At 38.4% G+C, this 72,089-nt stretch overlaps 1 pseudogene; it reads left to right on the top strand.

Moving 5' to 3' along the window:
* The first annotated feature begins 49,010 nt into the window (after positions 1 to 49,010).
* On the top strand, positions 49,011 to 71,492 carry LOC104230824 (disease resistance protein Roq1-like; annotated as a pseudogene).
* The last annotated feature ends 597 nt before the right edge of the window (positions 71,493 to 72,089 follow it).

Below are 72,089 nucleotides of genomic sequence, written 5' to 3'. Positions count from 1 at the left end.
AGATGCGAAGGTTCTAGAGAGAACCAGAGATAGAGAGAGAGATGAGAGACCGGTTGAGAGAGAATGAGATGGGGAAATGAGAGATGGAGGGGGGTAGTCTTTAGGGTTTAATTTAGGAAATGGGAATGTGGACCGTTGATCTGAATGATCAACGATCAAGATTGAATGGGGTAGGTGGGTCGGGTATGGCTTGGGTTTGGGCTTGGGTCCGGTGGGTTTTTTAGTTGGGTTGGGGTCTGTTTGATTTAGGTTAGATTTGAAATCCAATTTTGGCTACAAGTTAAATAGCCATTTTTCCCATTTAATTTATAGAAAATAGTAGATAATTTCTAAAAATAATTTTAAAATGCTAAACTGATTTATAACACATAATTAGCAATTTAAAAATACAGGATCCAATTTTATGCATATAAAACATAATTAAATCTAAAAAGGGCTAATATTACAATTATGTGCAATTTAGCTTTAAATATACCAAATGTAATTAGAAAAAAACATATAAAAATTACCTTATCTGTAGTTTGGAATAATTATAGAAATTTAATATATGAATTACCAAAACAATAATTTTGGAAATAATTATTGGGATTTTATGTATAAAAAGGGAGAAAATAAATCAATTTAAACCTTTAAAATTATGGAAAACATAATAAAACCCTTGGACATGCTTATATATGCATATATAGTCTAGTTTGAAGGTATTTTGTATATTGAAAAATATATAGCGAAAAATTGGGTATCAACACGACCCAAGTTCTACAACTTAAACTCTCATTTAGGGACTAAGTGTTTCAAAACTCTCCGAAACTCAAAACCAAACATTTCGGCAAATCAAAATAGTAGAAACAAATACAGGAAAAGCAGTTAATAGGGGATCAGGGTGTAAATTCTTAAAACAACTGGCCGGGTCGTTACATGAATCCTCTAACGTTGGCTTGCCTAGAAAGTGAAACGTTAGGCGTCATCACGGTCCCGAAGGTTGGAATTCCGGGTCGTGGAAAGTTGGTATCATAGCACTAGTTTGCCTAGGTCTCACAAGTCACGAGCAGGCTTAGTAGAGTCTGGAGAATCGGTACGGAGACGTGTGTACTTATCTTTCAGAGGCTATGAAGTTTAGGAACAAATTTCACTTCTATTCTACTATGTCGTGCGATTTTTGTCTCTCATTACTAATTGAACTCTTCTACTCTTGTTCTCTTGCAGATGGTGAGAACACGTACTGCATTTTTAGCTGGGCAACAGTCGGAGCCCCCAGTGGCAGCTCCTACGAGGGGCAGAGGTCGAGACCGAGGTCGTGCCGGAGGCTGAGGCATGGGAAGAGCTCAGCCCAGAGCTCGAGTAGTAGCAATAAGAGTTGAGCCTCAGGTGGAGTTTGATGAGGAGGTTCCAGCCTAGACTGTGTCTGTTGGACCAGCTCAGGTCCCGGAGGGGTCCATCGCCACCCTAGTGCTTCAAGACGCTCTGGTCCGTTTAGTGGGTCTTACGGAGAGTGTGTCCTAGGCCGGTACATTTCCTATAGTACTAGCCGTCTCTCAGGCTGGGGAAGGAGCACAAACTCCCTCTACTCACACTCCGGAGTAGATGGCTCCCCAATATCAAACTCTAGCAGCCCAACCAGTTGGGGTAGTTCAGCCGGTTGTTGTGGCACAAGCCAGTGATTGACCATCCATGTCTTTTGAGGGCTTATTGAGATTGGACAAGTTTACCAAGCTCTTTATAGTTCACTTCAATGGTGCACCTTCTGAGGACTCACAGGATTATCTTGACCGATGATATGAGGTGCTGCGGAACATGGGGATAGTTGAGACCAATGTGGTCGATTTTGCTGTGTTTTAGATGATGGGATCTGCTAAGAGATGGTGGAAGGATTTTGTATCTACTAGACCATCTGGGTCACCTGCTCTTACTTGGGACCAGTTCTCTTAGATATTTCTTGAGAAGTTCCTTCCTGTCACACTAAGAGAGGATTATCGCAGGCAGTTTGAGCGCCTTCAGTAGGGTAGTATATTTGTCACTCAGTATGAGACCCATTTTGTAGATCTGGACCGTCATGCTATTCTTCTGCTTCCTACTGATATAGAGAGAGGGTGAGGAGGTTTATTGAGGGACTCGCTCAGCCTAGCAAGTTGAAGATGGCCAAGGAGACCGGGAGTGAGATTTCTTTTTAGATAGCTGCTAATGTCGCCAGGCGAGTAAAGATGGTTCTTGCTCAGGGGGGAGGTCAGGGGTCTGACAAGAGGCCTCATCATTCTGGTGGGTTTAATGGTGCCTCGTCTAGAGGTAGGGGTACCTTTAGTAGAGGCCATCCTCCCAAGCCATTTCATTCAGCACTCCAGGCATCCCACAGTGCTTTAGGTGGTCGTGGCCCTCATATGTCTCATTTCGACTAGCTAGCCTACAGTGCACCACCAGCTCCTATTAGTGCACCTCCGATCTAGAGCTTCCAGGGTGGTTACTCAGGTCGACAGGGTCAGTTTTAGGGTCAGGAGTCACAGCAACCCAGGTCCTATTATACTTGGTTGATCCGAGGCACATTGCTAGATTTTGCCCTCGGGCATCGAGCAGCTCACAACATCAGGGTTCTCGTGCCATGGTCCCGGCACAGGGTGTTTCACCGCCCACTTAGCCAGCTAGAGGTAGGGTTCAGGAAGCTAGAGGTGGAGGTCAGGCCATTAGAGGTGGAGGCCAACTAGCGAGGGCCCGTCCTAGAGATGTAGTTCAGAGTGGTAGCCCAGCCCCGATACTATGCTTTCCCAGCCAGGCTTGAGGCTGAGTCATCTGACATTGTTATCACATATACTGTTTCCGTTTCCCGTAGATATGCTTCAGTTCTATTTGATCTAATTTATGCTTATTCCTACGTGTCATCCTATTTTACTTCATATTTGGTTGTACCTCGTGATTTTTGAGTGCTCCTGTGTATGTGTCTACACCTGTGGGAGATGCTATTATTGTATATCGTGTTTATCGTTCGTGTGTGGTTACCCTTGAGAGTCTTAAGACTACTGTAGATCTTCTACTTCTCGATATGGTAGATTTTGATGTTATCATGGATTGGTTGTTACCTTATCATGCTATATTGGATTATCACGCAAAGATGGTGACCTTAGCCTTGCCAGGTTGCTCGATTAGAGTGGAGAGGGACTCCTGGCCATTCTACCAGTAGGGTTATCTGTTATGTGAAAGCTCGACATATGGTTGAGAAGGGGTGTCTAGCTTATTTGGCTTATGTCCATGATTCTAGTGTAGAGGTTCCTTCCATAGATTCGGTACCAGTTGTTCGTGAGTTTCCAGAGGTGTTTCCTGCAGACCTACTGGGGATGCCACCCAACAGGGATAATGATTTGGCTTCGGGCACTCAGCCTATTTCTATTTTGTTGTATCGTATGGCCCCGCTAGAGTTGAAAGAATTGAAGGAGCAGTTGCAAGATTTGCTTGATCAGGGCTTCCCTAGGCCTAGTGTCCCTGGGTTGCGCCCGTGTTGTTTATAAAGAAGAAATATGGATCGACGAGGATGTGCATAGATTACCGGCAATTGAACAAAGTCACCATCAAGAACAAGTATCCATTGACAAGGATTGATGACTTATTTGATCAGCTTCAGGGTGTCAAAGTGTTTTCAAAGATTGGTTTGAGGTTTGGCTACCATCAGTTGAGGATTAGGGCATCCGATGTCCCTAAGACAGCTTTTCGGACACGATATGGGCATTATGAGTTTCTAGCGATGTCATTTAGGCTGACAAATGCCCCAGCAACCTTTATGGACTTGATGAACCGGGTATTTAAACCCTATTTGGACTCCTTTGTGATTGTGTTTATTGATGATATCCTGATCTACTGCCATAGCCGAGAGGAGCATGAGCAATACCTCCAGATTGTACTTCAGACTTTGAGAGACAGCCAGTTATATGCTAAGTTTTCAAAATGCGAGTTTTGGTTGGACTTAGTTGCTTTATTGGGGCATGTTGTATCAGCATAGGGCATTCAGGTGGATCCTAAGAAGATTGAGGCAGTTCAGAACTGGCCTAGACCTACTTCAGCTACAGATATCCAGAGTTTCTTGGGATTGGCAAGTTATTACCATCGGTTTGTGGAAGGGGTTCTCATCTATAGCAGCCCCATTGACTAGGTTGAACCAGAAAGGTGCCTCATTCAGATGGTCAGACGAGTGTGAGGCGAGCTTTCAGAAGCTCAAGACCACTTTTACTATGGCTCCAATGTTGGTATTGCCCATAGGTTCAGGATCTTACACAGTATATTACGATGCATCTCGTATTGGACTTGGTAAGGTATTGATGCAGGGTGGTAGGGTGATTGCATATGTGTCACGGCAGCTGAAGGTTCATGAGAAAAATTACTCTGTTCATGATTTAGAGTTGGCAGCTATCGTTCATGCGCTGAAGATTTAGAGTCACTATCTCTATGGCATGTTGTGTGAGGTATTCACGGATCAACGGAGCTTGCAGTATTTGTTCAAACAGAAAGAGCTCAATTTGAGGTAGAGGAGGTGGTTGGATCTATTGAAATACTATGATATTACCATCTTGTATCATCTCGGGAAGGCCAAATATGATGGCTGATACCTTGAGTAGGAAGTTAGTGAGTAGGGGAAGCCTTGCGTACATTCCAGTTGGTGAGAGACCACTTGTATTAGATGTTCAGGCCTTGGCAAATCAGTTCGTGAGGTTGGATGTTTCTGAGCCCAGTCATGTTCTAGCTTGCACAGTCGCTCGATCTTCCTTGTTTGAGCGCATCAGGGAGCGGCAGTATGATGAACCTCATTTGCTTGTCCTTAGGGACACAGTGCGGCTTGGTGATGCCAAGCAGGTTACTGTTGGAGATGATGGAGTTTTGAGGATGCAGGGTCATGTTTGTGTGCCTAATGTGGATGGACTTTGTGAGTTAATTCTTGAGGATGCCTATAGTTTCTGGTATTCTATTCATTCGGGTGTCACCAAGATATATCAGGATTTGCGGTAGCATTATTGGTGGAGGAGGGTGAAGAAGGATATAGTTGCATATGTAGCTAGGTGTCTAAATTGTCAATAGGTAAAGTATGAGCATTAGAGACCTGGTTTTTTGCTTTAGAAGTTAGAGATTCCTGAGTGGAAGTGGGAGCGTATCACTATGGATTTCATTGTTGGACTCCCACGGACTCAAAGGAAGTTTGATGTAGTTTGGGTCACTATGGACAAGATAACCAAGTCAGCGCATTTCATTCCTATGGCAGTTACATATTCATTATAGCGGTTGGCTGAGATTTACATCCGCGAGATCATTTGTCTTTACGATTTGCACGTGTCTATCATTTCTGATCGAGGTACGCAGTTCACCTCGCACTTCTAGAGGGCAGTACAGAGTGAGTTGGGCATGCAGATTGAGTTGAGCACAACATTTCATCCTCAGACGGATGGACAGTCCGAACACACTATTCAGATATTGGAGGATATGCTCCACGCTTGTGTTATAGACTTCGGAGTTTCTTGGGATCAATTCTTGCCACTTGCAGAGTTTGCCTACAACAACAGCTATCAGTCGAGCATTCAGATAGCTCCTAATAAGGCATTATACGGGAGGCGGTGTCGTTCTCCAGTTGGATGGTTCGAGCCAGGGAAGGCTCGGTTGTTGGTACAGATTTGGTACAGTATGCCTTGAATAAGGTCAAGATTATTCAGGACCGACTTCGAATAGCTCAGTCAAGGCAGAAGAGTTATGCCTACCGTAGAATTCGCGATGTTGCATTCATGGTTAGAGAGAGAGTGTTGTTCTAGGTTTTGTCCATGAAGGTTGTGATGAGGTTCGGAAAGAAGGGCAAGTTGAGACCTAGGAATATCAGACCTTTTGAGATTCTTTAGAGAGTGGGTGAGGTGGCTTACAAGCTCGCATTGCCACCTAGTTTATCAGCAGTTCATTCGGTTTTCCATGTGTCCATGCTCCGGAAGTATCATAGTGATCCGTCTCACATGTTAGATTTCAACTCTGTCTAGTTGGACAAGGATTTGACTAATGAGGAGGAGCCGATGGCTATTCTACCCGACAAGTTCGTTAGTTGAGGTCAAAGAGTTATTCTTCGGTTCGAGTGGAGGGGAGAGGTCAGCCCATCGATGCAGATACTTGGGAGTCCAAGTCACACATGCAGAGTAGATATCCACACCTTTTTACCAGCCCAGGTACTTTTCTATATCCGTTCGAGGACGAACGTTTGTTGTAGAGGTGAAGAATGTGATGACCCGATAGGTCATCTTATGTTTTTGAACCTAATTCTGTGCTTTGAAGCCTTAAATACCTCATCTTAGTCTTCCTCGATTTGCGTGCCCAGTCTAGGTGTTTTTCCGAAAAGCTTTTATGTTAAAAATTGAGAAAATATGAATTTTTTTCCTTAAAATCTATTTGAGTTGACTTTGGTTAACGTTTTTAGTAAATGGACCTAGATTAGGGTTTTGACGGTCCTGGTGGGTCCATATTGTGATTTGGGACTAGGACTTATGCCCGAAATCGAATTCGGAAGTCCCTAGCCCGAGTTATCACACTTTGTTGAAATTTGAAGGTTTAAAAGCTTAATGACTTTGAAAGTTTGACCAATGTTTGACTTTATTGATATTGGGTCTGTATTTTGGTTCCAGAACCCGATATAGGTTCATTACTATATTTATGACTTGTTTGTCAAATTTGGTGAAAAACAGAGTTGGTTTGATGTGATTTGGACGTCCGATTGTGAAAATAGAAGTTCATGAGTTTTCTTGAAAATTTCCTTTGATTTGATGCTCAATTCGTAGTTCTTGGTGTTATTTTGGCGATTTGATCGCGTGAACAAGTCCGTATGATATTTTTAGACTTGTGTGCATATTTGGTTTAGAGCTTTGAGGCCTCGGGTGAGTTTCGGATAGGCTACGGAGTGGTTTAGACTTAGAAAGCTCAGCTGGTGTTCTGCAATTTCTGGTACTGGTCTCTGATCTCACAATTGCGAGATCAATGTTCGCATTTTCAAAAATCCCAAATCCTGTCAGGCTCGCATTTTCGAAGAATGCCTGAGTTAGCAAGAGCTCATATTAGCGATCAAGATGTCGCAATTGCGGGGAAGCTAGAGTTCGCATTTGCGAACATTTCATCACAAATGTGATTGTTACACCACATATATTCGTATGTAAGAGTACATCGGAAGTCAATGGATGTATGCTTAGAAATGAGGTCATATTTGAAAGTATCTAAAGTAAGTTAATCATGTTACCATGGAGGTTACAAATATTTATGCTCATAAGTAACAAGTACCGAGATGGCTGGAAGGCTTAGAAGCTAAACAAATTGAAAGAAATAAGTTTCGTCGAAAGTCGACAAGTTAGGAATGTTGTAACATGTATTTTTGGGGTGAGACTAAGGTTCATAACATTATAAGGAGGTTATGTTATGAGTTATTTTAGGCGTATGATATTCGTATGTTATGTTTAAAGTCAAGTGAGTTGTGCAACAACAGTTGGCAAAGGTCATCACAAGTTACATTCATAAATGTACTGAAGTTTAGGTCAAATGTATCTGAGTTTTTCGCCAAATATACTTAGAATTATGGGATGATCCACCTACCAAATTGAAGATCTACGAGTCTAGTTTCTAACGCACTAAACCGCTTTTCAATAAGACATCGAAGTAAAGAGATATTTGCATTTTTGCGAGACTGCACAGACTGCATAGGTGACAAGTAGGTGCATCACCTACTTGCTTAAATGAAAGGACGAAACATGTCCAATAAGGAGATAGTTTAGATCTGCCAAAGAGCCTTTCTAAGGGCTGATTTCCTTCACATATTACACTTGTAATAGGGAAAAAATATCAGAGGTACACCCCAGCAAAATTCTCCCAAAAATTCAACACAAAACCCTAAATGATTTTCTCTTGTTTTCAAGTTCTAGTTGGAGAAAAACCTAAGGGTTGAAGAACCAAGATAGGAGCTGAGATATTCACCAAATAAGGTAAATATACTGCCCTCTTTCATCCATTTTTCTTCTGTAAAAGTAGAGAAACTCGTTCAATTGTTGTAAGAACTCACGAGACGTTGATCGAAAACCGTGAGTTCGAGTTGTTAAACTTGTAGTGGAGTGTTTTGTGGGCTGTTTCATTTTGCTTTTGGGTTATCTCTTTTGCTACTATTTTTGTGGAATTTTGGAGGATAAAGGGTGTGGAGAAACACCACATAATGACCGGATGGTTGGCTGATTATTCGTCGTAACATTTTCGGGTTGCTTGACACTACTACGGTGGTTGTTTTGTGTATGAAGAGATTGGGGTGTGTTGGGACGTTTTTTTATATTTTGTGTTGTATATAAGGTTGGAAAATAATATATGTATGTTGTTATTATTGTGTTCTTGTTGTTGTTGGTGGTGTTATGTCGAATTGGGAGGAAGTAAAGATTATAGGGGAGATGCTGCTCGTTTTATTATAAAATAAGCATGTCGTTCATTGTGCGATAGTCGTACCTTCCATAACTTGATGATAGTATTGTTATCGTTATTGTAGATTAAGGTGAAACGAGACGCGTTTAATATGGTTATTGGACAGATTGCGATAAGGTATGTTAAGGCTAAACCCTTCCTTTATTTTGGCATGATAACGTACCTACATGTGTTTGATAACGAGACATAATGATATGTTCGTATTCCTGAATTTATTCACATTATCCGTGTCTCATAAGTTATCATATTCTCCCTTATCGGGACCTTATATTCTATAAAGTATTATCTTTTTTTAGTCAAGAGGGTAGAGGGTCTATGTATATACAGTATTACCATATTTTCATCACCATCGAGCTATAATCGGTGGGCAGGCCCCTTTTAGGAAATATTATAGTATTTACACCACCGTCGAGCTATAATCGGTGGGCAGGCCCCTATCGGGCAACCTCTGATCAGATGGTAAGTTATATAATGAGCCTGTTATGGCCGAGCGCCTATGAGCAAGCCCAAAATGGCCGAGATACAAAGCCTAGTATGGCCGAGCACCTATGACACTTATATTATCAATTTAGTTTTAGCTTTCAGTTATTTTGTTTCCTTACATACTCGATACATTATTTCGTATTGACGTCCCAGTATTTCATGACTGTAGGTCCTGATAGACAGCTTGATAGACTTTCCTAGTATACAAAGTCAAACATCAGCTCGGTTGGTAAGCTTCACTTCCTCGGAGTTACCAGGTCTAGACCTTGGAGTCTAATATATATATGCAGGTTTGATGGATAGGTTGAGGTCGTGTCCCGATCATGATATAGTTCAGCTATTGCTAGAGGCTTGTAGACGTGTCCTGTATATTTTGTATATTAGTAGATGTTCATGGCGGCCTCATCAGCCTGCACAGTTATACATATATGAGCTTTTGGGTATGTTTATCCCTCATATGAGAGAGACGATATTTTTAGATGATACAAAATATGACCTCATCAGCCTAAGTTGAGGGTTACCCCTAAAGAGTTCACAATTGCAGAGTGGTACGCTCGGGATGAGTATGGCATCGGGTGCCGTCCATGCCTCCCAGGTTTGGGGCGTGACAAACTTGGTATTAGAGCAGTTCTATCCTAGGGAGTCTACTAGTCATGGCTAGTAGAGCCTTGTTTATAAATGTATTGTGCACCACATTATATAAACAGGAAGCTACAAGGAATTTAGAAGTCTGTTACCCTTCGTTCAAATCTGAATCGTGCTATAAAGCTGAGTCATAAGAGTTCGAGCCATGAATTATGTTTTCTAATTATAGAGATGCTTGCAATTAGAAAAATCACAGCTAGCTAGAGGACTAATACAACAATAGGTAAGGGCACTAATTGAGAGAGAGTTCTTGACAACGTGGCCCTATTTGAGGCCCTACCGGATTGTGCATACCAAATGTGCAAATTTCCAGCTTAAGACCCTAATATAGAAAGATCAAACACACCCCGTGAATAGGAGGACATGGGAGTATCAGAAGGTAAAAGTATAGGTTTCAACAACTAACAGAAGCAAGGTGAAGGAGGGTACGAGGTACCCAGTTAATGAAGATTATCAGTATTTACAATTCTGGCAGAGAAATATAAGTATTCTGAGTTATCCTCAAGAGTAACAAAGGTATGTACAAGTGGCCACACCCATCTCTGTTATGCCCTATGGGAGCTAACATATATAGTTTAAGAGAAGGATGTGATATCAGGATGTAGCTGGGGTTAGAGTAACCCAAAATGGTGGGTGGATTGTTAGTGTTAGATGACATTTGTGAAGGATATTATAAACATGATAATAGTTCTCCTTGTGAGATACCTAGGCGGTGCACTCTGAATAGTACAGTTAGATATAAATACTAATATGTTCAGAAATTTTAGAATATAGGCACCGGAATACTAGAAGAGATAAATATTTATCTTAGTATGACTCCCGTCCCTAGTAAAGAGAGAATATTAGGCAACTCGAAGAGCCAGTGAGATGGAGCAATGAGAGTTAAAGTGAAAGAATAGTTCGTCGAAGTTTTTAGAATAAGGTAATAGATAATAATATTAGTAGGAGAATAAGAAGAGAGTAATTGAAGCATTATGAGTAAGATGTGATAAATAGGTGATAACAATAAATCAAAGTGATAGGATGACGGAGTCTATATTAAAGTGATGTAAAGGACAAGAGAAGACAGACCTTAAGACAATAAAAGAGTATAAGCCATAAAGTCATATCTTCATTTTGAGAAAGGAGTTAGTAACTCCAACAGGATTACCAGATGGAAACGTTAGACCCTAGAGTAATAGAAAATAGTATGGGCTAGTGAACAATATGAACTGAACATGAATTAGGGAACGAAGGATTTGATAATAGTCGGCATCGCGGGAATTTCAGAGATCGCGTTCCATCAATATTAGAATGGACAACATAAGAATTACCTTTAAAGGTCATTCAGGAAGACGCTTCCCTAAAGCAAGCACTGTGAGCGGATTTAAGCTTAAAGGACTATGTGTGCTAGTTATAGTACACATCACCCTCGTGCGCGAGAAATTCAGTTATCCCTGGTACAAGAAAGGTTATTGCAAGGCAAGTAAGGGTAATAAAAAAAATATGGAAAGACGCCGAAGATGAAGAGGTAAAACATCTGCATGTAAAACTTCAAAGCATTAAATGCTAGTACTCCCCTAAAGGGGGGAAGATTGTGTGATATGGTATTAAGTCGGAGTTAAGTGGTTCAGGTAACTATGGAATTGTAAAGGAAGAATGCGATAAAAATGTGAAAGGGAGGAGACTGTGCATATTCAAAGCCTACAAATATGTTAGGACCACAAAACATTATGCAAGCGTGGCGCTGGGGAGAGGTAGTATGGGTTCCCAGCCATGATGTTATTAATAAATAAGTGTGAATGGATACATAACGAGTTAGTGTGAGTAGTAAGTTAAGACAAAGGACATAGTTTAAGAGAGAGTACATAGGATATAGATGTGAGAATGGACCAACAAGTAGTTAGTAGTTGATTCAGGAGGAGCCTAGTTATGGCTAAACAAAAGGTCTCTGATAAATCAGTAGATCATGCAAGATAAACGTAGTGAAACCTAGCATAGGAAATTCAATCTCACAGATACGACAGCGTAATCCTTGAGAAATATTCAGATAAGAGTCGGGATAGTTAAAGGTACCGTATAAGTGTTACAGAAATAAAATAGGGAGATAGTCAAAATTTGAATTCAAAAGTAACCCTATGAGAACAAGGGCATGGAGGTCTGTAACTACGGATGTATATAGGTGAGTAAGAACATCAAAAATTCCATCGGGTATATGATGTAATAAGCTCGTAGCTTGATAAGAGTTAGAGAGTCTTCCCTAAGTACTATAACAAAAGACTAGCTGAGGAAATAAGGAAGAAGGCTTCAACATAAGCATAGTGACCTAAGGAAGAAATGAAGTTGTAACAACAGTCTCACTACAATATTGTATGCACTCCATAAGAAAGTTGCACCTATCGTGACTAAGGAACAGGAAGTAAAATCCAAAGTAATATTCGATATTATATGAGTTGCACAAAATTCCAATATACGTGGGCACTAAGATAAGCCAAGTATTCATGTAATAGTGGCAGAACGACCAGGAAAAGTAATTACTTACTTTTAACAAAAACTGAGAAGGCACGAAAGGAATTATTTGATCTATGACCCAGAGTTGGTCATGTTATGAACGCACTTAAGATTTCAGAGTGTTATCCAAACATCATATATGTTGACATTGATACAGCTATAAGAGACTTCAGTATAAGTTAGAAGAAAGAATTGAGTCCATGTCACAGATAAAAGCTTGAATTGTTAGAAGGTTATATCATGGATGTTCCATAGCATCCACGAAGAGCTAAAGTAATAATTGATACCCTGAGCTGCAGATCAGAAGATATCATAAGCCTACTTAAAGGCTGAGATAAAAGTGGAAACTAAGTAGTTACATCAGCTAAGTGAATCAGGAGTCTGATTATTAGGCCCTAATGATTACAGAAATTATGATTCAGAACATTGCAGAATCAATCTTAATATTAGAGGTATAAGAGAGATAGTGCAGCGGCCAGATTCTATAATGGCTCTATAATAAAACCAGTTAGATGAATACCAGCCTCATAAGAAGTCAGTATGAAGCTCCTGCGAGATTATGTATGCACCAGAGGTGCAAGTATTATAGTAGAGCTTCCAGGTGTGGATGTGAATTCCACCTATGTTGAAAGGAGGTTATAAAATAGACAAAGACACAATACGAGATTTAATGATAAGTAAGGTAAAGGTGAAGAAGGTACGAGATACTCAAGTGCAGAAGGTTGTAAAAAATCCATACTTCAGGTAGAGGGCTAGAAGCAATGTGATTCAGTATCCAGAAATGATAGTAGTGTCTTTAGTAGCATATCTTCCACCCTATAGTTTCCATGTACCGAGAGGTCTAGTTAAGAGAGTAAAGAAGAGTTAGAGATGGCGTGATGTCTCACTTGAGGTTTCAGAATAACATAAGGAAATCTATGGTGCTAGCAAGTTTCGAGTAGTATAAATTGATATGTGTGGGTTGCAAGCTAAAGTATGGTAGAGAAACAAGGTTTAGGTAGACAAGAGTAAGGATAAGAAAAGATGAGTAAGAAGGTGACGAGAATAGGTAAGTCCTCGGGATTAAACCCATCAAAACAAGAGGGATGATGATTTCCGTAAGTTATAAAAATCTCAGCATAGCCTGAATAAACACGTAGGAGTTTAAGACTAGGGGGATTTAGAAGAGACGAAATGCTTCCCTAGTGGTAGAATAAGGTGTAATTGCGATAGATAAGAGGATGACGTTTAGGCCTTTGATTGGGTAATGAATCAAAGAAAAGGGATTTCATGGATTGTACAGGATTAAAATATCCCCATAAGGTGAATCACGCTGGAATGCTACGAAATATGGTTATTGAAGTATATTATTTTCCCTAAGTGGTTCAGATAAATAACTCTAGATGTTCCCCGATGAGACGTGAGCCCTAGTGACAATATATTACATAAGAGGTTTCAAGTTATCAGCGGCAGATTATAGATCAACATTAAGGAGAATCAACAATAGATGGAAAAAAGTTTCAAAGTATGAGATGAGATTAAGTTGTCATTCTTAAGATGAATAGTAATGAGGAAGAATTAAGGGACTTAGATTTATACATATATGACAAGCAGCGAGAGAGTAACCTGGAGTTGGGTAGCAGACCTTATTAATAATAAATCGAAGTAAGTGTTATGGTATAGTATAAGCTACCTAGATATAGTAAAGCCATAAGTATAGCTAACCGAGGCTATGAAACAAGATACAACAATAGTCGTAAGTTTGACAAGTACCGAGCGAAAAACTTCAGTACACCTATTGATGCCCAGAGGGACAGCTTGTCATAGTTCTGTATATGTTCACAATGTGAGGCCTAGAGATTGGATAAAAGCTAGAGGATAAAAGAGAGAAAAGTCACATAGGCGCACAAACAAGGACAGAGTCGTACAGGCTGCATGACATAAGGTAGCAACAGTTACGAGATTGGAAGAATTCCGACCACAAGTCATGGTATGAGAGATACCCCCAAAGGGGGGAAAACCCTGGCCTTTGGATTTATTTACAAAATAGTTGCCTAGATGGAAAGGACAGCAGAAACGTATTTGTAAAAGCTATAGGTTATGAGACAGATAAGGGCATCAGTCAATATTCAAGGACGAATATTCCAAAAGGGGGGAATAATGTTACACCACACATTTTCGTATGTAAGAGTACGTTGCAAGTCAATTGATGTACGCGTAGAAATAAGGTCATATTTGAAAGTATCTAAAGTAAGTTAAACATGTTACCTTTGAGGTTACAAATATTTATGCTCATAAGTAACAAGTACCGAGATGGTTGGAAGGCTTAGAAGCTAAACGAATTGAAAAAAATAAGTTTCATAGAAAGTCGATAAGTTGGGAATATTGTAACATGTAATTTTAGGGTGATACTAAGGTTTATAACATTATATGGAGGTTATGTTATGAGTTATTTTAGGATTATAATAGTCGTATGTTATGTTTTGAAGTCAAGCGATTTGTGGAACAAAAGTTGGCAAAGGTCATCACAAGTTACATTCATAAATATTCTGAAATTTAGGTGAAATGTATCTGATCTTTTCTCCTAATATACTTAGAGTTAAGGGATGATCCACTTACCAAATTGAAGATCTACGAGTCTAGCTTCTAACTAAATAAATTGTTTGTCAATACGATATTGGAGTAAATAGATATTTGCATTTTTGTGAGACTGCACAGACTGTATATGTGACAAGTAGGTGTGTCACCTACTTGCTTAAATGAAAGGACGAAACATGTCCAATAAGGAGCTAGTTTGGGTTGGCCAAAGAGCCCTTTTAAGGCGATTTCCTTCAGATATTACACTCATAATAGGGAAAAAATATCAGAGGTACACCCCAGCAAAATTCTCCCAAATATTCAACACAAAACCCTAAATAATTTTCTCTTCTTTTCGCGTTCTAGTTGGAGAAACACCTAAGGGTTGAAGAACCAAGATAGGAGATGAGATATTCACCAAATAAGGTAAATATACTACCCTATTTTATCCATTTTTTCTTCTGTAAAAGTAGAGAAACTCATTCAATAATTGTAAGAATTCACGGGATGGTGATCGAAAGTCGTGAGTTCGAGTTGTTAAACTTTTAGTGGACTGTTTTGTGGGTTGTTTTATTTTGCTGTTGGGTTGTCTCTTTGCTACTATTTTTGTGGAGTTTTTGGGGAGAAAGGGTGTGGAGAAATACCATATAATGGCAGGATGATTGGCTGATTGTTCGTCGTAACATTTTTGGGTTGCTTGACACTACTATAGTGGTTGTTTTGTGTATGAATATATTGGGGTATGTTGGGATGTTTTGTTGTATTTTGTGTTGTATATAAGGTTGGAAAATAATATATATGTATGTTGTTATTGTTGCATTTTTGTTGTTGGTGGTGTTATGTCGAATTGGGAGGAAGTAAAGATTATAGGGGAGATGCTACCCGTTTTATTATAAAATAAGCTTGTCGTTCGTTGTTCGATAGTCGTACCTTCCATAATATGAAGATAGTATTGTTATCGTTGTTGTAGATTAAGGTGCAACGAGACGAGTTTAACATAGTTATTGGACAGATTGTGATAAGGTATGTTAAGTCTAAACCCTTCCTTCATTTTGGCATGATTTCGTACCTACATGTGTTTGATAACGAGACATAAAGAGATATTCATATTCCTTAATTCATTCACATTATTCTAGTCTCATAAATTATCATATTTTCCCTTATCGGGACCTTATATTCAGTTAAGTATTATCTTCTTTTAGTCAAGAGAGTAGAGGGTCTATGAATATATAATATTACCGTATTTTCACCTCCATCAAGCTATAATCGGTGGGCAGGCCCCTATTGGGCAATATTACAGTGTTTATACCACCATAGAGCTATCATTGATGGGCAGGCCCCTATCGGGCAACCTCAGATCAGATGGTAAGTTATATACCGAGCCTGCTATGGCCAAGTGCCTATGAGCAAGCTCAGAATGGCCGAGATACAAAGCCTAGCATGGCCGAGCACCTATGAGCGAGCCTACTACGGCAGAGCAGTTATACGTACCAAGCCTTATAGGGCCGGACATCTATTTTACTTACTATATTGAGAGAGTTGAGTCAGTATCAGCAGGTAAGTGTATCTTTAGATCATCTTTGACACTCAGTTACTTTTAGTTATTATATTATCAGTTCAGTTTCAGCTTTCAGTTATTCTGTTGCCTTACATACTCGGTACATTATTTCGCACTGACGTCCCAGCATTTCATGACTGCAAGTCCTGATAGACATCTGGATAGCCCTTCCCAATAGACAAAGTCAAGCATTAGATCGGTTGGTAAGCTCCACTTCCTCGGAGTTACCAGGTCTAGACCTTGGAGTCCAATGTATATATACCGATTTAATGGGTAGGTCGAGGCCATGTCCCGACCATGATACAGTTCAGCTATCGCTAGAGGCTTGTAGACCAGTCATGTATATTTTGTATATCAGTAGATGTTCATGGCAGCCTTATCAGCCTGCACAGTTTTATATATATATATATATATATATATATATATATATATATATATATATATATATATATATATACGAGCTTTTGGGTATGTTCACCTCTTATATTAGAGAGACGATATTTTTAGATGATTCAGAATATGGCCTCATCGGCCTAAGTTGAGGGTTACCCCTTCAAGAGTTCACAATTGTAGAGTGGTACGCTCGGGCCGAGTATGGAACCGGGTGTTTTCCACGCCTCCCCAGGTTTGGGGCATGAAAACAATGAAAGCAGAGGTACGCAGGAGTTAGACGGGATTTTTGTTCATTTTTTAAATTTTCAAAACTAGAAAACCCTAGACTACATGGGGTCGGTTGTACTCATACTACACTCTACAGTTCTTGTGCAGACTTTGGTACTGGCCCTAGCTGTTCGTGAGGCATAACATCTTGGATTTTCTCATTGGAGACTCGAGGTAGATCTGCTAGCGTCCACAGACCTTGAAGTCCCCTTCTATTTCTCCTATTTTACCGTTTCTTTTCGTTCAAGACAATTGTATTTCTTTCAGACTCTATTTGTAGAAAATTCTAGAAGCTCGTGAATTGTGACTCCATATCCGGATTGTATTAGATATTATGGGCTTTTATGGTATTTCGCACTTAATTTTAGCTTCTATTTGGCTTAATTGATCATGTTATTGAAATTGACTAAGATTGGCTAATGGAATCCTCTAACGTTGGCTTGCCTAGTAAGTGAAATGTTAGGCGCCATCACGGTCTTGAAGGTGGGATTATGGGTCATGACATTTCCACAATTCTTGAATATTCTTTTTTAGGTACTGATGTAGGATTCTCTTGCCAAGGAGTTTAATGATGACTTAAAATTTCCAAGGGTGCAGATCTTCAGTTGATAGGGCAACATGGTATTCTTCATCTACTTTCTGTTTTCCACCCAAATATAATTGAGTAGACTGTAGTGGATCCATTTGTGTGGGAAAGATTCCTGTAGTTTATATACTTATGAGATTGGATTGCTTATCTGCAAGTAAGACCTCTTCGAAGCTAGATGATGGATTTTGTAGCGACAAGGATTGGACTTGATTAATCTCATCATTAGTAATAGAAATATCCAGGGGTTTTGGAGGGATTGACAAGGTTGGTTGTTGAATTGATGAAGAAGAATTCATTTTGTAAGAAGTTAGCAGTAAGCGAATTGAGATTTTAGAGAGAAGTTAGACTCTCTCTCTCTCTTCCCAAAGTTTTTTGGTCCATTCATGATGTGAATGTAATAACATGTGATTTATGAATACATATTCATTCTGGGAAGAATATGAACATGCTAGTGGTAGTGAATATACTCTAGAAGGAGGTTTGAGATGAAATAAGAAAATAATTTCATTATTATGGCATGAACGGACATTGATCACGTATCTATTGTGATTATGACAAAAATATTACGGTAATGTGATTATTATAGGGTAAAAGTAATGGATGCAACATATCTTGCCTACAATGGTTTTGACAATGACCATAATGATATAACTTTCTCCTTGAAAGAGATATTCATCATATGGATGTTACAGAATATGTGATAGCACAAAATTAATTGAGAACTCTAGAAGAGCCAATTATACTATTTTGGAGAAATAAAATTAATTATCAATAAGTTAATATGTCGTAGTAAGTCTCAAAGAAATTTGTTGAGTTTCTAAAGTGTTTGCGAAAAGGATGGTTGTATTGGGACTATAAATAATGAGAAGAATTAACATCTTTATATTACTATAATTGTAGCAGGGTAATATCTATATGAAAACTACCCGCTTTATTGCTTGATTTGTACAACAACAAAAAATAGTAAAATTGCATGACACAGTAAACTGGTTGTTTATTGCTATAAAAACACATATCATAGTAAATTGGAGTTTAATTAATTATTGCACATGTCATGATGTAAACCTGAAGTTTACTGATACAGATCGCTTTATCAGGCATGGCCTATTGAGAAATCTTAATTTAAGTATGATGTGCAAAAATAAAAGAGAATTCACATGGGTAAATATTAAAGAACAAGAAAACTTTTTACGAATTCTCTTATGTTGCTTGTTCTCATTAATTAATAGACCAACTAAAATTGACATTGAATCTCATGAATGCTCGAAATATCAAAGGTGAATATGTACTCATTCACCTGCTATGTATACCACTTAAGATGCATCTATGCGACAGTTACATGTGCTATTATTATTAATCCGCAACATGATGTTTGCGAGGTAACTTGCTCAATAATCTAATTTAGAGCATAATTTCCAGATTTTTTATTCAAGATAGTTCATCTTGATAAGTAGGTTTACATCACAGTTGGTTTACCAAAATAATTTATTGAGTATCTCCAATTAATAGCTAAATTATTACCTATGAGAACAAAGTTATCTATATAAGTTTGATATACCTTATATACAAAACTATATTACATTTTTCCCTCACAAGTGGTTCAAGGTCCGGAACCAAATAATTTTATCTTATTGTTATTGATGTGTGGTGTATATTTTAGTTAACACCATAACGTAAAAAGGTAGATTTCCTAAGTTGAGGAAGCAAGTTAGTTTTTTTAATATGAGGGGTAGATAGGATAAACAATTGAGAAAAGGTTTTGTGTAATAATTATCATTTGTACATCTAGATCTCCGAATAAGATATTATGAACTTGAAGTTCATAAAAAGATAATTCATCTGCAGTATATTGCAATGCATGCCAGACGTATTTGCTAATCCAAATAAAGTAACTATATTCCCACTGCAAATGCTCCTATTAGAATAAGTCCTAGAAGGAAAAAGTCTATGATATGCTTAAAGCGTATAGAGAAATCGATTTCAAATAAAATTCTTGATTAAGAAGATTAGCAAATGATCCAAATAATCATAATAAGGAGGCAAGTTGTTTAGAAGATCATATGACATAACACTTCATAAAATCTCAAGAGAGGTTCATGTACCTGAAAAATATGAATAAAAAAATCTCTATGTTATACCTTTATGAAAAAAAGAGGATGTTGAAATTGATGTAAAATATTTATCGACTATATCTATGATAACGCTAAATATATATGATGATCTTAAGTCTGGAGATACAATTCAGGCAGAATAGTTTTTATATAAAAGACATGTAGTTTTGGACCTACAGTTCAAACACTTGAAAGTATAAAGTCAATGGTGTATGCAATCACTTTTATCTATCTTATACGTCTAGCATGACATGAAACTTGATATGCATCTAAAGTCTATCTATATGGCTTATATGACAATCCCTGAAGGATTTAAATCGTTTAAAGCATATACAATTCTTGGTCTTAAAGTACCACATCCTAAGTACAATTTATGCACATATTATCTTGCTATAACTATAAGCATGATAATGTGATAGCGAGAATTTTTACCTCTATGAAAACAGTGAAAATGCCATTCCACGATATTATATGAAGACATTACATACCTATCAAGAATGATGATTTGAAGGTGCAACATACTTATTCAAGTTAATATGGCTTATTTGTTTATCAAATCTCTACCAATAATTTTTTGAAGATGGTGCATAAGATTAGAATGCGAAGGCTCAAAGATGTGATTGATTGTCTCATCGGGGGAATTAATACATGTTGTACTCTTTTTTCTTTATAAGGTTCCCACTGGATTTTCCTTGCAAGGTTTTTAACGAGGCAACCAAAAAGCATATTGTTAGATATGTGTACTCTTTTTCCTTCACTAGAATTTTTTCCATTGGGTTTTATCTTAGTTAAGGTTTTAACGAGGCACATTATAAGTTGAATGTTTATTCAAGGGTGAGTATTATAAATAATATTTTATTGATTGTGAATGCCTATCTTTTAGAGAAATTTTGGAGTTTGTTACTTTGCGGCTAAGTTACTTTTTCCCTATAAATAAAGGGGTTTTTATCCCAAATCAATAAGAATTCTCTCTCTACTTTTCTCTACAATATTCTTTTAAATTTCTTTTATTGTTTTATTTCATTGAGTATTTTTCTTTTCTTTTCTTTTCTTTTCTTTTCTTTTCTATTTAAGAATAATAGATCTGGTACATTTCTCTTTCCTTATGTCTGTCACTACCCAAAATCCACCAGTTGTGATGACGCCTACTCCAACCCGCTAGGTAAGCCAATTAACAATTATCCAGTTTCATTTAACTTAATAAAAATAATTAAACAAGAGAATTATCTAAATCTTATACATTTTCCAAGGACTGGTAGTACAAATCATGAGCTTCTACGAATGGAGATTACAAAGCAACAATGGAACAATTACACAGTCTGTTTGAAAAGTACATAAACAGAATTTTACAGTATAAGGCTATCGTGAACAAGAGACAACTACAGCAGGAACGCGAATACGCCTTAAAATCCAGCAACCATCGAACGTAGCAACATCGACATCCGGGATATGCAAGCACTGTTTAGGAAGTGCAGTATGAGTACAACCGACCTCATGTACTCAAAAAGTAACAAACCTAACCTCAGGTTGAAAGCAGTGATGACCTAACACAAGATCGGGTCCAAAGCCAATATTTCCACAACAGTTCATAACAACAAAAATGCAAGTATAAAAGAGATATCTCAAAAGTAAAATACTCTACTCGTTCACAGTTCCTGAAAATGGTCATGCTTTTCAAATATCTCAGTGAAAGAAAATCCCAGATCTCTTACCTAAAATGCCAAAAGTACGAGAAAGTTTGAAAACTGTAATTTTCCAAATATTCTTTCCACAATAAATAAAATGTTTCATTTTTTTTCAAATAACAGGTATAAAGTGCATTTCCATACCCACATATCAATGTATATAATATGTCATGAATGACGTGATACTATATAGCATGAGGAAGAATGCATCTTTATGCCTGTATGTCATGTATGCATGTGAATGACATGTATCTCAGAGATAAAACATGTACTCACACTCTCATAGTACTCAATCTCATTACCTTGCATCCTCTCTTGCTAAGCTCAATACTCAGCACACTAAATCACTCAGCACTGTATAATAACTATTGTGGCGTGCATCCTGATCCATATATATAGTCGACTATGCTCATTAGGAGTATACAGACTCCGGAGGGGCTCCTACAGCCCAAGCGCTATATCATTGCGGCGTGCAGCCCGATCCATATATCGTTGCGGTGTGCAGCCCGATCTATATATATATATATATATATATATATATATATATATATATATATATATATATATATATATTGCTGCGGCGTGCAGCCCGATCGATATATATATTTATATCCCCACAATCAGGCCCTCGGCCTCACTTAGTCATCACTCTCTCCAGTCTCGCACACGGGCTCAAAATGTCATGAAACGAGCCCGACAACACTAATATGATGCATCAACAACAACAATTGGGACTGAGATACGATATGAATGCATGAATATGATTGAGTACCAAAAATCAATGGAAATCAGTGAGATGACAGTAAAAAATAACCCCTATAAGTACAAACAATATCAACATAAAGCCTAAACATAATATTTAGCATGATTGACACCTCAATTACTTTATCACATGATGAAAACACAAATATCAATAAAATAGGGCCACTATACAGGGCCATGGGAACAACAGAGTCCCATTTCATAGGGTGCACGCCCACACGCCTGTCACCTAGCATGTGCGTCACCTCAATACCAATCACATAATACGTAGTTTGGTGTTTCATACCCTCAGCACTAAGCTTAGAAGAATTACTTATCTTAAACAAGCCAATTTCGACACCGAGCAAGCCAAGCGATGCTACAAGAATCCCATCATGTGCGTTCCAACCTCCAAATGGATCGAAACCCAATTTATATGCTTAAAAGTGCCTCGAAAAATTGCCCAATTCCGATCTCCCCAACTCAAAATATATTAAATGCATAAAACACTCGTTTTAACACTATTCTACCTCGTTTCTTGTGCCAAAATATCTCAAAAATCACTTTGATACTTCCAATGAATTCCTTGTGAAATTCTAGTCAAGTTAGGCTCTTGAATCACTCCATTTGACCTTATATTGAAGGAGATATGTTGGTTTCAATATTTGAAAATAGTGCAGATTTTTAAATACGCAGCAGTGGCAATGTCGTAATTAATTTGAAAAATCTAGCAACCCAATTCTTAGTAAAATGACCATAAAATTCTCATACGATGTCCAAATTTGACGATTCTTTTTGCTATGACTCCATAATTACGATACGGATCTAGTGCTTTAATAAAAACAGAAATAGGAACTCATTTGTTCAATGTGGTATCATATATGCTTGAAGAAACGACGTCGAAATATAAGAAAAACGAGCGCAACACAACCCAAACCTATCCGAAACTCACCTGAGTCCCTCGGGACCCCGTCTAAACATACCAAAAAGTTTCATATCATAATACGGACCTACTCGAGGCCTCAAAACACACATAACAATATTGAAACGACGAAATGCACCTCAAATCAAACTTAATGAACTTTCAAACTTTCGACTTCCAAAAACTCACGCCGAAACATATCAAATCAACTCGGAATGAACCCAAATTTGCACACAAGTCCTAATACATCATACGGAGCTACTCGTGCCCCCAAACTACCGAGTGAAGTGCAAATGCTCAAAATGACCGGTCAGGTCGTTATATTCTCCCTCACTTAAACATACGTTCATCCTCGAACGTGCCTAGAGTTGTTTCAAAAGCCGCCAAATTGTCGTGTAACCTCACTATGCACATACCCGGGGGTGATCCCACGTCATCCTATCCCATATAGATCTGATAACACAACATGACTGAAATTTCTTAATCCAACCTAGCCCATAAGCCTTCGAATCCAATTTCCACATCCAAAATTTTCTATAAGATCAAAATCTCGCATCTACACACTGTATAAGTCTGAACAAGATGTATCAAGCCATAAACATAACTCAATAATGAAATCACATGATATACCATATAACTTAAACACTCATAGCGATAACTTCTAATCACAGTAGCTGCTCAGAACAACCTAATACTGGTAATAAACCTCTTATCAAACAGAGCCTCATTCTAACACCTTCATATACTGCCAACAATGAAAGAAATAGGCATAAACTCATAAACATTCGTCAGACCAACAAGTTGTGAAACTCTCTCTCTTTTGATAGGAACTATAACAAACTTCTAAGCTGATCAGCATCAATATCCTTCCAAATATACCGCAGTCTGATCCGATAGCACCCATTCTATGTACGATGACCTCATCCCATCTAATATAATCACTCTCATGACATGGCATATTAATACAGTCTAATGCCGCAACTCGTGCAATTTGTGCACCAATAAGCAACATTCCAAATGTACTCAATCATGGAAAATGACTCAGACGAAGGAACTATCTCGCAAGCTCAACATGTACCGCTACAAAGCAATGCTAAGAACCTATCACACATCATATAACCAAAACATACGAATCTAACACAAAAGATCAGTCTCAACATAACTCCGCTACAATGTGTAACCCATCCAAATGCTAGTCCATATTATGTACCTCGATCCACCCTGCTCAAAATCAATAACCACGCAAAATTCGACATCAAGCACCCAAATTGCATCATCGTAACCACGGAGAGCAAATAACACAATACCACAATCAGGAAAGAACATAGCCAACACTCAATCAATCATACAATATCTAAATACTCATCTCGCTCAAATTCCGCTATAAAGCTCAAATAGAACCGCACTATATGTTCATATAATCAACAAATCAAAACTCCTTGTGGCATAAAAGAGTAACTCATAGATCATTTCAAAACACGAATAAGCTCAACAACAACCAAATGGCACATCCCTTAGCAATAGCAGTATGAAGCCAACCAATCCGACTCGGTATAGAATACACATCCTAATTGGACCTACCAATGGACCCCCAAATAAACTCCGGTCACCCACAAATAGATAAATAATCCTTCGAAAGTCTACAATGACTGAATCATAACACATACTATCATCTGGCTAGCTTCTGCCACACTTCACAGTACACAACCATGCAACAATCTACTCCTAAGAGCTCTCAGTTTCCAAATCCATAGAACATATGAACCACCATATCTGATCCCAACTCCACTGCCTGAATGTCTAACACATCTCTCATACACGATCATCCTGCAAGGAATAGCTCTATAATTCTTCTGTGCCACAAAGAAAAATTTGAACACCAGCAGTCGATCAACTAGGAGAGTGCCACAATACCAATGAAGTATCTATAAATTAAAACACATCCCCCCTTCTGAAATATATACTCTCATCAAGCCATACCAAATAGTAATGTTATTTACCTAGTCATCTGAAACTGTCCATGTTGCCTAAGGACTCATGACTTCCCCTTCAAAACTGAACTGTGATCTTACACATGCAAATCTCAATCTTATACAACACATTGCATATACTATGTCATCATACAAAAAATACGAGAAATTCGTAATCCACTCCGAGTCACAAGAAACTACTCACTCAATTAGCCAAGAACTATCCATTTGATTTTATCCGAAGAAAATCATTATACATCACATGCTCCTCACACCAGTAGAAAATATACATCTCAAACCATGGTAGAAACCATCGACAACTCTCCGAAACCCATTTGCACATAAATAAACAATCAGAACTGAATCTATCTAACTCAACCAAGCCATGCAGGCCACCAAAACCCAAGAGTACCTCCACAAAACACCTGTAGAAACTCACTACCTCATAAGGACCAAAAGAGCCAATCACATCCATTACTATGCCGATGCAACCTACTACCAAGCTATCCTATTTATCCTAGTTCCTTCTGAATTACCTTCAAATTGATACTTCTCATTTCCATAATACCACAATCCTCAACCAAGACTCACCACACGAGACCCTAGCATAAACCATACTGCCCTAAGGCTCATAAGCCGATGAATGCTCTCTTAATCACCCTAAAAGTACCACAACCGAGATACCCACTCAGAAGAGACCTTCTGCATTAAAGCCATTACCTTAGCCTTCCTAATACTGATATGTAGAATCCATAATGATATAGAAATGCCACAAGTCCCGACATCCTCCAATACGAATCTCAGTTTCTAGCCAAATACACATCCTGCAGATTCCCAATTGCCATGCTCAAATCTTTAATTCATTTGAACCATTCTTGAGAGTCTTCCACGCTGCTCAAATCTCAATTAGACCGACCAAATGGATCGAATGACCGGTGCCCCATTAGCACTCCAACACACAAGGAAGTAACTCCACTTTAATGCAACCAAATATATTCCTGCTCCATACACATTACATTCTTCACCAATAACAATTGTTCCGTGATTCTCATATACTCATAACGTTTACCCAGAATTTCCTTTACTCAAGTCATCCTCGATCTCACCCTCTACAGAACATAACTAATTCACAAGTATACCTCAAACCGAAACCAATACAACACATAACCGTGAAATCAACTTATCAATAGCGGACTATCCCACTTGGCTCAAAGCCGTAGATCAAAACACACCATAACTCCCAATGCCCATACTTTATTATAGATATAATGTTGCAGTGAGATTCAACTAAATCCTCCATAAGTTCATGCAACACAAACCATATAATACCTCAAATCATTTGCAAATCTCATATTCATCCTCGAAATAGTCAAGCACATTCTCATAAGCGATCTAAACTCAAATTACAACACATATTTCACTGGTAAAAGAGAACTCCCAACAAATAATCATAGGGATCACACAAACCTCAGGATACCCCGCAGGAGATAGCCCACCTGCTTTGCCTCAAACCGACCTCTCTCTATACCCTTCCACGATCATAAACATTACACAATCAGTTAATATTTCTGAGTCTGAACTCATATAGCAACATGAAATCTACTTCACTCTTCAACTAATCAACATGAAAAGACCCTTTAACACACCCATAACACGGGACTATACATTAAATCAAGATGGAAATCAAGCACCAAATAGTTATTTCTACACTCCAAGTAGACCCTTCTCGTCACATTCAACCATATGAACACATCTCGCAATCACATCATACTCATCACGTAGCCATCTAGCCATAAATTCTACAAATAGGGACATTGTCGTACATATAAATCCAAAAGCACGTGCTCACACAATCAACACCTATGTTCTCAAACCACAGTCAAAACTCAGCCTCAAGTTCTCCTGACTGGCCCATCATCAGCAATATCGAAATTACATCTCGCACCTCTTCCATGAATTACAAGCGGTCGATGTACAGCTGATAGCGAGAGCTTACATGTGCATACGAATGCATGGAAGGAATTCAAAGAATCATGCTTCAAGCTGAATCAGTGTCGCACGATAAGGAAAGAAAGATGGGAAGTATATCCTAAATATCTTGTAGCCTCTCAAAGATAGATATAGACGTCATCATACCGATCTGCAAGACTCTACTAGACACTTGCTCATGACTTGTCGAACCTATGAACCTAGAGCTCTGATACCAACTTGTCATGACCCAAAATCTACCAGTCGTGATGGCACCTAACCCAACCCACCAGGTAAGACAATTAACAATTATCCAGTTTCATTTAACTTTAAAAAAAATCATGAGCTTCTACGAATGGAGTTTACAAAGCAACAATGGAACAATTACATAGTCTATTTGAAAAGTACATAAATAGAATTTTATAGTCTAAGGCTACCGTGAACAAGAGGCAGCTATAGCAGGAATGCGGATATGCCTTCAAATCTAGCAACCATCGAACATAGCAACATCGGCATCCGGGATCTGCACGCACTGTTTAGGAAGTGCAGTATGAGTACAACTGATCCCATGTACTCAAAAAGTAACAAACCTAACCTCAGGTTGAAAGCAGTGATGAACTAACACAAGATCGGGTCCAAATCCAATATTTCCACAATAGTTCATAACAACATAAATACAAGTATAAAAGAGATATCTCAAAATACTCAGCTCGTTTACAGTTCCAGAAAATGGTCATGCTTTTCAAATATCTCAGTGAAAGAAAATCCCAGATCTCTTACCGAAAATACCAAAAGTACGAGTACGTTTAAAAACTGTAATTTTCCAAATATCCTTTCCACAATAAATAAAATGTTTCATTTCTTTCCAAATAACAAGTATAAAGTGCCTCTCCATACCCACATATCAATGTATATAATAAGTCATGAATGACGTGATACTATATAGCACGAGGAAGAATGCATCTCTATGCATGTATGTCATGTATGCATGTGAATGCCATGTATTTCAGAGATGAAACATGTACTCACACTCTCATAGTACTCAATCTCATTAACTTGCATCCTCTCTTACTAAGCTCAATACTTATCACACTAAATCACTTAGCGCTGTATAATAACTTCTGCGGCATGCAGCCCGATCCATATATATAGTCAATTGTACTTACTGGGGTTGTAACGACTCCGGAGGGACTCCTACAGCCCAAGCGCTATATTGTTATGGCGTGCAGCCCATCCCAATATCGTTGTGGCATGCAGCCTGATCCATATATCATTGCAGCGTATAGCCTGATCCATATATATATATATATTGTTGCGGCGTGCAACCCGATCCATCTATATATTTATATCCCCACAATCAGGCCCTCGGCCTCACTTAGTCATCACTCTCTCTAGTCTCGCTCACAGGCTCAAAATGTCATGAAACTAGCCTGACAACAATGATATGATGCATCAACAACAACAGCTGAGACTGAGATACGATATGAATGTATGAATCTGACTTAGTATAAAATATCTATGGAAATCAGTGAGATGACAGTAAGATATAACCATTATGGATACACACAATATCAGCATAAAGCCTAAACATAATATTTAGCATGATTGACAGCTCAATTACTTTATCACATGATGAAAACACAAATATCAACAAAATAGGGCCACTATACAAGGCCATAGGAACAATAGAGTCCCATTTCACTAGGTGCACGCCCACATGCCCATCACCTAGCATGTGTGTCACCTCAATATCAATCACATAAAATGTAGTTTGGGATTTCATACCCTCAGCACTAAGCTTAGAAGAGTTACTTATCTTAAACAAGCCAATTCCGACACTAAGCAAGCCAAGCGATGCTCCAAGAATCCCATCACGTGCGTTCTGACCTCTGAATGGCTCGTAACCCAATTCATATGCTGAAAAGAGCCTAAAAAATTGCCCAATTTCGAGTTCCTCAACTCAAAAATATATTAAATGCATTAAACCCTCATTTTAACACTGTTCTGCCTCGTTTCTTGTGCCAAAAGATCTTCTCGAAACTCATTTTTGATACCTCCAATGGATTCCTTGTGAAATTCTAGTCAAGTTAGGCTCTTGAATCACTCCATTTGACCTTATTGAAGGAGATATGTTGGTTTCAATATTTGGAAATAGTGCAGATTTTTAAATACATAACAGTGACAATTTCGTAATTAATCTGAAAAGTCTGGCAACCTAATTCTTAGTAAAATGACCATAAAATCCGCATACGATGTCCAAATTTGATGATTCTTTTTTCTATGGCTCCGTAATTACGACACGGATCTAATGCTTCAATAAAAACAGAAATCGGAGCTCATTTGTTCAATGTGGTACCATTTATGTTTGAAGAAACGACGTCGAACCATAAGAAAAACGAGCGCAACACAACCGAAACCTACCCAAAACTCACCTAAGCCCCTGAGGACCCCATCTAAACATACCAAAAAGTTTTATATCATAATACGGACCTACTTGAGGCCTCAAAACACACATAACAATATCGAAACAACGAGATACACCTCAAATCAAACTTAATGAACTTTCAAAATTTTGACTTCCAAAAACTCACGCCGAATTATATCAAATCAACTTGGAATGAACCCAAATTTTGCACACAAGTCCTAATACATCATATAGAGCTACTCGTGCCCCCAAACTACCGAGCGAAGTACAAATGCTCAAAACAACCAATTGAGTCGTTATAATGTCACACCGATGATATACAACAAATGATATCAGAATAAGAACGAAAGAATGAAAGAATGGTATTATAAGTTTAACTTTCCAATGATCAATAATCTCGGCAGAAAAAGCCTTTTACTACTTGATGTTTTATACTTCAATACCACACAAGAGAAAGAGAGAGGAAAATTTGTGTGGTGCCGAATTTTCGTATGTACTAGTTTATTAAAGGACCTGGTTATTCTATACGTTCCTTACACTATAGTTGCGGAATAAATAATGCAAAAAGTAAAGTATATAAGAATTTCTACATGGAAATCCGGCTCAAAAAGTAAAAAAACTATGACCTACTACCCAGTAGGATTTTTCCCAAAGACTTCACGACAACTCTGAGCTAACAACACAGTTTACAAAATCATGCAAACCTAAGGATTAATTATAACCCTTGTAGCAACACGCCATAGGCTATTACGACTACTTCAAGTTAACTCTAACTTGAAAGATACAACTCGAGTTTACAACCTCTTGCAAACCTAAGAATTAACTCTAACCCTTATAGCAACACGCCACAAGTTGTTGCGACTACTTTAAGTTAACTCTAACTTAAATGATACAACTCATGTACCTAGTACAATTTGTTCCTAAGAAAACTAAAAGGTACAATTTAAAATGCCTACTGCAATTTGAACTAGAAATAAAGTGTAATGACCCGGCCGATCGTTTCATGAGTTACCACTCCATTTTCCCCATTTATGTTTTTTTATGTGTTGTTCAGTTGGTTGGTTTGGGTGCAGAGTGGTTTTGGAGAGGAATGAGACACTTAGTCTCTTTTGAGTAAGCTTAAGTTGAAAAAGTCAACCGGATATTGACTTATGTGGAGAAGGTCTCGAATATGAATTCTGATGGTTTGGATAGCTTCGTTAGGTGGTTTGGGACTTAGGAGAGTGATCGGAATGTATTTTTGGAGGTCCGTGGTAGATTTAGGCTTGAATTGGCAAAATTGAAAATTTGGCATTTTTTGGTTGGTAGTGAAAATCTTGATATAGAGGTCGGATTGGAATTCCTGAAGTTGGAGTAGGTTCGTTGTGTCATTTGGGATGTGTGTGCAAAATTTTAGGTCATTCGGAGGTGATTTAATAGGTTTCAGCGTCATTTGTGAAATTTGAAAGTTTATAAGTTCTTAGGCTTGAATCCGAGGTTGATTAAGTGTTTTGGTATTGTTTTGAGTGATTAGAAGGCTGGACTAAGTTTGAATGATGTTATGGGATGTGTTGGTATGTTTGGTTGAGGTCCCGAGGGCCTCGAGTATGTTTCGGATGCCCAACAGATCATTTTGGACTTTGGAAAGATAGAAGATTTTCTGGTATTTTTGTTGCAGAGATTTATTATTCGCGTTCACGAAGGAAAACTCGCGTTCGCGAAGGTGTGTCCAGTGGAAAGATCGTGAACGTGAGGAGTAGAACGCGTTCCTGAAGAGGAATGATGGATCAGCTGAACCCCAAGGATTTCTTCGACGCGTTCGCGTGGAGGGCAACGCGTTCACGAAGGCTATGGCAGGTGAAGCTTCGCGTTTGCGAGAGGGTACTCGCATTCGCGATAGAGGAAATTTAAACAGTGGATTTTTTGTACTTCGCGAATGCGAGGCTTTGACCGCGTTCGCGATGAAGGGAGCACCTAGGCAGAATGTATAAAAAGCCATCTTCGTGATTTTTAGCTCATTTCTCACCATTTATGAACGGCTTTGATTGAAGAGGGATTCGAGGGGAAACACTTGGAGGTAAGGTTTTTGAACTCAATACTCGATTCTATAGTGATTTATAACTAATTAGACATGAAATTAGTGGGACTTAAGGGCTAAAAGTGGAGAATTAGGGCTTGTAGTTGGAGAGTTTTGATTGGAGATTTGAGGGGCCATTTGAGGTCCAATGTTGATGTTCTTAGTATGTATAGACTTGTGGGAGGATAAGGATTCTTGTGATGTAATTTTTATCAAATTTCGAGATGTGGCCCCAGGGGTCGGGTTTGGCCAATTTTGGGAATTTTGAGTTAATTTGATTATTTTCGCTTCGGCTTTGTTCCTTTAGTGTGTATTAATGATATGAAACCGATTTTGGTAATTAGGAGTATTTGGAGGCTGTTCGAGAGGCAAAGGCATCATGGGTTAGAGTTTGGACCGGTTTGAGGTAAGTAAAGATTGTAAATGTTGTCTTGAGGGTATGAAACCTCGGATTTCACATCGTGGTGCTACTTTGAGGTGACGCACATGATAGATGACGAGCGTGGGGGTGTGCACCATTGGGTATTTTGACTTGGTCCATCCCGTACCGCTATTAAGTCGCGTATTTGATTGAAAACTATTTGATACTATTGTGTTTTGGAAAGTATTACTATGTCTTGGGCTGAATGCCATATTTGGGCCTCGTGCCAACTATTTTGGACCCTTAGGGGCTTTTTACTACTATTCCTTACTGTTTTAACTTAATATTTGTACTCAGTCATGCTGTGTTTTACTGATTTCATAACTCAGCCATATTTACTTCGTTTTAATACCTTAAATGATAGTTTGGGCTGAGCATTATGTTTCACTGTTTGCGTGAATGGCTTGAGAGGTTTCTGATTGAGTGAGGCCGAGGGCCTATGTTGTGAGGATAATATGTGATCGGGTTGTGCGCCGCATCATGTTGTACTGATTTGTGATATATGAGAGGTCGAGGGCCTTATTTATTATGCCACAAGATGGCTTGTGATAGCGCTTGGGCTGTAGGAGCACCTCCGGAGTCTGAACACCCCTAGTGAGCGTGGGTACCCAATGTGAGTGATGTGATATTTCTCAAGGGGCTGTTATTGATTCACATTATTTCCCGAGGGGCTGATACGAGTGATTGTGAGGTAGCCCGAGGGGCTAGATCTGTTGATATTTTTCCCGAGGGACGGTTTATGGTACATGTTTTGCTCGATGGACTGTTTACATTTCTATCATTTTTACTCACTATTTTCATCACTCGTTTGAAACTATTGAAAGATGTTTTCAAAGGAAAGGTTTTACTGAAACTGAGCTTGTTTTACGAGACAATGATTTCTGTATTGTTTTGGGCAATGTACTGTATTTTTTTGTGTTTTGATGTGAAATTATGTGTTTTCTTACTGCTCAGCTTTTATTTACTTTTATTACTTACTGAGTTAGTGTACTCACATTACTCCCTGCACCTTGTGTGCAGATCCAGGAGTTGCAGGTCGCGATAATGAGTATTGATTGTCCATTCAGCAGGATTTCAGAGTCGACAAGTTAGCTGCATGGCGTTCGTAGCCATGTTTCTCTCTATCATATCTTCCTTAGATTTATTTAGTATTGCCTTCCAGACTTTGTTAGACTTTATTGTATTGAGATAGAGTTGTAGTTGCTCGTGACTTGTGACACCCCCGATGTCGGGCTTGTGTATTTATTCCGCACTGATTATTTAGACTTATACTATAAGATTTCTTGTTAATTAATGGCTTAAAATGATTTTTATAAAATAATAGTTTGATTTGGGAATTGTGTCGGCTGGCCTAGTTTCACGATAGGCGCCATCATGACCGGGTCGGTTTAGGGTCGTGACAAGTTGGTATCAGAGCCTAGGTTATATAGGTCTCACCAGTCATGAGCAGGTTTAGTAGAGTCTTGCGGACCGGTACAGAGACGTCTATACTTATCCTCGAGAGGTTGCAGAATCTTTAGGAAAAACTTCATATTCTTGAATTCCTATCGTGTGAATCTGTTAATTCCGATAACTAAACTTCTGTTATTTTATTCTCTTACAGATGGTGAGGACACGTGCTACCGATCAGGATAGACGACCACTAGTACCATCAGCTGGGGCTACTAGACGCTGAGGATGCGGTCGAGGCTGTGGTAGGGGCGGGGGTGTAGCTCGCACAGTAGCAAGGGCAGCACCTGTAGATCCACCTGCCGCCCCAATTCAGGATCAGGTCCCAATTGCGGACGCTCCAGCAGTACCAGCTCAGTCACCAACTGTGCCTATTGTGATTCCAGGCCTTTAGGAGGCCCTGGCCCAGATTCTATCATTGTGCACTGTCCTGGCTCAGGTAGTCTCAGTTACTACGGCTGTATATACCAGGGGAGGCACTCAGACTCCCGCCACTCGCACACCTGAGCAGGTTGTGCAGGGACTTCAGACACCGAGGGCACCTCCAGCCCAACCTGTTATAGCTGCTCAGGACTATGTAGCTCCTATTATTCCATAGGACGAGTAGCGCAGATTGGAGAGGTTTGGTAGACTTAAGCCTCCGACTTTTAGTAGTGCAGAGGGCGAGGATGCTCAGGGTTTCTTGGATAAGTGTTAGAAGATGCTTCGGACCACAGGTATTCTGGAGACCAGTGGGGTCTCATTCACTACTTTCTAGTTCTCTGGGGCTGCACTTAGTTGGTGGAAGGTTTACGAGAGGCATAGGCTGGTTGGCGCAGCGCCCTTTTCTTGCCAACAGTTCTCCGTTCTCTTTCTGGAGAAGTTTGTACCTCAGTCTCGCCGAGAGGAGCTGCACAGGAAGTTCGAGCAGCTTCATCAGGGTGATATGTCTATTACACAGTATGAGATGAGGTTCTTCGAGTTGGCTCATCATGTGGTTTGGTTGGTTCCCACAGATCGAGAGAGGATTAGGAGATTTATAGATGGCCTCGGTTTTCAGCTTCGGTTGCTTATGACTAGAGAGAGAGTATCTGGTGCTACCTTTGATGAGGTTATTGACATAGCTCGACAGATTGAGATGGTTCGTGATTAGGAGAGGGTTGAGAGGGAGGCTAAGAGGCCTCGTGGTCAGGGTGGATTTAGTGGTACTCCTTATGGGGGTCAGTTTCAGCACGGTAGAGGTCGTCCATTCAGGTATGCTCAGTCAGCTCGCCTAGGTTATCGTGGGGCATTATCGGGCCATGGTTCTCATAGTTCTCATCATGGCCATTCCTTACTTAGTGCCCTTCCGGCCTAGAGTTCATCCCGTGCTCCATTAGTTCAGGGCTTTTCCATGCCAGGTTCTTCTACTAGTCATCCCGGTGCTAGGGGTTCCCTTCAGTCCCCGTCTCCAGCACTAGGGGGTTGTTATGAGTGTGGAGAGTCGGCATGTATGTGGAGATAGTGTCCTAAACGTCTTGGGGTTTCATCTCAGTAGATAAGTCATCCATCGACTTCAGCACCAGTTACTTCATCGCACACCCAACCAACTAGGGGTGGAGGACAGTCAACTAGGGGTTTCCATAGAGGGGGAGGTCAATCAGGTGGTGGTTAGGCCCGTTTCTATGCACTCCCATCTAGACCCGATGTTATTGCTTCAGATGTTGTGATTACAGGTATTGTCTCAGTTTGCCACAGAGATGCCTTTGTGTTATTTGATCCTGGTTCCACTTTTTCATATGTGTCATCATATTTTGCTCGTTATTTGGATACACCCCGTGAGTCTCTTGTTTCATCTGTTTGTGTATCTACTCCGATGGGCGATACTATTATTGTGGACCGCATATATCGGTCATGTATGGTGACTATTGGGGGTTTGGAGACCCGAGTGGACCTTCTGTTGCTTTGTATGGTTGACTTTGATGTGATATTAGGCATGGATTGGCTATCTCCATTCCGTGCTATTTTGGACTGTCATGCTAAGACAGTGATGTTGGCTATGCCGGGTGTGCCACAAATTGAGTGGCGAGGTTCGACTGATTTTGTTCCCAGTAAGGTGATATCATTTCTGAAGGCTCAACGGATGGTTGGGAAAGATTGTCTTTCATACTTAGCTTTTGTTAAGGATGTGAGTGTAGAGACTCCTACCATTGATTCGGTCCCGGTAGTGAGGGACTTTTCGGATGTGTTTCTTGCAGACTTGTGGGGCATACCATCGGATAGGGATATTGCCTTTGGTATTGATTTGGTGCTGGGCACTCAGCCCATTTCTATTCTACCGTATCATATGGCACCAGCGGAGTTGAAGGAGTTGAAGGAGCAGCTTTAGAAACTCCTTGATAAGGGGTTTATTCGGCCTAGTGTATCGCCTTGGGGTGCGCCTATTCTATTTGTGAAGAAGAAGGATGGAATAATGAGAATGTGCATTGATTACAGGCAGTTGAACAAAGTTACAATCAAGAACAAGTATCATTTGCCTCGTATCGATGATTTATTTGACCAGCTTCAGGGAGCGAGAGTGTTCTCCAAGATTGATCTTCTTTCAAGGTATCACCAGTTGAAGATCAGGGACTCGGATATTCTTAAGACAACTTTCAGGACCCGATATGGTCATTATGAGTTCCTTGTGATCTCTTTTGGGCTGACAAATGCCCCAACAACATTCATGCATTTGATGAACATCGTGTTTCAGCCTTATCTCGACTCATTTGTCATTGTATTTGTTGATACCCAATTTTTCCCTATGTATTTTTATATACAAAATACTTTCAATATAGCATATATAAGCATGCCCAAGTGTTTTGGTATTTTTTCTAATTTTTTTAAAAAACGATTTTAAAATCAATTTATTGTCCACTTTAGCAGTACAAAAACCAATAATTATTCCCAAGATTATCATTTTGGTGAATAAATTATCTTATTCTCATATTTATACCAAAATATAGTTAAGGTGATTTTTGTATATTTTTACAAATTTTATTTGATATTTTAAAAGCTAAATTGCATATAATTGCAATTCTAGCTTACTTTAAGATTAATAGCATTTTATAATTGTAAAATTATTTCTACTATTTTTAAATTAATATTTATATTATTAATTGGATCAGTACTTTTAGTTTTCTTTTAAAATTATTTTTTTTTACTATTTTTATAAAATAAAAGGGAAAACTAGCTATTTAACATCTAGCCTCCTTCCATTTCAAATACAGCCTTTTTGCCTTTCAATTTTAACCATTATTTGACCCAATCTTAACCCATTTGGACCAGCCAATTTTTTAATTTGACCAAACCCCCAACCCGATCCAAATGACCCTTACCCGGTTCTCACCTACCCTCTTAAATCTGGGTCGTTGATCACACAAGATCAACGGCCATAACTCACCCTTCCATAATTAAACCAAACGATCTACCCTAATATCCCTCATTCTCACCTGACCCACCGCCTTTGAATCCCAAACGCTCTCAAATCCTCTCATCAGCTCTTCGAAACCCTAGCCTCCTCCTACCTTATTTCACCATGTTTTCACCGGAATCCCTGACTTCTCAGGCCATGGACGGTCTGTACTCACCCCTCTCCATCATTATACCTTGGGTGTTCGAGGTTTTGAAGGCTGACTTCGATGGATCTTCCAGATCTTCTCAAATCTTCATTTCTATAGCTTCTCTGGCCATGCTCCGGCACATTCAAGCCTCAGGAGCCTGATTCCTCACCTCTTCGACTCAGGATCTGATTTTTCTTCCAAGCCTTTCTCATTTCTAGGGTTTCTCCAAAACCCTAAGTTGTTCGAGGCTCTTCTCTATGCTCGTATGGCTTCTTTTACTACGCGTGTACTGTTCTCCTACTCTTCTTTTTCTACTATACCTGTTACTCCTGTTAATCCTTGTTATGTTTCCCTTACTCTTCTACTATATGTGCTTACTATTGAGTTTTTTTTGATTTTTTGTTTGCTCTATTAGACTCTGTTTGCATTCTTGCTGAACATGTTTCCTCTGTTTTAATTTAAGCCTGTATCACCTCTTCTTTTCTGAACTTGTTTAAGTTCCAAGTTTCTCAAATATGTTCTCTATGACCTCAAATTAGCTTTCTTTCTTGTATCATGTCTGTTTGTTTCTCATAAGTCTTTGAAAGAGGCTTCTGAGCATGTTTCAATTAATTGGTTTCTCATCTCTACGAAACCCTAGGATTTGGGGGTTTCTTGGCAATTTTGAATTTGTGCGAGTTAGGGTTCCACTTTGGGACCCTAAACTCTCAAACTCATTGTGAGTCTGCAAACTGGACTTGTACCCTTTCTTGCTCATGATTCTGAACCTCTCTTTGAGTAAACTCTCTTCTATATAACTTCTTGATTCACATGTTTGTGTGCTTTATATATGGGAACTCTTCTTTCAAAAGGTCTTTACCGACTAATTGATTGATTTCGAATTCCTTTTAATGAGTCCTGACTGATTATTACTGATTCTCTATAATTGAACCTTCTTTACCTTTCCTGACTTGGTTCATTCAAGATTAAACCTGTAACTTTGATTTCCCTGGCTGTTTGATTGATTCCCTTTCCTTATTTTTTCCAAGCCGTGTACCACTGAGCTTTTCCTTAAATAAACTTCTATGTATTTACCCCTTTTGAGCTACTTTGAAAAGGTCTTAATCAAAATTTTATTCCTTAAATGTCTTCTACCCATTTGAAATCAAATCCCTTAACTGAAGGAAAATTCTATGTGATTGATTGCAAGTTATTTTCTTACCTTTCTTACTTGCTTCTCTGCACTATAAAAGGGACTACCCTTCCGCACTTTTAACACACTTCCAATTCAATACTTTTACACCACTACTTCAAGTTGAAGACCTCGAGCCTTTAGTTCAATACTTTCAACTTACTTACATACTTACAATACTGCTTTGAGTTCAATACTCTTACAACATTCTACTCTTTCTGAGATCTTTTGGAACTGTTTGCTTGCAACTTGGCTTTCTCAAGACTGCTTTTACTTGTTTGTTTTCCCTGAAACTGATATGTTCTAATTTAACTTTTCTGCCTCACTCCCCTATGTGTTTATTTACAGTTTCTGCAAGCTTGTTTACTTTGTTGTTCATGTTCAGTGATTAATGTTAACTATGTAAATTTTTGTTTCTTTGCATCTGCTGTTTGTTATGAATTCCCTATACCCCCACTTCCTTCTATGTGTTTGAGTTAAGGTTCATGGCCTAACAGCATCCAAGTTGCTGCTTAGGCCTGAACTGATCCTCAATGGATCCTAACTCCCAACTTTGGCTAACAGGCTGGTCAGGGGTGTGCTAGCACTCCTAATTGTTGGGCATGACCACCAGCCTGTCATGGCCTTCCCCTAAATCCCCTCTATGCATTTTCAATCTCTCTTAGATTCTAAGTTTTGCCCCCTCCTATGAGCCTTGCTTTGGGACCTTGAGTTCCCTCTGAACTTGGACATTTGAGAGCTGGCTCTTCCACACTACACTTGCTTAAGTCTGCAATATATTTGGGGTGTAAGCACTACCCGGAGTCCACTTGAGGCTCTTAGGGAACTTTGACACATCCCAAATGAGATAAAGGCTTTAGAAAACTGATCCTGGAAGTTGGTTCATCTCATATTGTTAGACCTTGAGTCTGAATTAGGCTCCTTGGTTATAGCTTAAATTTCTGATGTAATTTTACTTTTCTTGATTCATTCTGGTCTGCAATATTTTATAATAACTTCTGGGGTTCTAAGTAAAAAAGGGAAGGGTCATTTATGTATGCAAAGGGTAGACAACATGCTCACAGGTGTTACTATTTACAAGTTCTGCACTTATGCATTTCATATAGAAATCCTGCATATAGTTTCTGCACTTTTGCATTAGAAATCCTGCTTATAAGTTTCTGCACTTCTGCATATCTTATAGAAATCCCGCCTATAAGTTTCTACACTTCTGCATATCATATAGAAATCCTGCCTATAAGTTTCTGCACTTCTACATATCATATAGAAATCCCGCCTATAATTTTCTGCACTTCTGCATATCATATAGAAATCTTGTCTGTAGGTTTTTCTGCACTTCTGCATATAGAAATCATGATTATAGGTTTTCTCATACCTCCATCATTAGGCAAACAGTTATAGGTTAAAAATAACAAAATGCATCCTAGATACCATGTCTATAGGACTCCTGCACTTTCATAATTGTTTTAAACCAACGACGCTTAGAAAGCATGCCTATATGAGTAATTAACTAAATCTGAATCGTTTACAAGTCTAAAATCAGTAGTAATGTCGTTTAATATCTGCAGATCTTTTATATATATATATATATATATATATATATATATATATATATATATATATATATATATATAATCAGTAAGCCTTCTTTAAAATCAGAGTAAACATCGTTAGATATCATGCCTATAGGTTCACCTAGGCAAGCCATTAGGTAATTAATTAACTGCATCAGTCTTTGATAATTACAACTAGTGGAGGCCTAATTTGGACTTCTCATCTAAGAAATATGTGATAAATCAGCCTATCCTAACGCTTTAATTTAGACCATAACCAGTATTTGAAGTCATGCTATATATTTGCTCCTCTGAGTGAGGAGGCTTGTTTGAGCCTTAACTGCTATTTGTTTTTCTCCTAATTGCTTATGTGTTTTGATTGTCCCCCAAATTTTATCCTTTTAAAACTCTGAAAAGCCAAATCTCCCTTCCCTTTAGTACTAGTAGTCCCAAATGCCTCCGGTGATAGGATTGGGGCGGGTACTAGCATGCAATAAGTAACGATACTATTCCGCGCTTAATACCTTAACAGGGTGAGAAATGGTAGATATGGATATGATGACCGGTGTGCTAATACCACATGTAACCCCTCTTCTGAGGAGTGATTACCGGGTATTGCATTGAGGTGATCCATATTATTTGTAAACCTAGGACCCCCTTTCCTTTATTTGTTTATTTTATTCTCAAACTATTTCTTTAAAATTTCTGCTTTCTTTACTTTCGCCAAACTCTCAACTTGCTTGCAGTATTATGTGAAAACCCCCTTCTACTTGAGATTTTTATTTGCTTACTTGTTATTGAAAGTCACAATTGTAGCATGTCCGGGAACCACACTAGTGGATCTTGGGGGGTTCCTAACACCTTCCTCTCGAGATAATTTCTAGCCCTTACCTGAACTCTGGTTTTTTAACTCGAACTCTTATTTAGTGTCCTAATGCACTTTAATCATTAGGTGGTAACTCTTCAACCTAAAAACCCAATTCCCAAGAGGGAACGAGTTGTCTTCCCAAATGTCATGAACCCGATTTTGCTTTTAGAAAAAGGGGGCGCAACAGTATTCATTGATGATATTCTGGTATACTCGCGTAGTTAGGAGGAGCACGCCGAGCAATTGAGAGTTGTATTGCAGCGGTTGAGGGAGGAGAAACTTTATTCAAAGTTCTCCAAGTGTGAGTTTTGGCTCAGTTCAATGGCTTTCTTGGGGCACGTAGTGTCCAGTGAGGGTATTCAGGTTGATCCGAAGAAGATAGAGGTGGTTCAAAGTTGGCCCAAACAGTCCTCAGCCACAGATATTCGCAGCTTCCTTGGTTTGGCGGGTTATTACCGTCGGTTAGTTCAAGGATTCTCATCTATTGCATCACCCTTGACCAAAATGGCTCAAAAGGGTGCTCCATTCAAGTGGTCGGATGAGTGTGAGGTGAGCTTTCAGAAGCTCAAGACTGCCTTGACCACAACTCTAGTGTTAGTTTTGCCATAAGCTTTAGGTTCATATACAGTGTATTGTGATACTTCGAGGGTTGGTATTGGGTATGTTGATGCAGGAGGGTAGAGTGATTGATTATGCTTCTCGTTAGTTGAAGCCCCATGAGAAGAACTACCATGTTCATGAACTAGAGTTGGCTTCTATTGTTCACGCGTTGAAGATTTGGAGGCATTATTTGTATGGTATGTCTTGTGAGGTGTTTCCAGCACTTGTTTAAACAGAAGGATCTCAAATTGAGGCAGCAGAGATGGTTGGAGCTGCTAAAGGACTATGATATCAATATCTTGTACCATTAGTGGAATGCCAATGTAGTGGCCGATGCTTTGAGTTGGAAGGTGGTGAGTATGGGCAGTTTGGCATATATTCCTGTTGAGGAGAGATCTTTTGCAGTTGATATTCAGGCCTTGGCCAATAAATTTGTGAGGTTGGATATTTTAGATCCTAGTCAGGTCTTAGCTTGTATGGTTTTTCGGTCTTCCTTGTTTTATCGCATCAGAGAGCGCCAATATGATGATACTCATTTACTTGTCCTTAAGGACAGAGTTCAGCACGATGATGCCAAATATGTGACTATTGGTAATGATGGGGTGTTGAGGATATAGGGCCAGATATGTGTGCCCAATGTAGATGGGCTTCAAGAGTTGATTCTAGATGAGGCCCATAGCTCGTGGTATTCCATCTATTTAGATGCCGCAAAGATTTATCAGGATTTGAGACAACATTATTGGTGGAGGAGAATGAATAAGGATATTGTGGGATTTGTGGCTCGGTGCCTCAATTGTCAGTAGGTGAAATATGAGCATCAGAGACCAAGTGGCTTGCTTCAGCAGATAGAAATTCCAGAGTGGAAGTAGGAGCGGATCACCATGGATTTTGTAGTTGGACTCCCACGGACTTTGAAGAAGTTCGATGTAATTTGGGTGATTGTGGATTAGCTGACCAAGTCTACGCACTTCATTCCTGTGTGTACTGCCTATTCTTCATAGTGGTTGGCAGAGATTTATATCCGAGAGATTGTTCAATTGCATGGTGTCCTAGTTTCTATCATTTCATATAGAGGTGTACTCAGTTTACTTCGCAGTTTTGGAGGGTCGTGTAGAGAGAGCTGGGTACTCATGTTGAGTTGAGCACAGTTTTTCACCCTCAGACGGAGGGGCAGTCCGAGTGCACTATTCAGATATTGGAGGACATGTTGCACGCTTGTGTCATTGATTTTAGTGGTTCATGGGATCAGTTTCTACCGCTCGCGGAGTTTGCATATAACAACAGTTCTCAATTAAGTATTCAGATAACTCCATATGAGGCTTTATATGAGAGACAGTGTAGATCTCTAATTGGTTGGTTTGAGCCAGGCGAGGCTAGGCTTTTGGGTACAGACTTGGTGCAGGATGCTCTAGACAAGGTGAAAGTGATTCAGGAGCGGTTTCGTACAGCGCAGTCAAGACAAAAGAGTTATGCCGACAGGAAGGTTCGTGATGTGTCCTACATGGTTAGGGAGAAGGTTTCATTGAAGGTTTCACCCATGAAGGGCGTTATGAGGTTTGGGAAGAAGGGTAAATTGAGTCCTCAGTTCATTGGGCCTTTTGAGGTGCTTCGGTTGATTGGGGAGGTGGCTTATGAGCTGGCCTTGCCACCTAGCTTGTCGAGCGTGCATCCGGTATTTCATGTTTCTATGCTTCGGAAGTATATTGGTGATCCGTCTCCTGTTTGGGATTTCAGCACGGTTCAGTTAGATGGTGATTTGACTTATGATGGGGAGCTAGTGGCTATTTTGGAGCGGTAGGTCCGAAAGTTGAGGTCAAATGATATAGCTTCAGTGAAAATGTAGTGGAGAGGTCGACCCATGGAGAAGTTTATCTGGGAGACCGAGCGGGAGATGTGGAGCAGATATTCTCACCTATTTGAGGTTCCAGGTATGTTTCCTGACTCGTTCGAAGACGAATATTTGTTTAAGAAGGGGATGATGTAACGATCGTCCGGTCGTTTCAAGTTACCACTTTGTTTCCCCCATTTCCGCTTCTTTATGTGTTGTTCAGTTGTATTATATGGTATTGGGTTGGCTGGTTCGGGTGCGGACGGGTTTTGGAGAGGAATGAAACACTTAGTCTCTTTTGAGTAAGCTTAAGTTGGAAAAGTCAACCGGATGTTGACTTATGTGTAGAAGGTCTCGGATGTGAATTCTGATAGTTCAAATAGCTTTGTTAGGTGATTTAGGACTTAGGAGCATGATCAGAATGTATTTTGGTAGTCCGTGGTAGATTTAGGCTTGGATTGATAAAATTGAAAATTTGGCATTTTCCGGTCGGTTGTGGAAATCTTGATATAGAGGTCGTAATGGAATTTCGGAAGTTGGAGTAGGTCCGTTGTGTCATTTGGGACATGTGTGCAAAATTTCAGGTCATTTGGAGGTGATTTGATAGGTTTCAGCATCATTTGGGGAATTTGAAAGTTTATAAGTTCTTAGGCTTGAATCCGATGTTGATTCGGTGTTTTGGTATTGTTTTAAGTGATTCGAAGACTCGACTAAGTTTGAATGATGTTATGGGATGTTTTGGTATGTTTAGTTGAGGTCTCGAGGGCCTCGGGTGTGTTTCGGATGCCCAACGGATCATTTTGGACTTTGAAAAGATAGTAGATTTTCTGGTAATTTTGTTGCAGAGATTTGTTCTTTGCGTTCGCGAAGGTGTGGCCAGTGGAAGGATCGCGAACGCGAGGATTAGAACGTGTTCGCAAAGAGGAATGATGGATCAACTGGACCCCAAAAATTTCTTCTACGCATTCGCGTGGAAGGCAATGCATTCGCAAGGGTCTGGCAGATGAAGCTTCGCATTAGCGAGAGAGTACTCGCGTTCGCGATAGAGGAAATTTAAGCAGTGGATTTTTTGTACTTCGCGAACACGAGGCTTTGACCGTGTTTGCGATGAAGGGAGCACCTAGGCAGAATGTATAAAAAGCCATCTTCACAATTTTTAGCTCCTTTCTCACTATTTTTGAACGGCTTTGAAGCTTTTTGAGAGGGATTGAAGAGGGATTCGAGGGGAAATACTTTGAGGTAAGATTTTTGAACTCAATACTCAATTCTATGGTGATTTCTAACTAATTAGACATGAAATTAGTGGGATTTAAGGGCTAAAATTGGAGAATTAGGGCTTGTAATTGGAGAGCTTTTATTGGGGATTTGAGGGACCATTTGAGGTCCGACTTTGATGTTCTTGGTATGTATAGACTCGTGTGAGGATAAGGATTCTTGTGGTGTGATTTTTATCAAAATCCGAACGTGGGCCTGGGGGTCGGGTTTAGCCAATTTCGAGAGTTTTGAGTTAATTTGATTATTTTTGCTTGGGCTTTGTTCCTTTAGCGTGTATTAATGATGTGAAACTGATTTTTGTTAGAAGCGAAGCATTTGGAGGCCGATTAGAGGGGCAAAGGCATCGCGGGTTAGAGTTTGGACCGGTTTGAGGTAAGTAATGATTGTAAATATTGTCCTGAGGGTATGAAACCCTAGATTTCACATTGTGGTGCTACTTTGAGGTGACACACATACTAGATGACGAGCGTAGGGGTGTGCACCGTTGGGGATTATGACTTGGTCTGTCTCGTACGGCTATTAAGTCGTATATCTGATTGAAAACTATTTGATACTATTGTGTTTTTGAAAGTATTACTATGTCTTGGGCTAAATGCCATATTTGGGCCTCGTGCCAACTATTTTGGACCCTTAGAATCTTTTTACTACTATTCTTCACTGTTTTGACTTAATATCTGTACTCAGTCATGTTGTGTTTTACTGATTTCATAACTCAGCCGTATTTACTTCGTTTTGGTACTTTAAATGATATTTTGGGCTAAGCATTACGTTTCACTATTTGCCCGAGTGGCTTGAGAGGTTTTTGACTGAGTGAGGCCGAGGGCCTGTGTTGTGAGGATATTATGGGATTAGGCTATGCGCCACAGCATGTTATACTGATTCGTGATATATGAGAGGCCGAGGGCCTGATTTATTATGCCACGAGATGGCTTGTGATAGCGCTTGGGCTGTAGGAGCCCATCCGGAGTCTGAACACCCCCAGTGAGCGCGGGTACCCAGTGTGAGTGATGTGATAATGCCCGAGGGGCTGTTATTCATTCATGTTGTTGCCCGAGAGGCTGATTACGAGTGATTGTGAGGCAACCCGAGGGGCTGGATTTGATGATATTCTGCCCGAGGGGCGATTTATGGTACATGTTTTGCCCGATAGGCTGTTTATGTTTCTATCATTTTTACTCACTCTTTTCATCACTCGTTTGAAACTATTGAAAGATGTTTTCAAAGGAAACGTTTTAAAGAAACTGAGTTTGTTTTACGAGGCAAATGATTTTTGTACTATTTTGGGCAATGTACTGTATTTGTTGTAGTGTTATGACGTGAAATTATGTGTTTTCTTATTGCTCAGCTTTTATTTACTTTTATTACTTACTTGGTTGGCGTACTCACATTACTCCCTGCACCTTCTGTGCATATTCAGGAGTTGCGGGTCGCAATGGTGAGCATTGATTGTCCATTCAGCAGGATTTCGGAGTCAAAAAAGGTAGTTGCATGGCGTTTGCAACCCTATTCTTCTCCCTCATATCTTCCTTAGATTTATTTTGTATTGCCTTCCAGACTTTGTTAGACTTTATTGTATTAAGACAAAGTTGTAGTTGCTCGTGACTTGTGACACCCTGATGTCGGGCTTGTGTATTTATTCCACACTGGTTATTTAGACTTATACTATGAGATTTCTTGTTAATTAATGGCTTAAAAATGACTTTTATAAAATTATGGTTTAATTTGGGAATTGTGTCGGCTGGCCTAGTTTCACGATAGGCGCCATCACAACTGGGTCGGTTTAGGGTCGTGACATAAAGGCAGACACATAAAACTCTTTATGGAACTGGTTCTTTAATCTGGTTCGTGCAGCTTTAGGATCACACTTTTGAATCTCACAGGAATTGCTCACAAAATGCCTTGCTATTTTGCTCTCAATTCTTCTTTTACTTCAGTACATGTGCATCATCTCTAAAAGAGAACACAACTGAATACATAGAGTTAGTAGAATAAGGATTAACTAGAGTTCTAATGCTTTGCTCTTTCATGGTGGAAGAGTTCTAGTTAACTTCAACTTCTAACTCTTCCCTTATCTTGGATAGAGTTTTCTTCAAGTAAGGAGTCCTGATCCTTATCAAATATGCAACATCTTCGTTCGGGGACTATCAGAAATGATCACTTATGCTTATACCTTGAACATGCATGACTTTTGTTTAACCGTAACCTGTGTACAATGTCCATGGACCTGGTTCATGCATATGTTCCTTTTTCAATCATCAAAACGAAACCGCTCAAGTCAACAAATTTCCCCTTTTTTATGATGACAAACTATGTGCTTTTCAGAAGCATCGAACCTGTTTCAACTTAGCTCAACATCAACGCAATATTAGAACACTTTCCATTTTAAAGTCACAAATCATCAGGGACCAGGTTCATTAGGTTATAAACATCACAGTCCAAAGCAAAAGCACAACCCATCTTCCTCATTTTAGCATCATCGAAAAGTTGCATAATTAAGTTATATAACTAGATTTTAGCAGATCTTACTCATGGACATTGAGGCTACTTCAAATACAATTATAGATTCAAGTTTATCTTATCGATCTAAGGATATTAACCATCTAAAAAATATCAACAAACAATTAGAGCAAAAGTAGTGATTATCATTGATAAGATTCATCCACAAAGCATAAAAAGAAATAAAAGTACTGAACCATGTGCAAAATTACAAAAAGAAAACATCTTACTCAGTTCACTGGTTACAAACTAGGTTAGGAATGGTTTAAGGCTGGGAAGGACCAGGTTCTTGGTTTCTAGCTTGAAGCAGCTTCAACAGGTCTTGAAGAATGCCTTCATTCTTCTCTTTTCCTTTGCAAGCTTAGACCTGAAAGCATCCCTCTCAGTTTCTACTTTAGCCAGCCTCTTTTTCGGTGCTCAATCTCAACATCCTTAGCTTCACTCTCCTGCTCCAAAGCTCTCACTTTGTTGTTCATGTGCACCCTCTTAGATGAACCAGGTTCTTTGAGAGTAGTAACGACTTCATAGTCGCAATCAGTCAAAGTGTTGGACCCAAAGTGATCTTTACTTGTGCTAACATCTCATTTCTTGAGGAGAACCTTAAAGTGAGCAAGCACAACAATTAATATGAACCAATAAGGTATGACATGAGTTTTAGTACCAGAAACTAGCCTATCAAGGAGCTGGATTATAAATCTCGGCTAGTTTATCTGCCTCCCACTATCCAGGCACTCCACAAGGACCACGTCCATAAAGGTAGCAATGTGCCTCCTTTCCTGCTTGGGCAGAACCACTTTGTTGACAAATACAAAAAGTACTTTTGTGGGCAGGTTTCATTTCACTCTTATAAACAACCCTGTGTTGTAGCTCTAAGTCTCTGTCAAACCTTTCTCGACAATCCTCCCACACGGCCTATGCATTTGATGCATACACTATACCACTGAGTAAATCTGGTGATACACTGTTCATAATCCATGAGATGACTATGGCGCTACAGGTTTCCCAATCCTCATGCAATGTTGTAGGAAACGTGGCCTTGGTGTATTTACCAATAACAATCATAGCTTTCGCTTGGCTTGGAGTGCAATCTTCATCGATCTCCGCCATAAGCCATAATTCTTGGATCCCTTGAACTGGACCGGAATTAGCAATGAGCTTGGAGTATCTGATGGATGCACGAACAATGGATGCGTGTGATCAATTTTATTTTCCCCCATTGCTGAATCGAAGAAAACCTAATTGCAAAAACAGATTGCAAATACCGAAATTTTGAGAAATCAATTATCTTCACGCTGAGCTCTAGCTCTATAGTCGAGAACTCGAGAAGCGTATTGAAATCTTCTCCGATGGCTCTGATACCATGTCAAAAGGTAGCCATGAGAGCACTCATGCTTGAGCTAGTCGCAGCTAAAAGAGAGAAAAAGAGCAGTTGAGTTGAAAATGAATATTGTTGTATTGATTGTAAGGCTACAATATTAATACACTTCCACTAACAGACCACAACTAACTAATGTACAAATTACATAATTATCCTAACTAACATTATAACTACTTAATTGACTTGGTGCCTATATCCTCAATAAAATATATACTTAACGCACATTATATTAAAATAATAATCATAAAAATTAATTGTAGATTTGGTTCAACCTATTTTATTTATGATTTTAATGAACCCATATCGCAATTTGTAATAAGGTATAACATAATTTAAATTATAGGTAAAATCATAAAAGGTTATCATATATTTAAGAAACTATTACATAAGTGAGGAAATTGAAAATGGCAAGGGCAAATAGATATTGTGTAGGATCAAGGGGAGAGAATATCTATCTTTCAAAGTTGAAGACGGAATTTGATTTTTAAAGTAAAGCTGGAGGTGTAATTATACCTTCTTTTTATAAGACTAGCGTGTATTGGCAATTATGTTACATGGACTATATATGCTCAATTTCAACAAACTTAAAGATATGTACTGAAGAGTATATTCTAAGGATGTAAATAGACCTACATCCAAACTTAACGGACCAGGTGGGCTATAAAAGCGAAATGTGACAATTCAACTCTCTATTGCCATAGATTTTGGCTTTATTTTTTCAAATTTTTTTTGAAAACATTGTCTATTTATGAAATATGATCATGTTTCAGAAAAAAAAAACTTCAAAATTATTCAACTGGTTTAGGATAATTTTTGGATAAAAATTTTCCTCTACTCACAAAACTTCAACTTTTTTTCAAATAAAATATATATCCAAATGTAACTTTAATTTTTAAAAATTAGTTTTTAATATAACTTTAAAAACTTTTTTTTCCAAAGTTTTAATCCAATCTATGTTGGAAGAGGAAACATCGGGCAAAGTTGGACCCGTTGACTCTTCCTTGTTTCAGTCAATGAATAACTTAAAATGTTCCCAACTTTTCTCGATCTTTTTTTGCTTCCCATCTTCTTTCTCTTTGCTAGATTCTAAGTACCCATTAGTTCCACATGGATTCCCAAAAGGAATTGAACCAAAAATGGAAATATGATGCCTTCTTGAGCTTTAGAGGTGAAGATACCCGCAACAACTTTGTGGCCCATCTCCACAAACGTTTGGAAGATAGAGGAGTCAACGTATTCAAAGACGATGAGAAACTTGAAAGAGGAAGACCCATTTCAGCAGAGCTATTGAAAGCCATTGAAGAATCAAGAATTGCCATAATCATATTCTCCAAATATTATGCTTCATCGATATGGTGCTTGGAGGAACTCACCAAAATTATGGAGTGTGTTGAAAAGAAGGGATAGGAAGCTATCTCTATATTCTACAATGTTGACCCATCATATGTGCGCATGCAAAGAACCGGAATTAGCTTCGCAAAGGCGATGGCCAAACACAAGGCAAATTTCAACGGTAGTGATTCAGAGAAGGTGCAGAGGTGGACTGACGCTCTCCAAAAAGCAGCTAATATAACAGGATGGGATCTTCGTAAATGTGCTAATGGGTAAGTGAATTAACTAGTTTATGAGTTCAGTTTGATTAAAAAAAAGTCCATTACGTGTTTGTCACATTCCTAAATAGCGGTGTTCAAGATAAAGGAAAAAACCAAGCTAAACCGAAAAAACATTCAAGCTGATTAAAAGGCTAATCTGTTGTTTGTTTTGCCATCATTAGTTCTGTTGGTTGACTGTTTGTGAAATGTTGCATTAAAACCAAACAACTTACAGAGGTGAGGGCTCTATATATTGCGATATCTGCTTTATGTGTGAAAAAGATGTTGAAAATATAAATCATCTTTTCATACACTATCTTTTAGCGGACTAAATAGAATTTGGAAATGATACCAATATGATATTGGTTACTTTGTGGAAAATCATTAGGTATGAATATCAGTGACTCGATTGGCAAAATAGTATCTCTCCCCGAAAAAGCATGTTGACTGATTTGGATAGAAAGAGATCAAAGATGTTTCGAGAGTAAGTTAGGGTGTGTTTGATATGAAGGAAAATGTTTTACATAAAAATATATTTTCCTGAAAAATATTTTCCCGGAAAAAGAGTGGTTCTATCATTTATTTTCCTTGTTTGGTTGGTGAGTGGATAACTTTTTCCGAAATTGTTTTCCTAGTGTTTGGTTAGAGAATAAAAAATATTTTTTAGAAAATTAATTTTTTATTCTACTCTCATTATCCCCCTTTCCCCAAATCTCCATGTAAAATTCACACAAACCCAAAAGAACTAATGTGCTAATTATTTTTTCACGCAAAAACAATATTGAAACTTATGTTCCATAACAACAACAACGACCCAGTATAACTATAAAGAAAATACTCTTTTTTGGTTGAAAAAAGAAAGTACTCTTTCCACAACATGAAAAGAAAATATTCATTTTGCTGAAATAAAAGAAAATATCTAGTCTATACCATGTAAAGAAACTATTCATTTTGTTGAAATGAAATAAAATACTTTTTCTATTTAAGGTCGGGTGTAGGATGGGGGTGGGGTGGGGGCGGTATGGGAGGGGGTTTCACACCTCCTTTTTGCGCGCCTACCCCGAAGGGTAAATGCGTGAGGGGAGTTTTTCCAATTTAAGTGACAATATTCGAAATGAGATTATTTATTTAATTCAGAGTCGCCACTTGGGAAAGGTTTGGCTTTTGGTGTCCCAAGTCACCGGTTTATCTTGAATCCCAATTCGAGGAAAATATTCGACTTTCCAAATGAAGTTTGCGAACCAGAAATTCTAAGTAAGGAATTCTGTTGACCCGAGGGAAGGTGTTAGGCACCCCTGAATCCCGTGGTTCTAGCACGGTCGCTTAAATTGTTATAATGGCTAAATATCTGATTTTAATACATGTTATAACTTGTGTGCTTTTATTAGGTTTAAACCGCTTTTATTATTTTTTTTTATGGAATTGCAACGTCGTGAAAATGCATCTCGAACCACGTCGCAATCAATGCACCCGTGGTTGTTAATACATTCTGATTTCGTTGAGATTTGGATTTGGGTCGCATAAATGCGCGCCCGAATTGAAGAATGTAATTTAATTAAAAATCGCGCCTAAAAAGTCTAATGCGTTATTATCTTTGAGGAAGGCCGTAAAAATTTGCTAAACGACCCATCCCAAATTCTAAGTATTTTATTATGACCAATTATTGAGGGTCCCGCAATTTGCATTTTTGTTTGGCAAGGCATGCCTCATTTTTTGTTTTAAAAGGATCGACCTATAGTGACTATGTTTTCTATTTCGTTTGTCTCTATAATGAAAGAAAAAGAATTCTAACTTATTTACATGCTCACGAGTTATTATAGTTGAGTTTCGAAAGTGATTCGTTTAAAGAGTTTACATGGGCAGCGCATAGAATGTTCTAAATACAGACAGTAAAAGAAAGAAAAGACTACATTAAACTACAGCTTCAAATCTTTCCCATTTTTTTTGCATTCATGCTTCGAGTAGCTTACAAGATGTACCAGTGTATCAGTTTGTGTACCTTTATAGATGAAGATCTTATTCAATACATATGGAGCAAACAACCATCAAATTTAATGTGCAAATGAACCACAATCAGAGGCAACGAGCGGAAACCTTTCGAACCGAACTCGACTTCGACCTCTTCGGGCTAGTATTTTGGGCTATCTTTTAAATTGAGTTTGAAACTTTTGGATTTGATTTTTGGTGTGATTTAGCTCCTGTTTTTGAGGTACTTTTTTTTAAACAAGGTAATGAATGACTATATATATTTTTTTTTGTTGAAAGAAATAAGTAGAAAGAATAAAACTAGTAGAAATTCTCTTTAGCATAGAAGAAGAAAATTTGTTTTCTCTCAATATTCTTCCCTCTTCTCTTCTCCTCTTTCTTCAAATATTTCTCTTCTATTTATAGGAAAATTTTCAAAAAATTTCAGATTTTTTTTAAATATTTTTAATTTTTTATTTAAAAGAAATCCCACTTACATTTTGCTTTTCTTTTTTTATAAAAAGAATTACCACCTTTCTTTACTTTTATCTTTTAAATTCCAACTTTAATTACTTTTATCTTATTTAAAATCCCACTTTTTTTACTTTTTAAAAAGAAAATTCCACTTATTTTACTTTTTCTTAAAAAAACAATCCACTTTCTTTTACTTTTCTTTAAAAAATTCTACTTTATTTTAATTTAAATTTTTTTAAATTTTCAGCTACCTTTATATTATTTTTTAATTCCAACTTTCTTTTACTTTTTATTTTTAAAAATTTCCACAAAACTTTACTTTTATTTTTTTAATTTTTCACTTTCTTTTACTTTTTTAAAAGAGAATTCCACCTACTTTTACTTCTTTTTTTTTAATTTCATACTTCCCTTTTTCTTATTTTTTTAAATCTCTCCCGAAAATTTTAAAAAAAAATAATATTTTTCGGATTTTTTATTATTATTTAAAAATAAGAATAAAAATAAAATAATATTAATAGTAATAATTCACCTTCTAAAATTTTGTATTTTTAACCTATAATAAAAAGTATAACAAAGCTAAAAATTTGTATGTTAAAACCCCCTAAAATATTTACATAGAAGAAGTGACAAAAAAAAAATTTATTCAAAAATTAGGTGCTCACAGCTGCCCCTCTTTGCTTGGAAACATGAAGAGTTTTCAAGCAAAGATAAGGTGAGTCATGTGACTAATTTTTGAACATATCTTTATTCAAAAGAGAAGAAATAAGGATAGGAGAAAAGAGCCTACATATCCCGGGTTATAAGGGAATCAGGTCGCGTGTAGTTCAAGAAAAATGATGGAATAATGAGTTGAGGAGTCGAGTGAGGTTCCGTCGAGGCTCCGGTCCGCGATTCTGTTATTATATCAAAAATCAAAGAGAAACTAAACAAGCCTATCAGCTATGAGTTACAAGATTCCTATCTATGAGTCTTGTGAAACTTGTCCTTGATCTTGACTGGTTCTTCCTGCAGACTCTGATCTGAATCTTGGTGCTCGTTAGCTGCAACTGTTGGTTCATTCTTCTTCAGCTTTTCGGATCAAGGCGGGACATGCGAAGCTTGTGACTTCAATCATATCTTGAACAATCCACATCTTTCTCCACATCAACACTTTGAGTTCATTTCTTTTTGCTCCTTTTCTTCTTTTCTTTATTTTGGATTGAAACTCATTCTTTTGGTTGTCTCAGACCTTGTGCCTCGAGACCAAACCTGCTCAGACACCAAAACAAACAAACGAACGAAATTTTTCTGCCCCTGTTTTCACTAGGAAAATTTTGTAAGTTATTTGTAACTAAAATCTAAACATTTTTTTTTGTTTTGAAAGCGGTAAAATAAGTATTGTGTGTCTTTAGGAGGAAGAGATTAGGGAATGGAGCCCTATATCTAAAATAACCTCGACTAGGGAGTGGATACCCTATGTTGGCAAAAAGGCGACTAGAGAATGGAGGCCCTATGTCTAAAAATCTCAACTTAGGAATTGGAGCCCTAATGTTGGAAAAGAAAGGCGACTAGGGAATGGAGGCCCTATGTCTAAAATCTCAACTAGGGATTGGAGCCCTAAAGTTGACAAAAGGCGACTAGGGAATGGAGGCCCTATGTCTAAAAATCTCAACTCAGGGATTGGAGCCCTAATGTTGACAAAAGGCGACTAGGGAATGGAGGCCTTATGTCTAAAAATCTCAACTTAGGGATTGGAGCCCTAATGTCGGCAAAAAGGCGACTAGGGAATGGAGGCCGTAAGTCTAAAAATCTCAACTTAGGGATTGGAGCCCTAATGTTGGCAAAAAATGCGACTAGGGAATGGAGGCCCTATGTCTAAAAATCTCAACTCAGGGATTGGAGCCCTAATGTTGGTAAAAGACGACTAGGGAATGGAGGCCCTATGTCTAAAAATCTCAACTCAGGGATTGGAGCCCTAATGTTGGCAATAAAGACGACTAGGGAATGGAGGCCCTATGTCTAAAATCTCAACTTAGGGATTGGAGCCCTAACGTTGGCAAAAGGTGACTAGGGGATTGAGGCCCTATGTCTATAAAATCTCAACTTAGGGATTAGAGTCCTAATGTTGGCAAAAGACGACTAGGGAGTGGAGGCCCTATGTCTAAAAAATCTCAACTCAGGGATTGGAGCCTTAATGCTGGCAATAAAGACGACTAGGGAATGGAGGCCCTACGTTTAAAATCTCAACTTAGGGATTGGAGCCCTAACATTGGCAAAAGCCGACTAGGGGATGGAGGCCCTATGTCTATAAAATCTCAACTTAGGGATTAGAGTCCTAATGTTGGCAAAAGGCGACTAGGGAATGGAGGCCCTATGTCTAAAAATCTCAACTCAGGGATTGAAGCCCTAATGCTGGCAATAAAGACGACTAGGGAATGGAGGCCCTACGTTTAAAATCTCAACTTAAGGATTGGAGCCCTAACGTTGGCAAAAGGCGACTAGGGGATGGAGGCCCAATGTCTAAAAATCTCAACTTAGAGATTGGAGTCCTAATGTTGGCAAAAGGCGACTAGGGAATGGAGGCCCTATGTCTAAAAAATCTCAACTCAGGGATTGGAGCCCTAATGCTGGCAATAAAGACGACTAGGGAATGGAGGCCCTATGTTTAAATCTCAACTTAGGGATTGGGACCCTAATGTTGGCAAAAGGCGACTAGAGAATGGAGGCCCTATGTCTAAAAATCTCAACTCAGGGATTGGAGCCCTAATATTGGTAAAGGCGAATTGCTCAACTCATCGATTGGAGCCCTAATGTCGGCTAAAGGAAAATTGCTCAACTCAGGGATTGGAGCCCTAATGCCGGCTAAAGGAAAATTGCTCAACTCAGGGATTGGAGCCCTAATGCTGGCTGAAAAAATGCTCAACTCAAGGATTGGAGCCCTAATGTTGGCTAAAGGCGACTAGGGGATGGAGGCCCTATGTCTAAAAGGCACAACTCAGGGATTAGAGCCCTAATGTTGGCGAAATGTGACTAGGGAATGGAGGCCCGATGTCTAAAAAGGTTCAACTCAGGGATTGGAGCCCTAATGTTGGTAAAAGGCGACTAGGGAATGGAGGCCCTATGTCTAAAATCTCAACTCAGGGATTGGAGTCCTAATGTTGGCAAAGGTGACTAGGGGATGGAGACCCTATGTCTAAAATCTCAACTTAGGGATTGGAGCCCTAATGTTAGCAAAGGTGACTAGGGAATGAAGGCCCTATGTCTAAAATCTTAACTCAGGGATTGGAGCCCTAATGTTGGCAAAGGTGACTAGGGAATGGAGGCCTTATGTCTAAAATCTCAACTCAGGGATTGGAGCCCTAATGTTAGCAAAAGTGACTAGGGAATGGAGGCCCTACGTCTAAAATCTCAACTCAGGGATTGGAGCCCTAATGTTGGCAAAGGTGACTAGGGAATGGAGACCCTATGTCTAAAATCTCAACTCAGGGATTGGAACCCTAATGTTGGCAAAAGGCGACTAGGGAATGGAGGCCCTATGTCTAAAATCTCAACTTAGGGATTGGAGCCCTAATGTTGGCAAAGGTGACTAGGGAATGGAGGCCCTATGTCTAAAATCTCAACATAGGGATTGGAGCGCTAATGTTGGCAAAAGTGACTAGGGAATGGAGGCCCTATGTCTAAAATCTCAACTCATGGATTGGAGCCCTAATGTTGGCAAAAGTGACTAGGGAATGGGGGCCCTATGTCTAAAAATCTCAACTTAGAGATTGGAGCCCTAATGTTGGCAAAAGGAAACTTGCTCTACTCAGGGATTGGGGCCCTAATGTCGGCTAAAAGAAAATTGCTCAATTCAGGGATTGGAGCCCTAATGTCGGTTAAAGGAAAATTGCTCAACTCAGGGATTGGAGCCCTAATATTGGCTAAAGGAAAATTGCTCAACTCAGGGATTGGAGCCCTAATGTCGGCTAAACGAAAATCGCTCAACTCAGGGATTGGAGCCCTATTGTCGGCTATACAAAAATCGCTCAACTCAGGGATTGGAGCCCTAATGTCGGCTAAAAGAAAATCGCTCAACTCAGGGATTGGAGCCCTAATATTGGCTAATGACGACTAGGGAATGGAGGCCCTATGTCTAAAATCTCAACTCAGGGATTGGAGCCCTAATGTTGGCAAAGGTGACTAGGGAATGGATGCCCTATGTCTAAAATCTCAACTCAGGGATTGGAGCACTAATGTTGGCCAAAGGCGACTAGGGAATGGAGGATGTCTAAAATCTCAACTTAGGGATTGGAGCCCTAATGATGGCAAAGGCGACTAGGGAATGGAGGCCCTATGTCTAAAATTTTAACTTATAGATTGGAGCCCTAATGTTGGCGAAAAATAGGTTGATATTGGGGATTCTAAACTAACCCATTTTTTTTGGAATTTTCTTCTTATTTCTCTTTTCGTTTTTATTATTTTTTTTATTATTTTTTTTTGTTTAGTAAACATGCAGGAAAGAATTCGGAGGAAACTTCCCTCTTGCGTTGATTCCTTGCTGCAAAGCTGTTTCTTGCATTTCTTTTCCCTTTGGTTGCACCTGTTTCTTGCATGGTTGCTTTGCATTGCACCTGTTTCAATTTTCCAGACAAAGAACAATTGTCAGTTTGAAAACGGTGGTTGGTTCGGTGGACTTGATCATTCCAATTGCTTGGTCCCGGCCTCATTTCTGTTGAGAAACTTCGACATTGATTGGCTTCAAATGCGACCCCCTTTCAAACTAATAAGACTCAGATTTCAGGATTTCATGATGACTCGCCCGTGTAAGGCTTTGGTTCTCATTCCGCTTCCCAGACTTTTGCCTTTGACTTTCTTCTCTTTATTTTTTCTTTTTTTTAATTCCTTTGCTTTTGAGGTAATCAAACATCATGATCAGTCGGGATTGGACTGACGCACCGTTGAGGCTGGGTATTTTCTTCACCTCTTGCCAGTCGGAGCTTTGTGAAACCGGTCCTGCCACCTTTTCTTTCTAACACATTTTTGAATTTAGGGTTAAGCCGAAAGGGATTCAAGGAAAGGTAAACAAAGAGCGGAAAAACGAATTTAAAAGAGAAGCGTCCCTTTCGGGGAAAAAGAAGAACTTATCTGAGGTGCATGCCAGCTTCAAACTGACATGACATACTTTTTGGACTAGATGCCCGAATCCTCACGAACTTGCATTTCCTCAAGAACCAAAACGGATCTATGTTTCCCAACTAGGGAACCTTGCCAGAACTTTCTGTGGTGAAATCATCTTTTCGGCCTACAGCGCCCTTTGCGGGTTTTCGCTAGTCGACCTCTCTCATTTCTCTTCTCAACGTCGCCCGATAGTACTTTTTGCGGTTTTCACTAAACGGACTCTCTTATTCTTGGTTTCTCTACTCTCGTCGCCTCATGGTGCCCGAAGGTTTTCACCGACAAGACTCTCTCATTTTATTTCTCTTAATTTTAGAATGCATCGGCTTCCAACCATGATATTTCTTGGTTTCCCCCGCCTTTGGCAATTGATCCGAAGGACTTGTACTTGGTTTTTGGTAAAAAGAATTGTGGATGAAATTACAACTTCGGAACCATTTGGTGTGCCCGTGGTTGAACCATTATAACATCTGCCCCAGTTTCAACTTCAGGGAAAATTGGATTTTTGTTTTGGTATGACTGAACCCCAGAGAGAGGCTGCCTACGTATCCTTTCGGAATCAAGTCAGACGTAGTTCAGGCAAATCATTTGTTTTTTTTTTCCGAAGCATCAGAGAATTTTTTATCCTCAAACCTAACTGCAGTGGCTAATCGCGTGGGACTTAACCTTTCCAACTTTATTTTGCCTTTGTAGGCCTTTATTTTTTGTCTTCTTTCTTACAACTTCAATTTTAGAGCATTTGGGGGTACCTTGGTTTCTTCAACTTCGCTGAGGCGATTAGCCATGTGAAACTCAACCCTTTCAACTTCAATTGACTTTATAGGCGCTTTAATTTGATTTTCTCCTTCCAAGAGTTTTGATTCCTGAGCATCGGCCGCCATGGACAGTCGAGGTCGACTTGATGCACCTGCTGAGGCTGGGTGCCTTTTTCACATTAGCGTGTATCAAACGAAAGCCCTGTAAATCAGTCTTGCCATCCTTTCTTTGTCTTGGTTTTGGAACAGTGTTAGACCAAAAGGGATTCAAAGAGAAACAAATAATTGAATGGAGAATGAGTTTAAAACTAGAAGTGTCCCTTTCGGGGAAAGGAGAGAAGGACTTATCTGGAGTACATGCGGACTTCAATGAACATGACATGCCTTTTGGACTGGATGCCTGATCTGTGTAAACCGTCCGACTCTCAAAAATTCATCACAACTTTGCCTTGAATACCGAGGAACCTTATCAGGACTCTGTTGATGCCGATGGCTATGGGGATCTTATTTTCGATCATGGGAGCCCTTTGTGGGTTTTCACGAGCTGGCATTTTTCATTTCATTTCTTACCATCTCCTTATAGTGCCCGTGTGGGTTTTCACTAACAAGACTCTCATTTTGATTTTCTCTGCTTACCGTCGTCTTACGGTGACCGTATGGGTTTTCACCAATAAGACTCTCTCATTTTATTCCTCTCATTTTGTTGTATCAGATCCAAATAACTCCATCCTCCCATTTTGAACCGCTTTGTCGATTGATCAGAAGGACTTGAACAAGGTTTGGGGTGAAAAGAATTAGGATTGAACTACAACTTTGGAACCTTTTGGGCGGGATCATTGCCGAACCATTATAACTTCTGCCCCAGTTTCACTTTTGGGGGACTTTGGATTTTTGTTTTGCTGTGACTGAACCCCAGATAGAGGCTGCCTACGTATCCTTTAGGAATCAAGTCAAGACGTAGTTCAAGCAAATATTTTGTTTTTCTGATTTGCTTTGTTTTTCACTTTCTTCTTCCCTTCTGTTTCCTTTTTTTTTCATTTTCATTGTCTTTTTTTTGTATATATATTTTCTTATTTTTCCAATTCTTTCTTCTTCTTTTTTTCTTCATTTTTCTTTTTCATTTCAATTTCTTTTTTTTCATTTTATTTTTCAATAATACTTTCAGGTTCCAAAGAGGGTAATCAAAGAAGAGTAACCAGCTCAAATGGGTTTGCAAAGGGTTGATAGTGTTTGGGTAGCGAGAATGAAAGCCTTCGTCATCTCAACCGGAAAATATTAGAACTATATGTAGGATCCAACATAGTAACTTTTGACTGCATTTGCATTGACAGTTATTTCAAGGGCATTTTTATCGATGTGTCCCAAGTACAACGCACTCTTTTGGCAGTACTCTTGTTGCAATGTATGTACCTTTCCAATCTGGACCCAATTTTCTTTCAGCTTTTCCAACTCTTTGTTTTATTTTCTTAAACATATCTTCATTGCGATCTAATCCTTGATTCATTATTTCGAGGTCTGACGGCTTTCAGGATCCGGGCATGAAGTCCGCAAGCATGTCGTGTTATTGAAATCTGCATTTAAGAGAATTGAAAAGAGAATAAGAAAGAAAAATGACAAGATTAAGAGAAGAGACATTCCTAGACAATGAAATATTAATTTCATTTTTTTTCTTGATTTTGATTGATTTTTTTTTTGAATTTTTTGAAGATAGAAGGGTTTATACAAGAAAGTAAGACAATAAAGTAAAACATCTGAATCACACCCTAAGATAATCTGGATGCAGAAAGGATAGCAAGACTGGCTACTAAGACTCCCGTCTGATGGGGAACTTTCATGTTTGGCAACCATTTTATGGCTTTTCTTCTATCTCGGCAATGGTTGTAATGGCCTTCAGTGCCGAATCAAATTCCTCATCTTCGCAAATCATTCTGACTATTGGCCTGTTGTTGTGGGCGGGCAACTGATTGTTCATCACATCATGAGCTTCTTCATCCCGAAAAACGATTCTTTCAGCTTCAATCGAATCTTCAACTGCCCTTTTGAGGGTCCAACAGTCCTTTGTACTGTGCCTCACTGCTCCAGAGTGGTATTCACATATAGTGTCAGCTCAGTGCGGTGGGGACTCGGGGTTCAGCCGAATTTGGTCCACTGGCTGCAATAGATCTAGCCTAATCAGCTTTTGGAACAAGCTTGAATACGATTTACCAATAGGGGTGAACTGATTCTTTCTGAAAGGCTCTCTTAGGCAAGGATTGTACCGGGGAACATCTGATTGAGGATTGTATGGAGCTTGGTAAGGATGGACATTTCTGGGAAGTGGAGCTCAGTTTTGTGGATAATATTATGGTCGCGTGTAAGGTTGCGCATTCATCAACGCATACCAACAAAACCAATCACCTGAACAGAACCTGGCTAATTTACTCACACACACAACCTTGTTAGTTTTGAGGCATTTAACATATAGAAAATCCACGTTGGGATGCAATGCACCTAAACAGTTAAACGCTTCTACATGTGTTTGAACGGGTTGCATGTTTCATCCCGGCCTTAAACTAACCCTCTTCACTACGTACCTCTTTTCTTTTATTCCTGCCTCTCTTTAACCACTCTTGATCTTGTTTTTGCCGCTCTTTTTTTGTTTTTGGCATTTTTTTTTAATTTTTTCTCTTTTTTTTTACTCAATTATTTTATGGCTATGATCGAATCCGATGGAGATTGCCTACGTATCATGACCCCGCATGAATCAGATCTTGCGTAGTTCGGGAGATCGTGAATAGAATAAGTAAACTAACTCTTTTTTTTTCTTTTTGGAATAATTTTTTTTTAAAAAAAATGCTTTAAAAGAATAAAGGTTTTTTTTTTTGGATTTTTGTTTATTTTGGATTTTCCTAAAAAAAAATGCTTTAAAAGAAGAAAAGGATATTTTTTGGAGTTTTGAATTTGACTCTATTTTTATTTTTTGAAAGAAAGAATTCTAAAAATTCCTTTTCTTTTGATTGGAACTTTGAGAATTTTAGAAGTAAAAAAGAAAATATTTTTGTTTGAATTTTCATTTGTTCTATCTTTTTCTAAATAAGAAAGAAAATATTTTCTTTGGATTTTGGCTGTCGCCTCTTAATTTTCGAAAGAGGCACTTTTAAGAAAATATTTTGAATTTTTGAGTTTTTTTATTTATTTACAAAAGCACTTCTAAAGAAAAGCGAAAATATTTTTGGACTCATATTTTCAAATTTTTTATGGATATTTACAAAATAAAGACAGCTAAAGAGCAATTTTTTCTGGATTTTTGTTTCTGATATTTTTTGGATTTTTTGGAAAAATACTTCAGAATGAAAGAAACCCGTATTTTAGATTTTGATTTTTTTTTTGTATGAAAGATATTAGAAAGAAGGAAACCATTTTTTTTTGAGTTTAAAAACTACTTTTTTTTTTTGTTTTTAAATTTTTTAAGGAAATATTTTCAAAGAAGGGACTCGAAGAAAATATTTTTGGATTATTTTTTGAAAACCGGGGTCGGAACCGATGAGGTTTGCCTACGTATCTCACATCCGGTGAGAATCAAACCCGCGTAGTTCGAGCAGATAAAACAAACTTCTTTTGAAAAACAAGACTCTTTTTCCATTGGCAAACAAAACCATTTTTCATAAACAAAACTTTTTTTTTTCTTTCAAAAATTCGGCAGAGTTTCGACACTATTTGGACGTTGATTTTTTTTTCAAACCAGGCGATTAACTACCTCTATCTTCCTTTCCTCAAGACATTCAAAAGTCGGTCGGCATGCAAGTCCGAAACAAACAAATGCACAAGTAGTAAGTTGGATGCATCAGGATGGTCTTTTGTCATTTTGGTACACCTGTCCTAGACAGACCCAACCCCTGTGTTGAGCCTCCAAAGTCAAATGCACATGATGCAAACAAACGTTCCTACTAGGGATCCGACATGAAGCTGAGTTATTCTAGGTTCGTAACCTGGGTATTTGTTCTAGACTGTGTACCCGAGCGGAGAACTCGAGTCGAGGAAGGGCTACGTACCGGGGACCCGCGAGATCGTCCGGCTTTGTAACTTGTCCGGCCTCTTTCTTATTTCAGGGTATGACACTAACAGAATAGGGAGTCTCGCCCAGCAAGCACATCCCCGAAGATGAGAAGAGGAGGGTTTCGGCACAGTTTATATACAGTTCAGATAATATCAAAGCGGTAAAAGGAAACATTTAGCACGTTATGCCCAAACATGTAATAAAGATTAGGTAATAAAGCCAAATATAACAATTATTCTAAGCTCGAATTCTTGAACCCTGAACCAGAGATTCTGGATTCTTTCCCCAGCGGAGTCGCCAGAGCTGTCACACCTCCTTTTTGCGCGCCTGCCCCCAAGGGTAAATGCGTAAAGGGAGTTTTTCCAATTTAAGTGACAATATTCGAAATGGGATTATTTATTTAATTCAGAGTCGCCACTTGGGAAAGGTTTGACTTTTGGTGTCCCAAGTCACCGGTTTATCTTGAATCCCAAATCGAGGAAATTTTCGACTTTTCCAAATGAAGTCTGCGAACCAGAAATTCTAAGTAAGGAATTCTGTTGACCCGAGGGAAGGTGTTAGGCACCCTCGAATCCCGTGGTTCTAGCACGGTCGCTTAAATTGTTATAATGGCTAAATATCTGATTTAAATACATGTTGTGACTTATGTGCTTTTATTAAGTTTAAACCGCTTTTATTATTATCATTTATTTTATAGAATTGCAACGTCGTGAAAATGCATCTCGAACCACGTCACAATCAATGCACCCGTAGTTGTTAATACATTCCAATTTCGTTGAGATTTGGATTTGGGTCGCATAAATGCGCACCCGTATTGAAGAATGTAATTTAATTAAAAATCGCGCCTAAAAATTCTAACGCGTTATTATCTTTGAGGAAGGCCGTAAAAATTCGCTAAACGGCCCTTCCCAAATTCTAAGTATTTTATTATGACCAATTATTGAGGGCCCCGCAATTTGCATTTTTGTTTTAAAAGGATCGACCTATAGTGACTATGTTTTCTATTTCGTTTGTCTCTATATTGAAAGAAAAAGAATTCTAACTTATTTACATGCTCACGAGTTATTATAGTTGAGTTTTGAAAGTGAGTCGTTTAAAGAGTTTACATGGGCAGCGCATAGAATGTTCTAAATACAGACAGTAAAAGAAAGAAAAGACTACATTAAACTACAGCTTCAAATCTTTCCCATTTTTTTTGCATTCATGCTTCGAGTAGCTTACAAGATGTACCAGTGTATCAGTTTGTGTACCTTTATAGATGAAGATCTTATTCAATACATATGGAGCAAACAACCATCAAATTTAATGTGCAAATGAACCACAATCAGAGGCAACGAGCGGAAACCTTTCGAACCGAACTCGACTTCGACCTCTTCGGGCTAGTATTTTGGGCTATCTTTTAAATTGAGTTTGAAGCTTTTGGATTTGATTTTTGGTGTGATTTAGCTCCTGTTTTTGAGGTATTTTTTTTTAAACAAGGTAATGAATGGCTATATGTTTTTTTTTTTGTTGAAAGAAATAGGTAGAAAGAATAAAACTAGTAGAAACTCTTTAGCATAGAAGAAGAAAATTTATTTTCTCTCAATATTCTTCCATCTTCTCTTCTCCTCTTTTCTTCAAATATTTCTCTTCTATTTATAGGAGAAGTTTCAAAAAAAATCAGATTTTTTTTAAATTTTTTAAATTTTTTATTTAAAAGAAATCCCACTTACATTTTGCTTTTCTTTTTTTATAAAAAGAATTACCACCTTTCTTACTTTTATTTTTTAAATTCCAACTTTAATTACTTTTATCTTATTTAAAATCCCACTTTTTTACTTTTTAAAAAGAAAATTCCACTTATTTTACTTTTTCTTAAAAAAACAATGCACTTTCTTTTACTTTTCTTTAAAAAATTCTACTTTATTTTAATTTAATTTTTTTAAAATTTTCAGCTACCTTTATATTATTTTTTAATTCCAACTTTCTTTTACTTTTTATTTTTAAAAATTTTCACAAAACTTTACTTTTATTTTTTAAATTTTTCAATTTCTTTTACTTTTTTAAAAGAGAATTCCTCCTAATTTTACTTTTTTTTTAATTTCATACTTCCCTTTTTCTTATTTTTTTTAAATCTCTCCCGAAAATTTTTAAAAAAATTAATATTTTTTGGATTTTTTATTATTATTTAAAAATAAGAATAAAAATAAAATAATAGTAATAGTAATAATTCACCTTCTAAAATTTTGTATTTTTAACCTATAATAAAAAGTATAACAAAGCTAAAAATTTGTATGATAAAACCCCCTAAAATATTTACATAGAAGAAGCGACAAAAAAAATTAAATATTATCAAAAATTAGGTGCTCAGAGGGGGTAGGGTTAAGGTAGGGGAGGGTGGGTAGTGGGTGGGGGTGAGTGGGGTGTGGGGAGTTGGTGGGGATAGGGAAGGTTGAAAAAGTGTTTTGGAAACATTTTCTCTTGATAGATAAAACATTTTCCTCCAATTGGAGGCGACAAGAGAGGTGTTACGGGTCTCGAAGGGTTTCTCTAGTGGCCACAAAGGGGACTGATCGTGGAACAAAGAGGTACAAGGGAAAGTGAGCATAGACGAGGGAGAAGGGGGATAATAGTGAGGGGTATATGAAGGTTAGGAAGGAGGTGAAGTTATCGGTTACTGCGGCTAAGACCACATCGTTCGGTCATTTATATGAAGAAATTGGGGATAAAGGCGGGGACAAGAAGTTGTACAGGCTGGCTAAGGTGAGAGAGAGGAAGGCCCGTGATCTAGAATAAGTGAGGTGCATAGAAGACGGGGAGGATAGAGTTTTGTTGGAAGGAGCACAAATTAGGCAGAGATGGCAGTCTTACTTCCATAAACTCTTGAATGAAGAGGGAGATAAGAGCATTGTGTTGGGTGAGTTGGAGTACTCAGAGTGACATCGAGATTTTGGGTACTGTAGACGCATAAGAGTGGGGGAGGTTGAAGGTGCTATCCGCAGGATGAGTAGGGGTAGAGCGACCGAGCCAGACTAGATTCTTGTGGAATTCTAGAATAGCGTGGGTAAGGCGGGGTTGGAAAGGCTCTCTAGGTTGTTTAATGTCATTTTTAGGGCGAAGAAGATGCCTGAAGAGTCGAGGTGGAGTATGATGATTCCGTTGTACGAGAACAAGGGGATATCCAAAATTACAACAACTATAGAGGTATTAAGTTGTTAAGCCATACGATGAAAGTTTGGGAGAGGGTGATAGAAGGGAGGATGAGAAGTGTGTCCATTTTCGAGAACCAGTTTGGTTTCATGCAGGGACGGTCGACTACGGAAGCCATCCACCTTGTGAGGAGATTGGTGGAACAATATAGGGCCATGAAGAAAGACTTGCTTATGGTATTCATTGACCTAGAGAAAGCTTATGACAAAGTCCCAAGAGAGGTTCTATGGAGATATTTGAAGGCTAAATGAGTGCCTGTAGCGTATATTAAAGTGATCCAGAACGTGTATGATGGAGCTAAGACACGGGCAAGGATAGCAAGAGGAGACTCTGAATACTTCCCAGTTAAGATGGAGTTGCATTAGGGATCAACTCTTAGCTTGTTTTTGTTTTCCTTGGCAATGGATACATTGACGCGACGCGTTCAAAGGGGGTGCTTTAGTGCATGTTATTTGCAGATATAGTCTTGATCGATAAGACACGATGTGGTGTTAATAAGAGGCTAGAGGTTTGGAGACATACCCTGAGTCTAAAGGTTTCACGTTGAGCAAGATCAAGAAAGAATACTTGAAGTGCAAGTTCAACAGTGTTACCCAGGAAGCGAACGGGGACGTGAGGCTTGATGCGCAAGTCATTCCCAGGAGAGAGAGTTTCAAGTACCTTGGGTCTATAATTCAGAATGATGGGGAGATTGTCACACATCGTATCGGAGCATGGTGGATGAAGTGGAGGCTCGCTTCTGGTGTCTTGTGCGATAAGAATGTGTCGTTGAGACTTAAAGGTAAGTTCTACAAGGTAGTGGTTAGACCGACTATATTGTATGGGGCAGAGTGCTGGCCAGTCAAGAACTCCTATGTCCAGCAAATGAAAGTAGCTGAAATGAGGATGTTGAGATGGATGTGTGGGCATACTAGGTTAAGATAGAATTAGAAATGAAGTTGTTCGGGACAAGGTGGGAGTGGCCCATATGGAGGAAAAGATGTGAGAGGCGAGACTAAGATTGTTCGGGCATGTTAAAAGGAGAAGCACAGATGCCCCTGTCAGGAGGTGTGAGAGGTTGGCCTTGGGGGTACGAGGAAGGGTAGATGTAGGTCAAAGAAGTCTTGGGGAGAGGTGATCAGTCGGGACATGATACAACTTGAGCTAACTGAGAACATGACCCTTGATAGGAGAGTGTAGAGGTTGAGGATTAGGGTAGAAGGTTAGTAGATAGTCGAGTATTTCCCTTTGTCTTCCTTCGTTCAATAGTATTAATGCTAGTAGGGTACCTCCTTTTATCCTTAGTTTGCTCTTACCGCATATCTTGTATTGTTATTACTTGTTATCAGTACTCTCTTAGTTTGCTATCACTACATATCTTGTACTATTATTACTTGCTATGGTACTTCTTTCATATTCTCTTTTGCTATCTTGGATTTAGTTTTCTAAATATCTTGTCTTGCTATTACTTGCTATTAGTGCTTCTTCCATCTTTTCTTTAGCCGAGAGTTTATCGGAAACATGCTCTCTGCCCTTCCAGGTAGGGGTAAGGCTGCGTACCCTGACCCCACTTGTGGGATTACACTGGGCTGTTGTTGTTGTTGTTGGAGGAGGAAAATGAATTCATGAGGAAAATGTTTTCCAAAACATTTAAGCCAACTAAACGTGGGAAAATTGGAAAACGTTTTCCTTCGTACCAAACACACCCTTAGTGTCTATCTCTTTGCTTTAAGTTCAAATGTATCTCTTTGTCAACTTTTTGGTGTAGGATGGAGAATACTTATGATTCTGGTAACATGAGAGAGTTTCTCAGCTCCTTGCAGAATCATAAAGGAGTTTGAGCTTTCTGTAATCCCTATGCTATACATATACATCACTAACTTAGTGCTGATTTATTAATTAAATTTTTCTCTAATGATCTAAAACCTGTACTATGCTCAGTTTGTAATGGGTTGTACATACCAACCAGCACTTTCTTTATGCTGCTTTTCTGACATAATGCTACTCTTTCTATTACTTATTAAAAAAAGGGCTTGAAGAAAGTAGAGTATAAAATCACTCACAAACAGCAAATCAAACATTTGCTTCGCAAAATAATTTACAATTAAGCTTGAGCTAGCACTTTGAAAGTGTTCCTTGAACCGAGCTCTAGCTGCACGATGGGGTCATACAAGCTTAGTTCAAATGTTATATGAGCAAAGTTGCAACACCCAACACTTTGCATGATTATAATCATTTTTAACCCCTATGACTAATTATCATAGTGATTCAAATATGTTGCAAGTGTTATTAAGGAGGTAGAATGTGTTGATCAGGCCTCTTGCTTCTTGGCTAAAAATAAAAAGATGTAATATCATGTGTTATTAAACCAATTTCTAATTTTAGTGTATCCTGCTTTGGCACCAGTAGAGTCGCAGGCATGAATGACTGTTTTTTCAAGAATAATCTTGCTAAATCTCATAAAATTTCTTTTTTCCTCTTCAATTTAAAGCTCGGCAAACAACGTTACACCTTTTAATACCAGGAATTGTTTTCACTTGTCAACATCTATCTCCACTCAATTCCTTTTACTCATAGCAAATACAACTCGAAATGCAGAAGCTAACCACATAACGATGAAAAGCTAGTTTGAGTTGCATTTTGTTTGGACGAAGTAGGTCTTTGTTTAAAATGGGAATGAAACTGTTCGTTTGTTGGAATCTGAAAAATGGTGGCACAGAGGACAGCTTAGAGAAAAAACATCGACAGGATTTCTGGTTGCTTTAACTATCTTGATTCTTTGGACATTTTATACAAGTTTCAATAAAGAATTACATTGAACATGGGCTCTGCTTAGCATTGAATAAGTTTCACTACTTTGTTATTAATTATTACGTTCTTATTCATCACAGGAATGAAGCAGAATGCATTGATCGGATTGTACACGAGAAATTTCAAAATGTGCACCACACAGTTTCAGCAACTGAGAAGTATTTAGTGGGAGTCGAATCTCGTACTGGTGGAGTGGAATCAATGTTGAAAGTTGGATCAGGAGGTGTTTATTTTGTGGGAATATGGGGAATGGGTGGTGTGGGGAAGACAACGGTCGCAAGAAAAATCTTTGACAATATTTCTAATCAGTTTCAAGGGTCTTGTTTTCTTGCAAATGTTAGAGAAGAATCGAAGAAGCATGGGATAAAACACTTGCAGAAGACACTTCTTTCAAGAATCTTAAATGAAAAATCTTTGAAGGTAGCAAGTTTTTATGAAGGAGCTGACATGTTAAAAGGAAAGTTTTGTCTCAGGAAGGTTTTAATTGTTTTTGATGATGTGGATGACAACCACCAGTTGGAGTATTTAGTTGGAAAGCATGATTGGTTTGGTGATGGCAGTAGAATCATTACAACAACCCGAAATGCAGATTTACTTCGTTGCCACGACGAGTTATATTCTGTCCCTGAATTGGCGAAATGGGGGGCTCTTGAACTTTTTAGTTGGCATGCCTTTCAGAAGAGGACTCCAGATAAAGAGTTTTTAAAACTCTCTAAGTCTGTAGTAGATTATGCTAAAGGTTTACCCTTAGCTCTTACGGTATTGGGTTATTTTCTCTACAAACGAGGCATAACTGAGTGGAGAAGCGCATTGGATAGACTCAAAGATACTGGATACGAAGAAATTGTTAAGCAGCTCAGCTTAAGTGTAGATGGATTGTCCTGTGAAGACAAGAATATATTTCTTGATATTGCATGCTTCTTTAGAGGAAAAAGGAGAGATTTTGTGATAGCAATACTAAATAGTTTTGGCTTCAAATCAGAGATTGGAATAGATGTCCTTACAAAGAAATCACTTCTTTATATTTCAGAAGGAATAGTTGAGATGCATGATTTGATTGAACAAATGGGTCAGCAATTGGCACGTGATGTTGATCAGGACAAACCGTGGAACCATAGTAGAATATGGCATGAAAACGATATAGAAACTGTTTTTTCTGCAAATCAGGTATGTGTCTCCTCTAATCATTTTGAGGATGCTTGAGATTTGTCTTGTTTCTTTTGCATTTTTTTGGGATTCATGAAAAGTGAAAGCTAGACAATAGACATCGAGTTGTACAGCATTTTAGGACTAAAACATTTTTCTTAATAGTATAAACTTCAAGTTATGGGCTGTTTTCTTAATTAAATCAATTGCAACATCTTGGTGACAAGTATACTCTGGTATCTTTGAATTACATTCCTTCTATTTTGCGGGCATGTGTCTCTCATGTGGCCATCAATGAGAATAGTTTTATTACGGATTCTACTTTCATATATTATCACATGTGCCTTTGGGAGATTTTAATTTGTATAGCTACTCAATATACAATTACTAGAGTTTTAGTTTCAATTATGATACTTGTATTAGATCTTGTGCTCTTGATTCTTTTATTTTTTGATATGCTAAAAAATGTCAAATTCTTATGACCTATTATCCACTAAAGTAATATTAGTAAAAGAAAATTACTCATAGGCCCAATTTTTCCTTATGATGTCTTATTTAAATCATTAGGAGCTAGTTCTATTTTCATAACTCCGCCCGTGTGAACAAAGTACAGCCGGTGGCGGTCCTAAGTTCGTAAAGGAGGATTATAGTAGGTTGACAGCCAGCGGCACAATAGTTCTAAGTATGATGATTCTTGTGAATACTAATTTGAATAGAGCAGGATGAATATAAAGGTTTGATTTAGTTCAATACGAAGTAATTTGAGATCATGGCATAGTTGATTGATTCATTGAATCGTCTATTTTTTCTTTTTTACAATTTAATGTTGTTCATTTTTTTGATTTTCTCTAAATATCAGTGTTTCTTGCCAATAGAAGAAAAAAAGACAAAATTAATGTCCCTTTTTTTGTGTTATCACAATTCAGCTCTACAAACTTTTATTGACTTTTGTCATATGATTTGTCTCTCATATTGCTTCGTATACATTCATTTTATTTGTCTTAATGGAAGTACATTTTAGTGAGCGCCTTCTTTACTACCTATAAATAGTGATATAATTTACTTTTACTACAAAGTAATTTGTTGCAGTGTCTTTTTTCAGTAATGCCGTTATTTGTCTGAGAGCTAATTTGACTGATGACATTTGGCACTCCCTCCTTTTCAATTTATGTGTCTTAGGTTCCTTTCTAATTTGCTTTAAAAACTGCCATTTTTCATATTTGGTAAGTCTTTAATTCCATGTTTAAGACCATAAGATTATAAGAGTATTTTTTTGTATGTTACTTTTAGTTTAAGATCACAAGATTCAATAGTCTTTACATTCTTAAACTTCGTGTCCAGTCAATCTAAGAAACATAAAATGTAATGGAGGGAGTACTATTTTGAGAAGAAATTTTTTCTTGTAAATTAGATTGTTGCAAAGTCTTCTCCCTCTTAGAGAAGAATTATATGAGGAACTAATAGTTGAAACGTAATATAGGATTCTAGAAGTAAATGTACTTTATTTTAGATTATAGGGGAAGCTATCCTTTGATAGGTTTCAACATAACTTTGCTTTTTGTGGTTTAACAATTCGTAGAGGCTATGCTATATGGAACGAACTTTCGAATGAATTTTCTTTTAAAACTTCCATGTATCCACTTAGGATTTTCTGCTGGTTTTCAAGTTGAAGAAGCAAGTAACTTTATTAAAAAAAGGGTTGTGAAGCAGCTAGTAGATTTTGGGTTTTTAAGGGAAAGAGATTTTCTAAATGTAGGACATAGAATCTTGAGTTTATTAGGCATTTTTAGTTGAGAAATAAATGTATTATATGATAATTTCTTTTTGATAAGGAAAATGTATATTTAACTGAACTACTGTAGCAACTGAATTATATGATAAGAGAAAGCTGTTCTTAATAAAGTCATGAAACTATTTGATTCAACTCTGAATGAAAGCTCCATTATGCTTTGTCTAAGGAGAATAGAGTCTTGCTCTTTAATGTGAATTCTGGTTAACGTAGTTACTTCTTCCATTTTCAGTGGACAGAGTCAGTAAAAGGCATAATGGTACCAATTGGCTCAGACCGACATATATGCAAGTGGAGCAAAGCTTTTAGAAATATGCCTTGTCTTAGGTTACTCATGGTCAAAGGGGAGGAGGTCCGACATTATGAACAAGTTTCTGGCACTATTGAATATCTCCCCAGTAGCTTGAAATGGCTTGATTGGTCTTACTACAGTTTTGAATCTTTACCAACAAATTTTCAACCAAGAAACCTTGTTGGGCTCAATATGACTTTTAGTTCTCTTGTTGAAATTTGCAAGGAACCAAAGGTATTGGTGATCTCTTTCATTATGGTTCTTTAAGTATTTCGTTTTCTTTCAAAGAAAAAGAGTTAGTTAAAGCTGACTTTCTATTCTTATACTTTTTTATAAGCAGGCATTTGACAAGTTGACGATTCTCAATTTAAGTTTTTCAGAGTAATTTACTCCGAACACCCAATTTTTCTGAGATTCCAAACCTGCAGAGGATAATACTGAAAAGTTGTTTAAGCTTGAAAGATGTTCATCCATCCATTGGCAATATCAAAAAGCTTGTTTCTCTGAACATGAAGAACTGTAAAAATCTCAAGTTTTTACCGAGCAGTATTCAAATGGAATCTCTTGAAAGCCTCAACCTCTCTGGTTGTGAGAAATTAGATACTCTTCCAGAAATTCGGGGGAATATGGAATTGCTATCAGAGATTCTTTTGGGACGTACTGCAATTCGGGAACTACCCTCATCAATAGGACGGCTCTTGGGTATTAGTTTGCTTGATTTGCATTCATGTGAAAATCTTGTAAGACTCCCAGCCAGTGTTAGCAAGATGAGAAAACTGAAAGTTTTAATTCTTAAAGGCTGCTTAAAACTGGCCACTTTTCCAGAAAGCCTGGGTGATCTAGAAGAATTGGAGGAGCTCTATGCTGGAAACACTGCCATTTGGCGACTACCAGATTCTATGGAAAACTTAAGCAAACTTAAAATCCTATCATTAAAAGGTAGACGGGAGATGAAGTGTCAATCTGCTACAGGTTTGATATTCCCTTGTGCATTTCAGGGTTTGAGGGAATTGAAAAGTTTGGAT

This window comes from Nicotiana sylvestris, chromosome 6, assembly GCF_000393655.2.
Source record: "Nicotiana sylvestris chromosome 6, ASM39365v2, whole genome shotgun sequence".
NCBI classification, from domain to species: domain Eukaryota; kingdom Viridiplantae; phylum Streptophyta; class Magnoliopsida; order Solanales; family Solanaceae; genus Nicotiana; species Nicotiana sylvestris.
The sequence above is the reverse complement of the archived record's forward strand: the minus strand, read 5'-3'. Positions and strand labels throughout refer to the sequence as shown.